The sequence below is a fragment of the Oncorhynchus keta genome, chromosome 20 (assembly GCF_023373465.1).
Source record: "Oncorhynchus keta strain PuntledgeMale-10-30-2019 chromosome 20, Oket_V2, whole genome shotgun sequence".
Lineage (NCBI taxonomy): Eukaryota > Metazoa > Chordata > Actinopteri > Salmoniformes > Salmonidae > Oncorhynchus > Oncorhynchus keta.
The window spans coordinates 16,014,372-16,080,031 of NC_068440.1; the positions used below are offsets into that span (position 1 = coordinate 16,014,372).

Consider the following 65,660-nt stretch of genomic DNA (forward strand, 5'->3'; position numbering starts at 1 on the left):
TAGTAGATATAGTCTACTTTGCCTATGAAAGCTAGAGAGCTTATCTACTGTGTCGTTGATTATTAAATTGTGCAACGCTATCTTGTTGGGTCTGGTTGAGGAAGTTGGGAGGGTGTGTTTGCTATGTGTAACCACGCCTAGGTCACCCACCAACTGCAGCCTGGCATTCAATGAGCAAGACACACCAACGCGCACTAATTACAGCAGATTCAAATGTACTCTAGAAAACAGGAAGGCGAGGGACAAACCGAATGACTCAATCCCTTGCTTTTTAGTAGAGGTGAAATTACATAGCCCATGGCTAAACATTTTCAAAGTCTTCAATTAAAAAAATATCCTTAATTATATGACCCGATGGCTAACTTGGCAGTATAACGCAGAGCCCACCGAAAAACTAATCCCCCTATAATCGACACCAGATGTTTCACCGCGATTATTTGCATACACTGATTGTGTCCAGGTGTACACGAATGTAAACTCTCGGAAAGTACGCTGCAACATTTGTATCAATTTGACTAATTCCATTAAAAGCGAAACGCGTGTGTGTTTATAATGCTTTTAGACAGCATAAATAGTTCACGTCCACTGTACAGGTAGGTAGGCATGTATACGATCGCAATCGTTGACAAGTAACCCAGTTGCATTTGTCTAGACCAGCATCGATTATATCAGGTAGGTTGCAGAATGCGAAAACTATATGTCCCCATTATTCTAATAGGCCCGTGAGATCTACCGCCTAAAGCAGACTGATAAAGGAAATAAAACGGAACAATATGACTTCCGTCCACATTTTCGGGTTGAGGTTGCATTTCCTGGTGCGTTTCTCCAAATAAACCCGTTCTTCAACAACCTTGCGATCGACTGTATGGTGGACTGAATTATCAATAACTCCACATATTCAAACAATTGCAATATTGACCCAATTCGCATTGTATGCTGATCAGATCCTGAGATGGATCGTTGGCAGGGCTTTCGTTGGGTGTGTCTGTCAGACTGGTCCATAAAGGGTCTCTATAAGAAATGTATCCACCTGCAAGAATACAATGCATCAATAATCTCCGTTTCATCTCACCTCTCTGGATGCAGTGACGGTGGTATAATATAATTTGACGCCCATAGTTGCGATTTTCGATATCCCTTTGTGTGTTGGTCACAAGAGCAGCTCTCTTGCCGTAGCCTACAATCAATCGCCTCTTCTTGCTGCGACTGAAAATACTATTTTTGCTGTGTGGTTTAAAGGGCCAGTGCAACCCTTTAGTCCTGTGTGTAGATTGCAGTTCTACTAGTTGGCTATTTGATGTGACTGTGACATGTACAGTACCAGTCAAACGTTTTTGACACAGCTACTCATTCAATGGTTTTTATTTATTTGCTATTTTCTACATTGTAGAATAATAATGAAGACACCCAAATGATAAAATTACACATCGAATCATGTAGTAACCAAAAAAGTGTTAAGTCTAAATATATTTTATATTTGAAATTCTTTGCCTTGATGACAGCTTTGCACAGTCTTGGCATTCATGAGGTAGTCACCTGGAATGCATTTCAATTAATGGGTGTGCCTTGTTAAAAGTTCATTTGTGGAATGTTTTTCCTTCTTAATGAGTTTGAGCCAATCAATTGTGTTGTGACAAGGTAGGGGTGGTGTACAGAAGATAACCCTATTTGGTAAAAGATCAACTCCATATTATGGCAAGAACAGCTTGAATAAGAGAGAGAGAGAAATGACAGTCCCATCATTACTTTAAGACATGAAAGTCAGTCAATATGGAAAATTTCAAAAACTTAGAAAGTTTCTTCAAGTTAAGTCACAAAAACCATCAAGCTCTATGACGAAATTGTCTATAATGAGGACCGCAACAGGAAAGGAAGACCCAGAGTTACCTCTGCTGCAGAGGATAAATTCATTAGAGTTAACTGCACCTCAGATTGCAGCCCAAATAAATGCTTCACATAGTTCAAGTAACAGACACATCTCAACATCAACTGTTCAGAGGATTCAGGCCTTTGTGGTCGAATCGCTGCAAAGAAACCACTACCAACGGACACCAATAAGAAGAAGAGACTTGCTTGGGCCAAGAAACACGAGCAATGGCCATTAGACCGGTGGAAATATGTCCTTTGGTGTGATGAGTCCAAATGAGATATCTTCAGTTCCAATCGCCATGTCTAAAGGCACTGTACAAACCAGGAATAGGCCCAAAACTGGAATCAGACACCCAGACTGTATCCTGGCAGGCCTGATCAATCAGCATCATTCAACACCATTTATTGATCAGTGTGAAGTTCAGGCTGGGACTGGCAGGGAAATGCCTGTGTTCACTAAAGGAAAGCTATCTGACCTCAATGTCAAAGTCAAAGAATAAGGAGAGGTGAAACTGTGCTTGGACAAACAGATCTCATTGTGGACAGAGAGGCTGACACAAGTATACAGAATCTAAACCTAAGATGCTTTTGGTCTACTGATGTCAATACTATAATTTGCGCCCTTAACGCCCTTTGGTAAGCTCTGATATCCTTTGCTCAGGGCCTTTAGCCACTGCAGCCAGCCAAGCCACCCAGCTCAGCTCCTCTTTATCCCATGACGGAAAAACCTGAATCAGCAGACAAAGCTGGAGCTAACCCTACACTTGGACTTTGTCCACATTCTCCTGCTGCCTGGCTCACAATGGAAGGGAACAGGCCTGTTTCCCTCTGCTGCTCTGCCAGTGATGAATGTCTACATCACCATGACAAGCTCAACTAGTTTCATTAGCATACTGTTCACAATTACATCAGTTACACAGAGACCAAAGTAGTCTTGATTCAGATTTACAAAGAACTGTTATTTACTTTCAGTTCCAATGGGGGGTCTTACCATATATTCCATTACTGCACCTGAGGCTATTCCATTGACTTGGACAGTGATTATCACAAAAACAAAATTATTGCCTGTTATGAATAGCCTAGGTGGGGTTGGATCTTTGATGCTTAGTGACAGTCAGTGGAACAGGGACTGTGTGGAGAATACTGTGGATCATTTTCCGTCTTTATTTAATAAAGAGCGCAACTAGAGGACAAATAACAGTGATCATTTCAGCACTCTGGTGGGACATAGAACAGTAGGCTGTAATGTGTCCATGTTACATCAATCAAACCAACTCCTGGGGTTACTAAAGTAGGCTCCAAATGTTACATTAGTTCTAGTGATGTAATATAAAACAAATCAACCTGCTATATACACTATACAATATGGAGACAATGGATGGATATGTGAGCTATTCCCATGGATTCTTGGCATAACGATACATATTGTGTTTCAGATGAAATCATTTTCCTGTCCACAAGGGGGCAGCGATTCCCTATATTTCAACACCTCTGCTTAACATTGTCAAATGCTTAGACAGAAACGATGCAATATACTGTGGCAGCAATGTAATGGTTACATCCTCCATAAAAGGGCCAATCAGTAGTTGAAACAAAAATAAAACGTTCTCCCCGCTACTGTTTCGTTAAAAGGCTGAGAGATGGGGCTGGAGAAATGTAACCAGTCTAAAATTCTACGGATGCAAGGACTGACCATCCGTGGAATCAAAATGATAGTTTTAACCATGTTTTGATGCTTTACACAGTGTTAATTTACATTTACTTTGTTTACAAACATTGGAGTAAAACAAGCTTGTATTTGGGGTTGTGATGGGGAACAACAGTTGAACTAAGCTCCAGGGTTGGGGTCCATTCCATTTCCATTTCAACTCAGAAAGTAAACCAAATTCCAGTTCCAACTTTTCCTCATTAAAAAAACATTGGAGAAAACTGGAACTGGAATGTCATTGGAATTCCTGAATTGACTGGAACTGGAATGTCATTGGAATTCCTGAATTGACTGGGAATTTTTATGTAATTGACCCAACCCTGCAAAACTAGGTCCTTATAAAGTTATATTCTTACAGAATTAATGGGGACATCCAAAATGTATGTAGCAACTGCTGATTCCCCTTTTTAAAGAGATTCTCTGGTACTTTTGTATACACTTTTTGTAGCCAGTAGTGTAGGTGTAACCAGTAGTGTAGGTGTAACCAGTAGTGTAGGTGTAGCCAGTAGTGTAGGTGTAGCCAGTAGTGTAGGTGTAGCCAGTAGTGTCTAAGTGTGCGTTCTCTAATTCTCTCCTTCTCTCTTTCTTTCTCTCTCTCGGAGGACCTGAGCCCTAGGACCATGCCCCAGGACTACCTGACATGATGACTCCTTGCTGTCCCCAGTCCACCTGGCCATGCTGCTGCTCCAGTTTCAACTGGCCTGGGCCCTAGGACCATGTCCCAGGACTACCTGACATGATGACTCCTTGCTGTCCCCAGTCCACCTGGCCATGCTGCTGCTCCAGTTTCAACTGTTCTGCCTTACTATTATTCAACCATGCTGGTCATTTATGAACATTTGAACATCTTGGCCATGTTCTGTTATAATCTCCACCCGGCACAGCCAGAAGAGGACTGGCCACCCCACATATGCTCTGTCTAATTCTCTCTTTCTTTCTCTCTCTCGGAGGACCTGAGCCCTAGGACTGTGCCCCAGGACTACCTGACATGATGGCTCCTTGCTGTCCCCAGTCCACCTGACTGTGCTGCTGCTCCAGTTTCAACTGTTCTGCCTTATTATTATTCGACCATGCTGGTCATTTTTGAACATCTTGGTCATGTTCTGTTATAATCTCTACCCGGCACAGCCAGAAGAGGACTGGCCACCCCACATAGCCCGGTTCCTCTCTAGGTTTCTTCCTAGGTTTTGGCCTTTCTAGGGAGTTTTTCCTAGCCACCATGCTTTTACACCTGCATTGTTTGCTGTTTGGGGTTTTAGGCTGGGTTTCTGTACAGCACTTTGAGATATCAGCTGATGTACGAAGGGCTATATAAATAAATTTGATTTGATTTGATTTTGATTTAGCCAGTAGTGTAGGTGTAGCCAGTAGTGTAGGTGTAGCCAGTAGTGTAGGTATAGCCAGTAGTGTAGGTGTAACCAGTAGTGTAGGTGTAGCCAGTAGTGTAGGTGTAACCAGTAGTGTAGGTGTAACCAGTAGTGTAGGTGTAGCCAGTAGTGTAGGTGTAACCAGTAGTGTAGGTGTAACCAGTAGTGTAGGTGTAACCAGTAGTGTAGGTATAGCCAGTAGTCAGTAGTGTAGGTGTAGCCAGTAGTGTAGATGTAGCGTAGGTGTAACCAGTAGTGTAGGTGTAGCCAGTAGTGTAGGTGTAACCAGTAGTGTAGGTGTAACCAGTAGTGTAGGTGTAGCCAGTAGTGTAGGTGTAACCAGTAGTGTAGGTGTAACCAGTAGTGTAGGTATAGCCAGTAGTGTAGGTGTAGCCAGTAGTGTAGGTGTAACCAGTAGTGTAGGTGTAACCAGTAGTGTAGGTGTAGCCAGTAGTGTAGGTGTAACCAGTGTAGGTGTAGTCAGTAGTGTGGGTGTAACCAGTAGTGTGGGTGTAACCAGTAGTGTAGGTGTAACCAGTAATGTGGGTGTAACCAGTAGTGTAGGTGTAACCAGTAGTGTAGTTGTAACCAGTGGTGTAAGTGTAGCCAGTAGTCAGTAGTGTAGGTGTAACCAGTAGTGTAGGTGTAGCCAGTAGTGTAGGTGTAACCAGTAGTGTAGGTGTAACCAGTAGTGTAAGTATAGCCAGTAGTCAGTAGTGTAGGTGTAACCAGTAGTGTAAGTGTAGTCAGTAGTGTAGGTGTAACCAGTAGTGTAGGTGTAGCCAGTAGTGTAGGTGTAGCCAGTAGTGTAGGTGTAGCCAGTAGTGTAGGTGTAGTGTAGGTGTAACCAGTAGTGTAGGTGTAACCAGTAGTGTAGGTGTAGCCAGTAGTGTAGGTGTAGCCAGTAGTGTAGGTGTAGCCAGTAGTGTAGGTGTAACCAGTAGTGTAGGTGTAACCAGTAGTATAGCCAGTAGTCAGTAGTGTAGGTGTGGCCAGTAGTGTAGGTGTGGCCAGTAGTGTAGGTGTAGCCAGTCGTGTAGGTGTAGCCAGTAGTGTAGGTGCAGCCAGTAGTGTAGGTGTAACCAGTAGTGTAGGTGTAGCCAGTAGTGTAGGTATAGCCAGTAGTGTAGGTGTAACCAGTAGTGTAGGTATAGCCAGTAGTCAGTAGTGTAGGTGTAGCCAGTAGTGTAGGTGTAGCCAGTAGTGTAGGTGTAGCCAGTAGTGTAGGTGTAGCCAGTAGTGTAGGTGTAACCAGTAGTGTAGGTGTAGCCAGTAGTGTAGGTGTAGCCAGTAGTGTAGGTGTAGCCAGTAGTGTAGGTGTAACCAGTGTAGATGTAGTCAGTAGTGTGGGTGTAACCAGTAGTGTGGGTGTAGCCAGTAGTGTAGGTGTAGCCAGTAGTGTAGGTGTAACCAGTAGTGTAGGTGTAACCAGTAGTGTAAGTATAGCCAGTAGTCAGTAGTGTAGGTGTAACCAGTAGTGTAAGTGTAGCCAGTAGTCAGTAGTGTAGGTGTAACCAGTAGTGTAGGTGTAGCCAGTAGTGTAGGTGTAGCCAGTAGTGTAGGTGTAACCAGTAGTGTAGGTGTAGCCAGTAGTGTAGGTGTAACCAGTAGTGTAGGTGTAGCCAGTAGTGTAGGTGTAGCCAGTAGTGTAGGTGTAGCCAGTAGTGTAGGTGTGGCCAGTAGTGTAGGTGTAGCCAGTAGTGTAGGTGTAGCCAGTAGTGTAGGTGTAGCCAGTAGTGTAGGTGTAGCCAGTAGTGTAGGTGTGGCCAGTAGTGTAGGTGTAACCAGTAGTGTAGGTGTAACCAGTAGTGTAGGTGTAACCAGTAGTGTAGGTGTAGCCAGTAGTGTAGGTGCGGCCAGTAGTGTAGGTGCAGCCAGTAGTGTAGGTGCAGCCAGTAGTGTAGGTGCAGCCAGTAGTGTAGGTGCAGCCAGTAGTGTAGGTGTAGCCAGTAGTGTAGGTGTAGCCAGTAGTGTAGGTGCAGCCAGTAGTGTAGGTGCAGCCAGTAGTGTAGGTGTAGCCAGTAGTTCTGAAAGTAGCACTCATAAGCCAAAAGTCTCAGAAAATTGACTACTACATCACAAATGTGCAGCTATGTACACCACATCATTGCTCTCTCTCTCTCCTGTGTGCGCATCTTACGAGCTATCACTTTCAAACTAGGGATTTTGTGGCTAATTGAGGTAAGACAGTAATTCTGCTGATAGATGCATGTATGAACTACACATTGACACATCCAGCACAAAACCGGAGGTTGAAAAAAATACTAGTCGCCAAAGTACCTGAGCATGTCTTTAATATTTCACTGGGGGGGAAGGACGTTTGAGGTTGCAGTAATAATGAAAGGAAAATGGTGTGGGCTTCAAGTAGTTTTTATTGCTGTTCTACAAATGCCATAAAGTTAACAAAGTTCTGAAATGTGAAGGCCCTGCAAATTGTTATGATTCCTGACATGTCATAATAACACTGCATTGTTGTGAAGGTATTTTTTGGGCATCAGTCAGGGGGGAACTATACCTCCCACAGGAGGTTGGTGGCACTTTAATTGTGAGGATGGGCTCGTGGTAATGGCTGGAGCGGAATGGTATCAGATACATCAAACACATGGTTTCCATGTGTTTGATGCCATTCCATTTGCTCCCGCCATTATTATGAGCCCTCCTCCCCTCAGCAGCCTCCACTGATACCACCCTATGGCACAATCAGAGAGTAATGGACAAAGGGCAAACATGAACAAAGCCGGTCCCAATACACTCCCTAGCCCTTCTCCTTGGCGATATCCCTGCGATTGCAGGTCTGTCAGGTGGAAGCTCCAACACTACACATAATACCTATCACCCTTCAGATCTGCAAACACATAAGGTTTAATATGGCAAAGGGGAAGGCATGGGGACCCAATTGGGATTGGCTATGTGTGTTGCAATGTATAAAGGGAGTTGTCCTCACACCTTTACTCAATCCCATTGGCTGAACTGATGTTTTGTTATAGGTCACCATGGTGATCTTCCAGAAAGAGCCAATCAGAGCCTGTCTCTATTCCGGTTTACGTCACAGCACTGAGTGAAGAGTGTGTCCTGGCAGTGGTAGGCCATGGTAAGAGAGGTAACACGTTTCCCTTTTCCCCTCGTGGTCAATCAAAAGGAAAATGTAGCGATGGAACATAACCTCCGCAACAATTTACAGGTGTACGATAATGTACATAACATACATCATTTGACACAACCATGCCAATTGAAAAACAGAGAACAACTAAGCAGATCTATTCTAGGATTACAGTGAGCAATCATAGCAAATATAGAAAGTACTATGCAAGCTATCAACATTCTTACATCTCATTGAGGCTTTGTTCAGTGCTAGGCTAGCCTGGTTCCAGATCTGTTTGTGTAGTCTTGCCAACTCTTATGGTCACAGATCTGTGACCATGCTAGTGATAGGCTTCCTCAACTTCCATTATGTAAAAGGTAAACAACACTCTCTCAAGGACACAGGTGCTGTAGAGAAACATAATATTATCATATAAATGTACATTTCAAAAACAAAGGCAGTGTGTGTCGAGTCAACCAAGGCCACATTGATCACTTTGGTACCAAATCAGAGGGCAAAACTGGGAAAAAGGTTCTGGCTGTAATAACGTCAACCCATTTCAACCGGTTTTGCCCACTGGGAAGTGATTCTAACTTTCCTACCCTCTTACATAGTCTCCAAACCAATTCATTTGGACTTGTCTCTGCAGTCAAGCAACCGTTTTACTTTCCTCGCCATGAAGACTGCTATACAGACACAGACCACCTGCGTGGCTCCATACTGAACCAGATAGATAGTGGCTGCTGCTCCTCTCTCTCCGTGTAGCTGTGTGTAGAGTGGCCGTCGGCCCAGGTAGTCCAGGTGAGAGGCCTGGATCTGACAGAGGGTACAGATCACCAGGAAGACGTGGAACAGCTGGTGGCCCTGCCCCAGGAAATCACAGTGGCCTGGGAACAGACGCTCTGGAAGTGGGTTGGTGAAGAAGAATGCACTGGACAGGAAGAAGGCTACCTGGCCCCCATGGAAGGATATAGCCGGGTCACCGACTACGCCACTGGCCGCGGCAGTGATGTCATCACTGTGCGTCGTAGGCCAGAGGAGGAGGCGGTGGAACACCGGGCTAGTATCCCAGGCATAGGCCATAGCCGAGGGAACCACCTGCCCCACCTTCCGGACCCAGACCCGCAGGCTGTGGTTGCGAAACTTCCCATAGCAGCAGCCCAGGCATGACAGGCAGCAGAGGAAGGTGGCAGTGGGCATGAAGACCGAGGAGACCCACCGGTGGTAATCTGGTTCCACAGCATAGTAGAAGTGAGCCACGGCGCTGCCATACTGATACTGAGCCACTCCTACATAATCCAGGAAGAAGAAGCAGTAGTGGTAGAACTCTGATTTGGCGGCCAGGAGGTGGGCTACAGTGCTGCAGGCCATGTAGGTCAGGGAGGACAGGAGGAGGATGAGGAGGGGCCAGGCGTGGGCATCATGGATGAAGTCTACCGTCTCAGCCAGCTGGAGGAACTTGACCAGGACAAGGAGAGACCCCAGCAGGTGGGTCCACACGTTGATGGTCTCATTGTGACGCTGGAACAGCGAAAGGAAGTAGTACCTGTATCGATAAGGAGACGGGACACCGTTATGTTAGCTTCAGCGACGGGACACCGTTATGTTAGCTTCAGCGACGGGACACCGTTATGTTAGCTTCAGCGACACCGTTGTTAGCTTCAGAGATGGGACACCGTTATGTTAGCTTCAGCGACGGGACGCCGTTGTTAGTTTCAGAGACACTGTTATGTTAGCTTCAGCGACACCGTTATGTTAGCTTCAGAGACGGGATGCCGTTATGTTAGCTTCAGAGACGGGACGCCGTTATGTTAGCTTCAGAGACGGGACGCCGTTGTTAGTGTCAGAGACACCGCTATGTTAGCTTCAGAGACACCGTTAAGTTAGCTTCAGAGACGGGACACCGTTATGTTAGCTTCAGAGACGGGACACCGTTATGTTAGCTTCAGAGACGGGACACCGTTATGTTAGCTTCAGCGACGGGACACCGTTATGTTAGCTTCAGCGACGGGACGCCGTTATGTTAGCTTCAGCGACGGGACGCCGTTATGTTAGCTTCAGAGACGGGACGCCGTTATGTTAGCTTCAGAGACGGGACGCCGTTATGTTAGCTTCAGAGACGGGACGCCGTTATGTTAGCTTCAGAGACACCGTTATGTTAGCTTCAGAGACACCGTTATGTTAGCTTCAGAGACACCGTTACGTTAGCTTCAGAGACACCGTTATGTTAGCTTCAGCGACGGTACACCGTTAGGTTAGCTTCAGCGACGGTACACCGTTAGGTTAGCTTCAGCGACGGGACTCCGTTATGTTTTCTTCAGAGACACCGTTATGTTAGCTTCAGAGACGAGACACCGTTATGTTAGCTTCAGAGACGGGACACCGTTATGTTAGCTTCAGCGACGGGACACCGTTATGTTAGCTTCAGAGACGGGACACCGTTATGTTAGCTTCAGAGACGGGACACCGTTATGTTAGCTTCAGAGACGGGACACCGTTATGTTAGCTTCAGAGACACCGTTATGTTAGCTTCAGAGACACCGTTATGTTAGCTTCAGAGACACCGTTATGTTAGCTTCAGCGACGGGACACCGTTATGTTAGCTTCAGCGACGGGACACCGTTATGTTAGCTTCAGCCACGGGACACCGTTATGTTAGCTTCAGCGACGGGACACCGTTATGTTAGCTTCAGAGACGGGACACCGTTATGTTAGCTTCAGAGACGGGACACCGTTATGTTAGCTTCAGAGACGGGACACCGTTATGTTAGCTTCAGAGACGGGACACCGTTATGTTAGCTTCAGAGACGGGACACCGTTATGTTAGCTTCAGAGACGGGACACCGTTATGTTAGCTTCAGAGACGGGACACCGTTATGTTATCTTCAGAGACGGGACACCGTTATGTTATCTTCAGAGACGGGACACCGTTATGTTATCTTCAGAGACGGGACACCGTTATGTTAGCTTCAGAGACGGGACACCATTATGTTATCTCCAAAGACGGGACACCGTTATGTTAGCTTCAGAGACCATTATGTTAGCTTCAGAGACGTCTTTACTATAATAAAACCGGATGTTGTACATAGCATTGTGGGTATTGTAGTACATCCTGTCACAGTACCTCCAGCCCTGGTGGAGCGGTCGGTATCCGGCGTGGATGTAGCGCTCTCTGAAGAACCTGGGAACTTCGGTGTCCCGTAGCGTGCCGGGCATGGAGGGGGCGACCTCTGTCAGCATCTGGGGCACCGCCCTTACCTGCTGGAGGTTGATGAACAGACGCCCAATCCTATCCATGACAATCGTTGCCATGAGGGATGGTCTGATGGATGGTGGGACCGTTGTTGTTGCTGGCTGGATAGTTTCAGGAGACTGGCAACTAAAAAAGAAGGAGAGTGACACCATTAGGAAAGCATTTAGCATTCAGAGCTGGCCTACGCTAACACCTGAAAGGCTTCAAAACAATAACTAGGTATAAAAAGAGGTTGAAAATTACTTCCATTTATTTTAAAACTGCAGAGCAAGTAAAACTATTTGTAAGTAAAAACGTCACCTTTGTTGGAGGACTCCCCAAACACATCTGACACACAGGTTAAAAAGACAAGTTCCTTCAATAAATAGAAACACATCACACTACGTGCTTCAGCAGTCAAATTACTTCAGAATGAGTCTCTAGTCCAAGTGAAAGTCTCTCATTCACAGTTTACCTGTAAACTCCTGCCACCTCAGAAGAGAGGACTAGCCTGGTGAGTGCGTGTTCAGTCTGGTTTAACAGGCAATCAGAGGACATCCTTCATGCTGGCCCTACCTGGTTGGGCCACCAAGGCCCCAGGGACAGGAGGCCAGATTATACCAGACCTGTTCTGACTCCTGCAGCAGACCTGACAATTTATTAGCAGTAGTTAGCCTTAATCTGCAGTTAACCTTGCAGATTAGGCTACTATACTGTCTATGGACCTTGCCCTGAACTTCTAATGCTCCGTGTCTGGTCCAGTCCCACTCTCTGTAGTTTTCACTCTAAACAGTGCTCGGAGGGAAAGGAGTGGTGCTATAGGGGATGGGGAGGGAGAACATGAACACTTCAATCTTGAAGATGAAAAGATAAGGATATTTTTGTAAGCAGTGTGGTGTATGAACTTTACCCTAATTGCTCCTGTAAATCACTCTGGATAAGAGTGTCTGCTAAATGAATAATATGTCAATGTAATGGGGGTCTAATAACCAAAACACACATCTGATTCAAATATATACATTCAAGTCACACTTGAAATGCATTTCTAATGCAAGTTTGAATTCATAATACACTCGCCTTCCTCAGGGTGAAAACTCAAACGTTGTTCTCTCCTCTCTCTCTCCATGTTCTTCTGATCATAAGATGCAAGCAAGTTTATCATGTAATAAAATGTTCCTTTCCTGAACTGGTGAAAGAATGCATTTTCAGATGCAGACATACTGTCAGACATGTTTACACAGTAACTTCAACTTTGTTATTAGATATTGGCCACATGCCCACATCTGATAAAACAGAGTTGCGAATGAACAGAAATGTAGCTCCAACACCTTCAAAACGGGATCCTTACATGATAACAAGGCAAATTCAGTCAAATCTCAGCAACACCTATTTCCTATTGTCAACCCTGTCAAGTGTTTGCCTATGGCTAATGTGACTGAGGAATTTACACGGTGGCACCCACTGACTAAATATCGTTGACACAATGATAATTCAATCAAGACCTCACATAAACCTACAGTATAAATCTCTCCCTCCAGCCTCTCCCATATTTGAGTGACAAAGGCTGTGGAGAGAGGCAGGCAGAGCAATCAGTGCGAAATTAATTTCTGACATTGCTCTCTTCCAAAAACCAGAAAAACCCATTTCACGCCCATCAAATAATAACATGTTGACATGCATTCAATTTAATTTTGTATAGGCTATACTTGTGCTCTTTTTGCGTACACTGTTTCACGTGATAAGTAAAAAGTTAGAGAATATTGCACAAGACGAGAGAGGAAATACCAATGCATGTGGGCGTTCTTCTTCCTCTTCTTCCTCTACTACTGTAGGCGTACTTTATTAGCCTACATCAGACAGCTCCGGAACACTCAGCGCAGCAGGACCCTCCGCGGGATCTTTCACCTTCAGATGTGATGATCGTCCGACTGTGTCTGTCCATGTCCCCCTCCGACAGTAATCGGTCGGTCACGCCTCCCCGACCGGTGACAGCATTGCCAACCACTCAGATACTGGAGTGCAACAGATGAGCGTCTTAAATGAACATGAGGTGTCCAATGGAAAGTAAGTAGGCGGTCGTTCCAAGCAGAGGAGAGAGAAAGAGAGAGTAGAAATGTGGTATTTACCTTGGCTACAGGAAACTTTGGCGTGGATGTCTGATCGACTGCGAACTGTCCCTCATACCTTTAGGACTAGTCACCGTGCAACTGTTTCTAGTCAACGTTGGATTTCCCTCTGTTGTTTCACATGACGGTGAAATTGATTAATGAGTTTATACAGTATCAAGGGATGAATACTGAGAGAATAAATAACGATATTTCATTGAAAAACCGGACCCTATTAAACTGGGATATGAAAAAAGTGAGAACTCCAATGAGTTTCAATACATCAAAAACGAAGTATCCTAGATTTTAGCCTGCTAAAAAGCTTCTACGTGGAGTCTAAATCTTGTAAAATGTAATTTAAGTCCCAATGGTATAAAACGCTACAAATACAACAAAAAAATAGAACGTGGGCGGCATTAGGAACATTCTTTTTCATGGATGTGTCCGGAACGTGGTATCAAGGAACGAAGCATTGCACAATCTCAATCTCCTTTGGAAAACTTTCCTTCCTGTGTGTTTAACCGGTTTCAGACAGGGAGAAGCTATGTCAATGGCATAGCATTGACATCATTATTCAAATGTTTGGGGCTTATACAGTATGTGGGTCTCATTTCCTTTTAAATTAGAAATATTTCATAATCTAGCATTATCAGCAAATTTGATGTACACAATCAGTTTTTAAAAGACTGCCCTATCCAATTTGTGTCTGTAATTGGATTACTCAGTGTTGCCTGCCTATTAAACCAGATTGGAAACCATGCCAGAGCATATACAATGTACCAAACTAGGAATGAACTGCTTCAGATGATCAACAAAGGTCTGCTTTGTAGCTTGAAAGCTCCCTTCAAAGGGTGCAGACAATTATATAATATGTTGACAGTGCCAATTTGGGCAGTATCCCATTGGCAGTACCCTACTCATTGGGTGTGGAGAAGGGGGGTATCTCCTCTTCTAATGAAAGACCCACTTTAGCTATTTTTGATCTATGATAAAGGGTAAAAGGAGTGTTTTTGGCAGCTCCAAGCGAGTTCTTAGAATTTGGTTTAGTTTTCCTTTTTCCCTGGGGTTCCAGGGTTTACTATTTTGCTTCATGGTATCCAGAATATACTGAAGTATCCCTTGAGGGATGTAGTAAAAACATGGGTGGGTGAAGTCTAAACTCTGTAGGTAAGTAGGTATGTACCCAAAAACACTCATCTAGCAGAACAGGTGGGTAAACCCCGAAATGCAAAATAGCATTGAAGGGATAGTTGACCCAAATTCAAAAATGACACGTGAGTTTCCTGACCCTGTAAGCAGTCTATGGACAAGGTATGACAGCAATCCATTATTTGGTTTAGTTTCCAAGTCACTGTTTCCACATGCTAACATTAATCATTTGTGGCACAAATCCTAAGTCATTGGACCGATATTATTTTTTTTATTTAAAAAAATATATATATTTATTCAGAACATACAATATACTTGCAGTGAAGCTGCTCAGCAACTACATCATACCAGTCATCCAACAGATGTAAGGGATCTCGTCCTCCTCTTCTGAGGAGGAGAAGCGAGAAGGATCGGAGGACCAAAACACAGCGTGGTAAGTGTCCATAATGTTTATTTTAAAACATAAACTGAACACTACGAAATACAAAACATTAAACGTGAAAATGAATGAGACAGTCCCGTGTGGCAACAAACACTGACACGGAAGACAATCATTCTATCTCCCACACAGCAACTCCACTCCCATTTGTCTCCAATTCCACATACTAACCCTCAGCCCATTCCATCTATCTCTGCTGGCCACCCACCTCGGATTTCTACGCAACACGTATCTTTCAACTATGCTGTGATGTTTAACGTACAATTTCAATCTATCTAATCGATTAGAATCTACAGATTGCGTGTTGAAGATAAATACTTTTACTGAGAGTATAAGTATATTACGAATTGCAAAAATCGCTGAAGTTGGAGACTTTTATCTCCCTCACCAACTTCAAACATCTGCTATCTGAGCAGCTAACTGATCGCTGCAGCTGTACATAGTCTATTGGTAAATAGCCCACCCATTTTTACCTACCTCATCCCCATACTGTTTTTATTTATTTACTTTTCTGCTCTTTTGCACACCAATATCTCTACCTGTACATGACCATCTGATCATTTATCACTCCAGTGTTAATCTGCAAAATTGTAATCATTCGCCTACCTCCTCATGCCTTTTGCACACAATGTATATAGACTCCCCTTTTTTTCTACTGTGTTATTGATTTGTTAATTGTGTACTCCATGTGTAACTCTGTGTTGTCTGTTCACACTGCTATGCTTTATCTTGGCCAGGTCGCAGTTGCAAATGAGAACTTGTTCTCAACTAGCCTACCTGGTTAAATAAAGGTGAAATAAAAATAAAATAAATAAAAAATTAGTAATTGACTGACCCGGTCTCTCCAGATCTCCTAACAGTACTATTTCTAGGGTCAATTTTAGATCAATGCTTTGCATTTTCAGCCATTCCTGAGCCTGAGACCAGAAACAGGCTACCTGAGGGCAATACCAAAATACATGGTCTATTGATTCTGTATCCTCACAACAAAATCTGCAGAGCTTCGATGATCTTATGCCCCAAATAATCAACATTTTGTTGGTGGCAAGAATTCTACAAGATATGTTTTGCTGAAAAGCACGAAGTCTTGAATCTTGCGTTGATTTATTTATCAACTCATACACCGTGTGCCATGGAATCGGTACATCAAAAATCTCTTCCCAACGATTTTGCAACCTGTATGGCACAGTTGTCAACATCATTGGACCGATATTAGCATTTTTTGTAAATCATGTCCAAATCATCCGCAAGGGTCTAAAAAATGATTGTAAAACTCAAAAAAGTCACTTAAAGATGTTTTGAACACGATAGCCTTAACCAAAATGTATTTTTCTAATTTGGGTGAATATGCCCCTATTTGGGTTCCTGAGTGACGCAGCGGTCTAAGGCACTGTATCTCAGTGCAATAGGCATCACAACAGTTCCTGGTTTGTATCCAGGCTGTATCACATTTGGCTGTGATTGAGAGTCCCAAAGGACAGATGCACAATTGGCCCATCGCTGTCCGGGTTTGGCTGGGGTAGGCCGTCAATTGTAAATAAGAATTTGTTCTAAACTGACTTGCCTAGTTATATAAAAATCACAACATTAAAAAAAATCCCGTAAAAGGTGGGTAAACCCTATTAATAAAGTTAGGTGGACTGAGTTTTTACTTGAATTAACCCTCCATCTGCTTTCAAGGTATTTGTTAATGGTCAGCTGTCAGCAACCGAGAAAACAAACAGGTGTAAGTCATTGTTAGCCGACATTCAAGCTTTTCTGGTTCGCATAATTGCTTGGGGCTTTTCAGTTGTTTTTCAGCCTTGTATTTAAGAATTGCGTTAAAATATCTTAAACACCCAAAGAATGAAATTGCATCTGGTCAGACACAAACGCTAACCTGCCCTACTAATTCTACAGTTACATAACTTTTAGGGACAGGTTCACAGATTCAGATTCTCCATTGAGTTTTTTAATCCAGGAGTTGTCTTAACCTATGTGTGGAAAACCATTCCTCAGAATAGATTGCTGCATGTATTTTGTGCCAAATGTGAAATCATTTAAAATATATCCACTGTGTGGCACTGTTTCCTTTCACATTGATGTAGATTATGTACAGAAATGTAGGGAGCGCAGAGCCCACAAATTTGTATCTCTTCATTTTCTTGGTTGTGAGATCCCAATGGAGCTTTGACTCTATACAATGTTATAGAAATGTATGATCCAGATGTGCACAATGTACTCGCCTTTTATTGAGCATCAATATTTCCAGCATCTTCTGCAGGGTTGTGCTTTGCTGTCATGAGTTGTAAAATAGAGCAGCCTGTGGACATTTAAAAAACTATCCAATCAATTTGATCAGACCCCTTTTAATGCCTCCCCCCCTTTTGTTGTTGTTGTTGCATTGTTTTCATTTCTTACACTCATCTTTTCTTTTTTTAAATGTTTTACCATCTTATTTATTATTTTTGAATATCATGTCAACAATGTATTTACCTGGTAATCAATCAATAACAACAATGTCAGCTAAGATGTTTGAGTCAGAGTGAGTGTAATGGCTATCCATTGTGTATCTACTTCTCAGATGGAAATACTCTATACTTTAACCTTCACTTCCACGAACATCTAGCTTTGTCCCCTTGCAATATATTGCTCTATGTATTCATCTTCCTGAGATTACCATCCATGCAGTCACATTCATGACAAAACCTTTGGGACCTTATCAGTCAATATTCCTCATTATTGATGATGTTCAAAACCGTTGAGCCGGTCTGTATTGACAGCATCATCACACAGCGTCTGTCAGTTGTTATACATCATAGACTGTATGACCTCTTTAGGTAGCCTAGTGGTTAGAGTGTTGAGCTGTTAATCAAAAGGGTGCTAGATCAAATCCCTGAGCTGACAAAGTGAAAATCTGTCATTTTGCTCCCGAAAAGGCAGTTAACCCACTGTTCCCCAGTAGGCATTCATTGTAAATAAGAATTTGTTCTTAACTGACTTGCCTAGTTAAATAAAGGTTAAATAAAATAAATAAATACAAATTGCAGTGTAAACACAACAAATAGCTGAAGGAAATGAACCTTCCATTCACCCAACTGTGAGGATACTGTGGTCTCTAAGGATTGCTTTGTACTGTCTATTTTCCTATTTCACAGTGTGATATATACAATATGGGTTGTGGTTTCGTTGTGATGTCTATAGGTGTCAACTAGGTAACCTCGTCCCCAGGTTAATCGCCACAAGCCTTTGCTGGTGGACAAGACAAGGGGTTGGGTAACAGCGGTTGTGTGTCTAATACCTAAACTGAATGATTCATTGTGATTGCCTCAGTCACTGTCTTATAAAGGTTCAAAGCTCCATGTGCCGTTTATTGGCCAACACATAATCAATATCTCCAACTGAGACAAAAGACAGCAAATCCAATGATGAGTGGGTTTAGTTATGGACGTTGAATGAGATTTGGTTGCAGGGACTCACATATTGCAGGATCTGATGTAAGTGGGATGGCAGGTAACCTAGTGGTTAGAGTGTTGGGCCAGTAATTGAAAGGTTGACAGATCAAATCCCTGACAAAGTTAAAAAAAACTGTTGTTCTGACCCTGAATAAGGCTGTAGACCCACTGTTCCTAGGCTCACTATAAATAAGAATTTGTTCTTAACTGACTTGCCTAGTTTAAAAAAAATACAGTGATGTTTTCAGTTGAGATGAGAGATTTTTTTGCCTATGGGGAATTTTTATAAGTTAACTCCACATGCACTCCTGCACAGATGCACAGACACACACACACATTATACAGACGCACACGCATGCTAAAGAGGCTATTGTGAAGTAAACACCAAAGCCTTAATGATTCTTCTCTACATTCTCCCTCAAATCGTTGTCGTTCTTCTATTGGCTTAAAACACATCCCCTAGCCTTCTCTTTAATAATCCCTTCCTGTTCCTCCCCTTCTGAAAGACTTTAAGGCCATTTCAGGGGAATCTTTAAAGCTGTACAGTGTATTAAAATAGAACCTCACCAAACATATTTCTCCAACCAGCTAAACAGGGCTCATCTGGAAAATAGACTTTGGTCTCGTCATTGACTCTCAGTCAAAATTAAGGTGAATTTTAAAAAATGGACAGGTAATTACAGATAGGAGGGTTGGGAGGATGATAAGTTCATACATTGACATTAAACATCTCAAACCTTTTGACTTGAAAATGAACCTCAAGCTGCCATAAAGTTCCATCTGGTGCTGGGCTCCACATCATGGGGCCTAATTGGGTAGTATGGTTGAGGACCAGTGCTCGCTGGATATTGAGGTGGCATTTTGCTGGAGAATTCCCCTGGTTCTGCTAGGACCAGCCCGCTGTTCCTTCCTTCATTTTTCAACGTCTGCCTGCTTTTGCTGAGTAATTTGTTTTGCCCTTCACACAGTATATCACCTGTCATGTCTAATAGAAGGCTGCATGGAGTACACTGAACCCAGCCACGTCCCATGGGTTCCTCTCTGCTTCCAGTTCCACCTTTGCATCGCCACAGATATAGATAGATAGCTTCTTTAACAGCTGTGACTGCCTCTGCTTCTGACTTCAACCTGCACCCCGACCCCACCTCAGAGTACTTCTCCTCTCTTTGCCTACACTATTTGTGTAATATAGAAAGAGCAAATGTTGATGTATTTGAAGTCCTACGAAACCACCTGAAAGCCATGATTTAGCTGAACTTTAGGGAAATGCTAGTCAGTGCATCACTGGCACTTGATTTCAGCAATGAGCAAAACTATGAACACAACATGCAAAGTTTAGATCCCAGAAATGTTCCATTTGCACAAATTTGTTTACATCCCTGTTGTGAGCATTTCTCCTTTGCCAAAATAATCCATCCACCTGACAGGTGTGGCATGTCAAGAAGCTGATTAAACAGCATAATTATTACACATGTCCACCTTATGCTGGGGACAATAAAAGACCACTCTAAAATGTGCAGTTTTGTCACACAACACAATGCCACAGATGTTTCAAGTATTGAGGGTGCCAGAGAATTAAATGGTAATTTCTCTACCATAAGCCGCTTCCAACGTCATTTTAGAAAATTTGGCAGTAGGTCCAACCGACCTCACAACTGCAGACCATGTGTATGTCGTCGTGTGGGTGAGTGGTTTTCTGATGTCAACATGGTGAACAGAGTGCCCATGGTGATGGTGGGGTTATGATATTGGCAGGCATTAGGTACAGACGACTAACACAATCACATTTTATCGATGACAATTTGAATGCATGGAGATACTGATGAGATCCTGAGATCATTCCATTCATCCACCACCATCACCTCGTGTTTCAGCTTGATAATGCACGGACCCATGCTGCAAGGATCTGTACACAATTCCTGGAAGCTGAAAATGTCCCAGTTCCTCCATGGTCTGTATACCCACCAGACATGTCACCCATTGAGCATGTTTGGGATGCGCTTGATCGACGTGTACGACAGCATGTTCCAGTTCCTGCCAATATCCATCAACTTCTCACAGTCATTGAAGAGGAGTTGGACAACATTCCACAGGCCACAATCAACAGCCTGATCAACTCTATGTGCAGGGGATGTGGCGCTGCATGAGGCAAATAGTGGTCACACCAGATACTGACTGGTTTTCTGATCCATGCCTCTACTTTTTAAAAGGTATCTGTGACCAATAGATGCATATCTGTATTCCCAGTCATGTGAAATCCATAGAATCGGGCCTAATTAATTTATTTCAATTGACTGATTTCCTAATGTGAACTCTAAATTAGTAAAATATTTGAATTTGTTGCATGTTGCATTACATTTTTTGTTCAGTATAATTACAAAGAGAAAATTGGGTTTTAGAGGCTGAACATTCAGCAGCTCTCTCCTGGCTGTCTGATTGTGATAGGGCGGATTGGGACGAAATTTCAGCCCTAGATTTTTGCCACATCAGCCCACATCACTGAGCTGTGTAATGTTTTGTCTGTATGCATATCTTTCTGCCAAGAAGTGACCGGAATTTCAGTGAATGAAATAGGCGGGAAATAGACATGATTTTTCAACCTCCTGTGCCTTTGGCTATGTAACGTAACCAGACACCAGAGAGCTCATGAACTAAGACCCATTCGCTGGTTGAAGAGACTGAGATTCAGGAGTGAATAAACATTGCTATAACAATTAAAATACAGACAGTTCCCAAATGGACTTTTAACGGTGCCCCCCGCCTCCCCTGCAAGACGGTAGAGCTAACGTAGGCTAATGCAATTGAGGTTGTAAGTAACAAGAACATTTCCCAGGACATAGACATATCTGATATTGGCAGAAAGCTTAAAATCTTATTAACCTAACTGCACTGTCCAATTTACAGTAGCTATTACAGTGAAATAATACCATGCTATTGTTTGAGGAGAGTGCAGTTATGAACTTGAAAATGCATTAATAAACCAATTAGGCACATTTGGGCAGTATTGATACAAAATGTTGAAAATAAATGCAATGGTTCATTGGATCAGTCTAAAACTTTGCACATACACCGCCTGGGCTGGAATAATACATTATGGCCTTACGCTTGCATTTCAAAGAAGAGGGTACAAAAAAATATGTTTTTTTTTCTTTCTATTATCATCCACCAGATCTAATATGTCTCCTACATTCAATTCACATTTCCACAAGCTTCTAACTGTTCCCTTTCAAATGGTATCAAGAATATGCATACAGTGGCTTGCGAAAGTATTCCCCACCTTGGCATTTTTCCTATTTTGTTGCCTTACAACCTGGAATTAAAATATATTTTTGGGGGGGGGGGGGTTGTATCATTTGATTTACACAACATGCCTACCACTTTTTTACCTTTATTTAACCAGGCAAGTCAGTTAAGAACAAATTCTTATGCTAAATATGCTAAATATTTTTTATTGTGAAACAAACTAAAAAATAAGACAAAAAAATGAAAACTTGAGCGTCAATACCTTGTAGAGCCACCTTTGCAGCAATTACAGCTGCAAGTCTCTTGGGGTATGTCTCTATAAGCTTGGCACATCTAGCCACTGGGATTTCTGCCCATTCTTCAAGGCAAAACTGCTCCAGCTCCTTCATGTTGGTTGGGTTCCACTGCTGTAAAGCAATCTTTATTAAACCACTCGAGTGTTGCTTTAGCAGTATAATTAGGGTCATTGTCCTGCTAGATGGTGAACCTCTGTCCCAGTATCAAATCTCTGGAAGACTGAAACAGATTTCCTTCAAGAATTTCCCTGTATTTAGTGCCATCCATCATTCCTTCAATTCTGACCAGTTTCCCAGTCCCTGCTGATGGTGTTCTCAGGGTGATGAGAGGTGTTGGTTCCAGACATAGGGTTTGGTCAAAAAGCTCATTTTTAGTCTCATCTGACCAGAGTACCTTCTTCCATATGTTTCGGGAGTCTCCCACATGCCTTTTGGCAAACACCAAACATATTTTTTTCTTTAAGCAATGGCTTTTTTTCTGGCCACTCTTCCGTAAAGCCCAGCTCTGTGGAGTGTGCGGCTTAAAGTGGTCCTATGGACAGATATTCAAATCTACGCTGTGGAGTTTGCAGGTCGTTCAGAGTTATCTTTGTTGCCTCTCTGATTAATGCCCTCCTAGTCCGGCCCTCCTCTTGGCAGGTTTGTTGTGGTGCCATATTCTTTCCATGTTTTAATAATGGATTTAATAGTACGCCGTGGGATGTATTTTTTTAACCCAAACCTGATCTGTACTTCTCCACAACTTTGTCCCTGACCTGTTTGGAGAGCTCCTTGGTCTTCATGGTGCCTTAGTGGTGCACCTTCATGGTGCCTCTTGCTTAGTGGTATTGCAAACTCTGAGGCCTCTCAGAACAGGTGTATACATACTGAGATCATGTGACAGATCATGTAACACTTAGATTGCACACAGGTGGACTTTAATTATGTGACTTCTGAAGGTAATTGGTTGCACCAGATCTTGTTTAGGGGCTTCATAGCAAACACACCACTTTTCTGTTTTTTATTTTTGAGAAATTTTTTAAACAAGTTATTTTTTTCATTTTACTTCACCAATTTGGACTATTTTGTGTATGTCCATTACATGAAATCCAAATTAAATCCATTTAAAATGCAGGTTGTAATGCAACAAAATAGGAAATGCCAAGGGGGATGAATACTTTTGCAAGGCACTGTATCCTTGCTTCAGGTCCTGAGCTACAGGCAGTTAGATTTGGGTATGTCATTTTAGGTGAAAATTGGAAAAAAGGGTCTCATCCTTAAGAGGTTTTTAAGGAAAAACATTTAAATGTCTTGGAATGGCCTAGTCAAAGCCTAGACCTCAATCCAATTTAGAATCTGTGCTATGACTTAAGAACAAATTCTTATTTACAATGAAGGCCTACCCCGGCCAAACCCTAACCTGTACGACACTGGGCCGATCGGGATTCCCAGTCATGGCTGGTTGTGAGACAGCCTGGAATCAAACCAGGATCTGTAGTGACACCTCTAGCACTGAGATGCAGTGCCTTAGACCGCTGCGCCTCTCAGGAGCCCAAAGGTAACCCATACAAGGTTGTTTTGTGTCCCAAAAAAAACAAAAATATGTCCTGAGCTTTCAAAAAAATAAATGTCCCTTTTTCAGGACCCTTTCTTTCAAAGATAATTCGTAAAAATCGAAATAACTTCACAGATCTTCATTGCAAAGGGATTTAACACTGTTTCCCATGCTTGTTCAATGACTCACATGCACCTGTGGAACGGTTAAGGTCACAGTTATGAAAACTTAGGACACTAAAGAGGCCTTTCTACTGACTCTGAAAAACACCAAAAGAAAGATGCCCAGGGTCCCTGCTCATCTGCGTGAACATGCCTTAGGCACGCTGCAAGGAGGCATGAGGACTGCAGATGTGGCCAGGGTAATAAACTGCAATGTCTACTGTGAGACGCCGAAGACAGCGCTACAGGAAATAGGACGGACAGCTGATCGTCCTCGCAGTGGCAGACCACGTGTAACACAGGTACAGGATGGCAACAACAACTGCCCGAGTTACACCAGGAATGCACAATCCCTCCATCAGTGCTCAGACTGTTCGCAATAGGCTGAGAAAGGTTGGACTTAGGGCTTGTAGGCCTGTTGTAAGGCAGGTCCTCACCAGACATCACTGGCAACAACGTCGCCATCGCTGGACCAGACAGGAATGGCACAAACTGCTCTTCACTAAGGAGTCACAATATTGTCTCATCAGGGGTGGTTGAATTCGCGTTTATAGTCGAAGGAATGAGGGTTACACCGAGGCCTGTACGCGGGATCGATTTGGAGGTGGAGGGTCCGTCATGGTCTGGGGCGGTGTGTCACAGCATCATCGGACTGAGCTTGTTGTCATAGCAGGCAATCTCAACGTTGTGCGTTACAGGGAATACATCCTCCTCCCTCATGTGGTACCCTTCCTTCAGGCTCATCCTGACATGACCCTCCAGCATGACAATGCCACCAGCCATACTGCTCGTTCTGTGCATTATTTCCTGCAAGACAGGAATGTCAGTGTTCTGCCATGGCCAGCAAGGAGCCCGGATCTCAATCCCATTGAGGACGTCTGGGACCTGTTGGATTAGAGGTTGAGGGCTAGGGCCATTCCCCCCAGAAAAGTCTGGGAACTTGCAGGTGCCTTGGTGGAAAAGTGGGGTAACATCTCAAAGCAAGAACTGGCAAATCTGGTGCAATCCATGAGGAGGAGATGCACTGCAGTTCTTAATGCAGCTGGTGTCCACACCAGATACTGACTGTTACCTTTGATTTTGACTCCCCCTTTGTTCAGGGACACATTATTCCATTTCTGTTAGTCACATGTCTGTGGAACTTGTTCAGTTTATGTCTCAGTTGTTGAATCTTATGTTCATACAAATATTTACACGTTAAGTTTGCTGAAATTAGACGCAGTTGACAGTGAGAGGACATTTCTTTTTTGCTGAGTTTATCTCCTAGATATAGGACAGACACTTCAAAACCGTATTCCCTATGATGTATTTTTTTGACAGTCTTTTTTGCCATTTATGAACGTGTTCAGGGGCAGAACAACAGACTTGTCAGTTTAGGGATTCAATACAGCAGCCTTTCAGTTACTGGCCCATCGCTCTATCCACTAGGCTACCTGTCGCCCCTAATATAATGTATAAATGTAAGGTAATTCTGAGCAGGATCAGATGGTGACAGGGGTCTCAGCAGGTTCAGGTAGCCAGGGAAGGCCAGCCAATTGTACGGGACCTATGGGACTCCCAATCATGGCCAGATGTGATAGAGCCTGGATTTGAACCAGGGACTGAGATGCAGTGCATTAGACCGCTGCTCCACTCGGGAGCCCTGAAAATATCAAATATATTATGATGATAACAGAGAAATTGCAAACATGATAACAAAAATCTTAATAAAAAAATAAAAAAAATCTTAACAGGCCTATGGGTCACTGGCTGTTTCCCTTTTTTCCACTAGCTCACCCAACAAAAAGATGGTCCATCTGGCATTTGTCATAATTGCTAGATGGCCAATCTCATTGTTCTGTCTGTGGAGAAGCTGGTTGCCAGGATGTTGGGCGAATGAAATTCATTTTTCACAGTTGGTGATGGCGGATGTCGAAATCGACACCATGAAGAATTACCACATAGCCTTTGAGAGAATAAACCCCGATACGAGTCGTTACCCCTACTGTATCGTGTGGACACCTATCCCCGTACTATCGTGAGTTCCCGGAGTAAACTTGCTTGTCTGCTTTGTCGTGTTTAGTGCGTGATTCATAATCAGTGTGGGAGTTATTGGTGACAGCTCCGTGGCTAACGTTTGCTAGCTGGCTAGCCAGTTGCTATCAGCTCGCTTATCAGCTATGTTTAAGCCCTCGCAGTCGGTTATTAATACCAATATGTTCCGAGGACAAAGCTTGTCAAATTTAAAACGGTGGCTTTTCTTTTCCGACATTGACAGTCAGGGACACTTGACAGTATAGCCCAGGGGCGAATTAGCCTTTGCTGGCTTCGTAAAGGCACACAGGCAAGCTAGGTTACAGTAACTTTAGCGAAATGGCTGTAATGTATCCTAATGATTAATCCAACCAGCTGGCTTTGTATCAAAGTGTCTTGACGCAATCTATCAGTTTCTGCGAGGCAACTCGCTACATCGTAACAAAGCCACAAGCTGTTACAGTAGTTTAAAGTGACATCATCCTCACAGACAGGTTGTCGGCATTTTGCATGTTAGACGTTTTTATCAGACTACCAAATCACATTTCTATGGTTTGGCTGTTTCATAACAGAAATGTACTTTATTAGCTATATTTAAATCTGATTGTGGTGTAGTGTTGAAGGGAGTGTCTTTTGGATCAAGGAGGAGACAGATACAGGTTGCGTCCTTAATGGCACACTATTCCCTTCATAGTGCACTACATTTGTCTCTGGTCAAAATTAGTGCACGAATAACAATAGGGTGCCATTTGAGACAGTCCTCACCACCCGCTTTCTCCCCAACAACCAACTCGCCCCTACATAAAATCTCTCTGCCTAGTATTTAGGTGGGCACTACTGCACTGCACTCTCTATTGGGCCAGACATTATCTAGGATGCCTCCTCTGTGTCCTGCCCCTCTTTCCTGCACCATTTCACTATTGCAAAAGAGCATCTCTTGAATGCATAATATGATGGTATCATTGGTATAAACTAGAGGTCGACCGATTATGATTTTTCAACGCCGATACCGATTATTTGAGGGCCAAAAAAGCCGATACTGATTAATCAGCCGATTTTTATTTGTAATAATGACAATTACAACAATACTGAATTAACACTTATTTCAACTTAATATAAAACATACATAAAATCAATTTAGCCTCAAATAAATAATGAAACATGTTCAATTTGGTTTAAATAATGCAAAACCAAAGTGTTGGAGAAAAGTAATATGTGCCATGTAAAAAAAGCTAACGTTTAAGTTCCTTGCTCAGAACATGAGAACATATGAAAGTTGGTGGTTCCTTTTAACATGAGACTTCAATATTTCAAGGTAAGAGGTTTTAGGTTGTAGTTCATATAGTATTTATAGGACTATTTCTCTCTATACCATTTGTATTTCATATACCTTTGACTATTGGATGTTCTTATAGGCACTATAGTATTGCCACAGTATAGCTTCCGTCCCCCTCCTCGCCCCTGCCTGGGCTCGAACCAGGAACACATCGACAACAGCCACACTTGAAGCATCGTTATACATCGCTCCACAAAAGCCGTGGCCCTTGCAGCGCAAGGAGAATAACTACTCCAAATATAAAAGCGAGTGACGTTTGAAACAGTATTAGCGCACACCCAGCTAACTATAGCTAGCCATTTCACATTGGTTACACCAGCCATTAGGCTGATAGGCTTGAAGTCATAAACAGCGCTGTGCTTGAGAAGAGCTGCTGGCAAAACGCACAAAAGTGCTGTTTGAATTAATGATTACGGGCCTGCTGCTTCTCAGTCAGACTACTCTATCAAATCAGACTTAATTACAACATAATAACACACAGAAATAAGAGCCTTTGATCGTTAATATGATCGAATCCGGAAACGATCATGTAGAAAGCAAAACGTTTATTATTTCAGTGAAATATGGAACCTTTCTGTATTTTATCTAACGGGTGGCATCCCTAAGTCTAAATATTCTTGTTACATTGCACAACCTTCAATGTGTGTCATAATTATGTACAATTCTGGCAAATTAGTTCGCAATGAGCCAGGCAGCCCAAACTGTTGCATATACCCTGACTCTGTGTGCAATGAAAGCAAGAGAAATTTCACCTGGTTAATATTGCCTGCTAAACTGGATTAGTAGTTATAACTAGCGATTATGATTTATTGTTTTTTGTAACAAAAGTTTAATGCCAGTTAGCAATTTACCTTGGCTTCTACTGCATTCATGTAACAGGCAGGCTACTCGTGCAGTGCAATGGTTAGAGCGTTGGACTAGTTAACTGCGGTTGCAAGATTGAAACCCCTGAGCTGACAAGGTGAAACTCTGTCGTTCTGCCCCTGAACAAGGCAGTTAACCCACAGTTCATAGGCTGTCATTGAAAATAAGAATGTGTTCTTAACTAACTTGCCTAGTTAAATAAAAGGTATGAAACATTTTTTTTTAATAAAAAAAAATAATAATCTGAAATTGACGCCCCAAAATACCGATTTCCGATTGTTATGAATCGGCCATTCATTAATCGGCCATTCCGATTAATCGGTCGACCTCTAGTATAAACCAATTATATGAAGATGAATCAGCGAGATGCTCTAGTGGTCTGCCAGATGTATGAGGAAAGAATGTTGTTTTTGCATCCCAAATGGCACACTTTTCCCTATGTAGTGCATTACTTTGGGCCCTGGTCAAAATAAGTGCAATCGCTGTAACTCAATGCAGTTATGCCGCGATCAGACCGACGTCATCATTGCAAGTCAAGTCAAGCATACAATTTGATGCATATGTTAGATAAATCCAACGTATGCACCACACAGAATACACTGCAACAGCCTCTGCAACGCAATGCTGCAAGGCAAACGCAGCGTCCCATTGGAGATGAATGTACTTCTGGTGTACCAAAATGCAATGACACTGTCAGTGTGATCGAGGTGTAATAATAATACACTGCCCTATCTGTCTGTTCATTTGATCAGTTAAGCTACAGTGCCTTCAGAAAGAATTCACACCCCTTTACTTTTTCCACATTTTGTTGTGTTACAGCCTGCATTTTTAAAATGGATTAAATGAAGATGTTTTGGTCATTGGCCTACACAAAATAACCCATAATGTCAAAGTGGAATTATGTTTTCGAGATTAACATGTACAGCAAAAATGTGAGGAAGACCTGGTAGACGCTATTGATGATGATTCATGGATACAGATGTTTGAATGCGAAGTCATGTTCATATAATCTCAGACATGAATTACTGCAGTTTAAGACCATCCATAGAACGTACTACATGCCAGTGAAACTGAATTATATGCACTCAGAAATGTTGTTCCTCTGCTGGAGTTTTAAAACACAAAAGGGAACATAGTTGCAGATGCTATGGTCTTGGGAAGGCTGGCTGAATTCTGGCAAAGTGTATGTTCTTTTGTCTCAGCATGTCTACAGATTCTCCCTTCTTTTTGTTTGCTTGGAAATGTTGATACTGGAGACTGTTATCAGAGGAAACTGTAACCTAGGATTTATAGTGGCTAATAAATGCATTGCTATTATTTGGAAGGTTGGTTTTCCTCCCTCCAACAATGTCACAATGGATGGCAGAAATGTCAAGTTATGTATCCCTAGATTTGATTTATTACAAGATTAACGGTATACTGGGCAACTTTCACAATTGTCTGGATGCCTTATATGGAATACTATATGACAAAAGGATTTTCTATTGAAGACATCCCCATGTCAGGGGAGATGTCTATTTAGACGATCCCTACTTGCTGGGCTACTCAGTCCTGGACCTGGGGGTCTGCCTTACTGTGGGTTGTCACCCTGGCCTTGGTCTAACACACCTGAAACCAATAATTCATGTTTCACTTAGATCCTAAAGCTGAGTGGGGTGTGTTGGGTTGGGGTGCTGCAGGGCCTTAGACCCCTAGGGGCAGGACGGGGCTTCCCAGCTATATTGTGTGCAAGTAAAAAGAGCTCTATAATATTATTAGGCCTATGAGATTACTTATAAGGAGGATGTGCTGTTTCTGTGTGTTAATGTGTATGTGTTTTCTTTGTATGTTTTTATTTACTTATGTTTCCAAGCCTTTACCTTGGGGGGGGATTGTGTTGGGAGAGTTAAGTTATTGAGTAGACTGGTGGGGGTTGGGTGTGCAGGCGGCTCAGGCTGGCTAGGCGGTCTGGCTGAAATTTGATATAAAGTATGTCTCAATAAAGACAATCAAGTCTTTTTACTTAATGTTTTAAAGAGTTGTTCATTTGTTAGGCTAGTGGTTAAAGGTGCAACACAATATCGTTGTTCTAAATAGAGACAGCAAGAAGGGCTGTCATATTGGATTGTGTAGAAATGAGCTTTTAGACCCCCCCCCCCAGGTTATGTCCCCACCACTACTAAAACCAAAGTTGCACCCTTGCAGATGGCTGCTACCATTCATTGGACACATGGGAATCTGCACTTCTTCTGGTATCATCCGGGATTTTGCTGGGCCCTATTTTGTCTCTGTGAGTACTTGTGTTCTTCCTCTCCTTTCTTCTGTTTTTTTACTACCCTCTTTTTCTTTTCTTTCTCTCAAGTGCAGAAGAAAATAGACCTATATCATTCAGTTGAAATCCTGATAGGCCTAGACACACTACACACACTTACATAGATTTAGGGCCCATTTCCCAGACCCAGATTAAGCCTACTCCTGTAGATTAATCTTGGTTGGGGGGAAACCGGAGTTCTCTGTTCCAGGATATTAAGCTTTGTCTGTAATACTTGTATAAGTATTGTTATAAGAGTTGCCAATAGACAGCACGAACAGATTTGGGAACAGGCAAATATAAATTGGAAGAGCTGGCTTTAAACCACATTGAAATACCTATTGGCTGCCTGTAGAGGTAGTGAACTATATATCTATATAACTAGATCTGTAAGCAGAACCTTATATTGAAGTCGTATGTCAAGTGCTGCTCCTTGCAGTGATTGATATATATATATCATACTTATTACTGCGGGCGCCGCCTTGGGACTGGACTGGGGACTAGGTTTCAAGAGAAGAAGAGTCTAAATAGCAGTGTGTGTGTGCTCACTATTACATTGGCCTTCCTGGAAGAACTTGTCAGGGAAATACATGTCCCCTCAGGGATCAATAAAGAGTTCAATATGGTCTGTTAACTCCCTGAAGCTCCCCAACAAGTACACTGCTACTAGCACACTGCTACAAGCACCCTGTGTTGGCCCCAACTATAAACTCCATTCTTTGGGATTGCTAAATTGAATAAGAAAGACTATCTATACACCCTACAGTAGGATTTCCCTGGTCTGTAAGAACTAGAGACTAAATGTTTTTTCTAGCTCAGGGAAAGCCACTGGCGGCCGCGTCCCCCCTTTTGTAGGGGATCAATTTCCCTAAACAAAACTCAGTCGGGGTCTCAATTCACTGTTGAGAGTTAGAATAGTTTCAATATTTCATGTCACATGCACAAGTACAATGAAATGCCTTTCTTGTAGTGGTGATTTTAGCATCTACAGTTGAAGTCAGAAGTTTACATTAAAACTCGTTTTTCAACCACTCCACAAATTTCTTGTTAACAAACCTATAGTTTTGGCAAGTCGGTTAGGACATCTACTTTGTGCATGACACAAGTAATTTTTCTAACAATTGTTTCCAGACAGATTATATCCCTGTATCACAATTCCAGTGGGTCAGAAGTTTACATACACTAAGTTGACTGTGCCTTTAAACAGCTTGGAAAATTCCACAAAATGATGTCTTGGCTTTAGAAGCTTCTGATTGACTCAAATTATGTCAATTAGCCTATCGGAGGTGTACATGTATTTCAAGGCCTACCTTCAAACTCAGTGTCATTTTGCTTGACATCATGGGAAAATCTAAAGAAATCAGTCAAGAACTCAGAAAAAAATTTGTAGACCTCCACAAGTCTGGTTCATCCTTGGGAGCCATTTCCAAATGCCTGAAAGTATCACGTTCATCTGTACAAACAATAGTATAAACACCATGGGACCACGCAGCTATCATACCGCTCAGGACGGAGACGCGTTCTGTCTCCTAGAGATGAACATACTTTGGTGTGAAAAGTGTAAATCAATCCCAGAACAACAGCAAAGGACCTTGTGAAGATGCTGGAGGAAACAGACACAAAAGTATCTCTAGCCACAGTAAAACGAGTCCTATATCGACATAACTTGAGAGGCCGCTCAGCAAGGAAGAAGCCACTGCTCCAAAACCTCCATAAAAAAGCCAGCCTACGGTTTGCAACTGCACATGCACAAAGATCGTACTTTTTGAAGAAAATGTCCTGTGGTCTGATGAAACAAAAATAGAACTGTTTGGCCATAATGACCATTGTTATGTTTGGAGGAAAAAGGGGGAGGCTTGCAAGCCGAAGAACACCATCCCAACCGTGTAGCACGGGGGTGGCAGCATCATGTTGTGGGGGTGCTTTGCTGCAGGAGGGACTGGTGCACTTCACAAAATAAATGGCATCATGAGGGAGGAAAATTATGTGGATTTATTGAAGCAACATCTCAAGACGTCAGTTAGGAAGTTAAAGCTTGGTCGCAAATGGGTCTTCCAAGTGGACAAAGACCCCAAGCATACTTCCAAAGTTGTGGCAAAATGGCTTAAGGACAACAAAGTCAAGGTATTGGAGTGGCCATCACAAAGCCCTGACCTCAATCCCATAGAAGATTTGTGGGCAGAACTGAAAAGGCGTGTGCGAGCAAGGAGGCCTACAAACCTGACTAAGTCACACCAGCTCTGTCAGGAGGAATGGGCCAGAATTCACCCAACTGTTTGACCCAAGTTAAACAATTTAAAGGCAATGCTACCAAATACTAATTGAGTGTATGTAAACTTCTGACCCACTGGGAATGTGATGAAAGAAATAAAAGCTGACATAAATTATTCTCTCCTATTATTCTGACATTTCACATTCTTAAAAGCAAGTGGTGATCCTAACTGACCTTAGACAGGGAATTTTTACTTGGATTAAATGTCAGGAATTGTGAAACTGTTTAAATGTATTTGCCTTGCTGAAGCAGAGAGAACAGTCTACCGTTTGGGTGGTTAGAATATTACAATACACAAGGTGCAATTTGGACATTTGATTCTGAATCAGCAGTTTTTCTCTTGCCATGTCAGTCACTGGCAGTCATTCAATTAGCCATGTCAGCTAGCAATTTTTAGATTGGTAAGTTAGTCTAGCCAGCTATCTAAACTTGCAGTAATCATGGTCGAGTTATGCCAGGGGTGGGGGGCCCGTGGATTTTGTTAGTAACTTTCACTCCAATATCATATTACAAATTGCAAACATTTCTCTCCAACCCTATAGCAAAATGTGTAGAATTGCATGAAATGAACTCTCAAACAAAACTGAAGCATGCTGACACCTTAACACACACACACACACACACACACACACACACACACACACACCAGTGCCAGGCTGACACCTGCTGGATAGTCTTTATCTATCTGCTTCCTGTAGCACTTCAACACCTTATATGGTTTGTTGTTGATATCTGCTGAATTTCTGAAAATTCAGAGACCCCAAAAAGTGAGCTTCAGGGTGATTTAACATTGTCATTCATTAGGTTTGATATTATGAATGCATTACAAATTATATTGCATGTTATTTTCTTTGTGATTTATTGCAGGAAGACAACATGGCCTTTGGGAGACCAACAAAGTAAGTAAACAAAACTTTTTGGCTGCATTTGCAGCTCATGTTGGTTGTGTTTCTGATTATTTCTTGCCCAGTAGAAATTACTGGTAAATAATGTGTTGTGTGATTTTTGGAGTCACTTATATTGTAAATGAGAATATATGTTTCTAAACACTTCTACATTAATGTGGATGCTACCATGATTACTGATAATCCTGAATGAATCGTAAGTAATGATGAGTGAGCAAGTTACAGAGGGCCCCAATTTATTTTAATTTTAATTGAACCTTTTATTTAACTAGGCAAGTCAGTTAAGAACTTTTTATTTTATTACAATGATGGCCTAGGAACAGTGGGTTAACTGCCTTATTCAGGGGCAGAACGATAGATTTTTTACCTTGTCAGCTCAGGGATTTGATCTAGCAACCTTTCGGTTACTAGTCCAACACTCTAACCACTAGGCTACCTGCCATCCCAAAATATGTTCTTGGTGATGGTGAGAGGTTAGCATGTCTTGGGGTTATGATCTTTGACCCTCTGTAACCTACTCACTAATCATTATTCACGATTAATTCAGGATTTCATTCATTCTAGATTTGTTGACTACTTTATTCATAAGAATCTTTAGGGGTGTCAATAATTTTGACCCCTGCCTTTTTGTGTGTGGAAAAAATGTTACTTGTTGAACAAAATGTCTTTCTCTGGGCAATTGTATTCGTATAAAGTAATATAAATTAAAAAATGTTTGCGCATTCAATGTAAATTGTAAAGTGTTATTGCTCATCTTTATCATGGGTGTGAATCATTTTGTACCCCACTGTATCTTGAATGAAAGCACTTGTGCAGAGCAGTTAGCTTGGTCCCAAATCTATTTGTGCTGTATACCCAACTCAAGACAGCCCAAACAGATCTGGGACCAACCAGGCTACAGAGTAGTAGTAGCTCCAGGTTCTGATAGATTCTCTGTGTATTTGAAGATACTGGATGCTGGACGTAGCCAGGGTGTATGCTAGTGGCTCCAACGCCTGGGACACAGCAGTGCAAGACGCCTCAGAGGAATACAAAAACAGAATGGTAAGGAATTGTTGGCGGAAGCTTCCAACCGGAAGGTCATCGGTTTGAATCCAAATTCCGAATATGAGGGGGATCTGTTGGGATTCTAGGTACACTACATGACCAAAAGTATGTGGACATCTGCTCGTTGAACATCTCATTCCAAAATCATGGGCATTGACATGGAGTTGGACCCCCCTCCCTGCTGCTATAACAGCCTCCACTCTTCTGGGAAGGCTTTCCACTAGATGTTGGAAAAATTGCTGTGGGGACTGATGTTGGGCGATTAGGCCTGGCTCGCAGTCGGTCATTCCAATTCATCCCAAAGGTGTTCGATGGAGTTGAGGTCAGTGCTCTGCAGGCCAATCAAGTTCTTCCACACCGATCTCGACAAACCATTTCTGTATGGGCCTTGCTTTGTGCACTGGGGGATTGTCTTGCTGAAACAGGAAAGTGCCTTCCCCAAACTGTTGCCACAAAGTTGGACACACAGAATCGTCTAGAATGTCATTGTATGCTGTAGCGTTAAAATATCCCTTCACTGGAACTAAGGGGCCCAAACCATAAAAAATAGCCCCAGACCATTATTCCTCCTCCACCAAACTTTACAGTTGGCACTATACATACGGGCAGTTAGCTTTCTCCTTGCATCTGCCAAACCCAAATTCGTCCGTCGGACTTCCAGATGGTGAAGCGTGATTCATCACTCCAGAGAACACGTTTCCACTGCTCTAAACTTTGTGACGGTGAGCTTTACACCACTCTAGCCGACGCTTGGCATTGCTCATGGTGATCTTAGACTTGGCGGTCCTGTTCTGTGAGCTTGTGTGGCCTACCACTTTGCAGCTGAGCCGTTGTTGCTCCTAGACATTTCCACTTCACAATAACAGCACTTACAGTTGACTGGTGCAGCTCTAGCACGGCAGAAATTTGACAAACTGACTTGTTGGAAAGGTGGCATCCTATGACGGTGCCATATTGAAAGTCAATGAGCTCTTCAGTAAGACCATTCTACTGCTAATATTTGTCAATGGAGATTGCATGGCTGTGTGCTTGATTTTATACACATGTCAGCAGCGGGTGTGGCTGAAATAGCCGAATCAACTAATTAGAAGAAGTGTCCACATACATTTGTGTATATATAGTGTACCATTGACCATACAAATGTTGATTGTACCTCTCCCCCCTCCATAGCACAACCTCTGCTGTGACAACTGTCACTCCCATGTGGCCATGGCTCTGAACCTGATGCGCTATGAGAACAAAACCTCGTGGAACATGATCAACCTCTGTCTGCTCTCCCTAGTCCACGGAAAACATGTCAGGTACTGAGATACTGTCTGTCTGTGTGCTCTCTCTAGTCCACGGAAAACATGTCAGGTACTGAGATACTGTCTGTCTGTGTGCTCTCTCTAGTCCACGGAAAACATGTCAGGTACTGAGATACTGTCTGTCTGTCTGCTCTCTCTAGTCCACGGAAAACATGTCAGGTACTGAGATACTGTCTGTCTGTCTGCTCTCTCTAGTCCACGGAAAACATGTCAGGTACTGAGATACTGTCTGTCTGACTGCTCTCTCTAGTCCACGGAAAACATGTCAGGTACTGAGATACTGTCTGTCTGTGTGCTCTCTCTAGTCCACGGAAAACATGTCAGGTACTGAGATACTGTCTGTCTGTGTGCTCTCTCTAGTCCACGGAAAACATGTCAGGTACTGAGATACTGTCTGTCTGTGTGCTCTCTCTAGTCCACGGAAAACATGTCAGGTACTGAGATACTGTCTGTCTGTGTGCTCTCTCTAGTCCACGGAAAACATGTCAGGTACTGAGATACTGTCTGTCTGTCTGCTCTCTCTAGTCCACGGAAAACATGTCAGGTACTGAGATACTGTCTGTCTGACTGCTCTCTCTAGTCCACGGAAAACATGTCAGTTACTGAGATACTGCTGCAGAAAAGGTTAAATGAAACTCCTCCAGACTGCATTTGCATTGATGTTAAGATTTACAGCACTGTGACTTAACTTTTTTAGGGCCAGAACTGTGAGGTAGGGCTGGATATTGTTGTGTATGCTCTGTACTCTGGGTCCCAGGGGCTGATAGATATGTCACTGAATTTCCTCTGAAAACAGAGAATAAATCTGAGGGATAGACAGACAGAGGTCCTCCTGGTGATTCTATGGAGATATTAGGATTGAGTCTGATGAAACAGTGGTATGTTTTGGTTGATGGAATGTGACAGCTCGTCCCCATGCCCCTTCCTGTGAGGGTGGTAGCGGCAGGAGTCTTCCCACTAGCATACCACCTAGAGTGAACCCATGTATGCAGGCAATCTGATTGGTACTCATCCTAGCATGGACATTGGAGCGTAGCTATGTGGGTGGGTTGGTTGGACAGACGCGTCACATGACCATTGCCTGGCTGGATCTGAAGAGGTTGTCATGGCAACCACTTGAGCCTCTGTAATTAATTATGTATGTGCGTCCAATCTCAGGCGTGTGCTGTCAAGGCTATGGGGGAAATTAGGTGAAGAATTAGATTTTCACTCAATCACTCCTCAGACTTCATATGATCGCTTACGTCTTCTGCTATATTTGTTGTTCCAGAAAGCCAATGCATCTCTCTCTCTGTCTCTCTCTCTCTGTCTCTCTCTCTTTGCCCTCCCTCTCTCTCTCTCTCTCTCTTTGCTCCTCTCTCTCTCTCTCTGCCCTCTCTCTCTCTCTCTCTCTCTCTCTCTCTCTCTCTCTGCCCTCCCTCTCCCTCTCTCTCTCTCTCCCTCCATCTCTGTATCCCCTTCCCAGCTGTGCAGGGTTCCTGAAGACTTGGCTTCCCTTCCTCATGTTGCTGGGTATCATCCTAACTGTGGCTCTGACCATTAACCTGCAGTGACCAGCCAACCAGGTGGGAGGACACAGCTTACAGGGGGCAATGAGCAGAGGGGGGAGTGGGATGGACTCCCTGCAGAAGGTGGCGAGGGAGATTTGGGGGGGGACACAAACAGGGAGGAAGGGAATGGGAACCCTCTGCAGGTTGAAAGTGACTGTTGAGGTGGGAGGTGTCACACCTACTCAACTCTGATTGTGAGGGTGGAGAGGGAAAAAGACATGGAACTGTGACAACCCAGCAACATACAAACCAATGAGAGGACAAAGAAGAGAAGGCCAAAAACATCCTCCACTCAACTAAGCACAAAGCCTGATTGTTTGTAGGACCAGGCAACCTGGCTTTCACTGGTGGCGTGATCCTACTGAAGCTGGAATACATTTGGATGGCACTTTTAGTTGTTTGTTTATTTTGGGGTTGAGAGTAATTGTTCTTGATGGACGGTAGCTTACTTTTAAACATTTTAATGCCCTCCACAAACATCCCAAGTCCATAAATGTTTATGCAATTTTCAAATGTTTTGATTTTCAATGAAAGGCCTAGTATATGGTTATAGACCATCATAACCATCCATTACCTAGGAATGTGGAGGAGGATGTTGCTGGCTCTGTAGATTACAGTAGCGATGGTAGTGGTGGAGGGGGTAGGGGTTGTTCTTTCTTTCAGGGGTAGTAGTCTTGTCTCCCACAGGGACAGCAGCATCCTTGCCTTTCTCTGCCATGCTGAAACCAACACCCACCATCCATTTGAATGACATGGGACTATGATGATGATACACTGACTCAGTGCTTCCCATACTCTGAGATAAATCAAATACTCCATCTTGATATTTCACTTTAATGCCTTTCAAGGAATGTGTTATTGCGTTGGCATGGTACGCTTGGTTTGATACAGTTCCTATTACTGCAACTTTTAATAACCTGTGATTCACCAAGAGTGGTTTGTTGTTTCAATGAATTCTACCTATCTACTACTGTGGACTGTATCCAGGATAACAACTCTCAAAACGCTGCTATTAGCAAGTGATGCCTCATCTTGTGTGATATCAATGAGCACAGTTGAACTGCTTCTGTCTGCATCTTATTTAAATATTTGTATTTTTCTTAACTCATTGACATTTGTATGTTTAGATCCATTTTAATGGTGGCTCTTTTCAAAACGGGATTACAGATTATAGATTTCAGATAATCTCATTAAGTGTGTTGGATTATTTGGATACTTCGTACAGTGGCCATGGTAACCTCTGTGGAACCCTGGACTCATAACTCTGGACTCCACCTGCAGATGGGAATGGAATGCATGATGTTCTGGAATGCTGCAGAGTTCATTTGTGTTCTAGGATGTGAGTGTGCTAAATGGAGATCTTCCCAGTCCCTACAGGAGAGGGATCACCACTTTCTGATCCTGAACACTCAAACTCCAACATCAACATGTGCCCGAGAAGAAATAAGTACCTCTGACTCCTAGCTCTGACTGGGTTCTTGAAAAAATGAAATGAATTCATATAGTTGGTGCCTGAAAAACAATGGTCTTCTATCATAGGTCTTCCTGGATAATGTGTATGTACATAAATGGCTCAATTTATATCAAACTACATTTTTAGACTATACCATCTATATTGATTTTGTATGTAGTGTCCTACATTCAAACACTGGCTAATCCTAGATGATGGTTGGCACACAAAATCCATTGCCATGGCTTCCTTCTGCGGTGGCAGGTTCAAATCCCCTCATTGTTTGGAGTGAAACCACAAAGCGCTGAGCCTTGAGCTTTCTCTCTTTAGCCATGGAGCTGCCAGAAGCAGCAGGTAGCCTGCTGGGTCCTCCAGGTTGAACACACCAATACCCTTGTCACACTACCGAGCTGGACTGAACTGATGTACTTAGCTGGCTTGGTTACGCATCCAGCATGTGTAACTGCGCTGAAAGGAAAAAGGTCTGAGCCAGCACAGCTTGGTTTGGGTCGGCACGATAGTGTGAAAAGCAGTCAAGTCTTTGGCTTAATATCCTGGGGTCTCCTCTCCTCCTGTGCCAGAGTGCCACTCCTGCTGTCTCAGATGAGATTAGAAGGACATTGTGAAATGTCAATGCATCGCCATGCACATGCATTCCTGCTTTCTCTCCTGTCGGACTTCATTCTTTAAAATTCCAGCAAATGTGATCGATGTTGATCTACTACTGCAATAACCCCACATTGTATGTAAAAACCGAAAAACAAACGACGTATATATTGGTGTAGGTTTTTAAAGATCCTTCTTTTGTTTTCCATGACATTCACAGTCAAGGCAGTTTTACACTATCTGTAGCTGTTTTTGGTCGATTTTATGCCAAGATACCAATTCTTTCTAGGGTATTTACACTCCTTTGGTGTGCTTATTCCTAGAGGTACCATGGCTTCTTCCTCATATTTTTCCTTTCATGTTCATGCGCAAATATTAGAGCAAGTGATATTGTCTTAAGTAACATTGTATAATCTCAAATATCCTGTTTTAATTTATATTTATATTGTAAATGAACTATCCTCCTTAGTTTCCTTAATTTTCTACATGCAATACCATACCATACTATATTATATCAAAACTCATCACTGTTCTGCTATGAAGCAAGTTTGTGCCTGAATGCATGAGTGAGTGTGGATGTGTGCATGTCCTGGCTGCATGTTCTATGTCTCTGTGGACATAAATATTTTCTTGAATCCTGTGGCTTTTTGGGGAATTGCTGATAACTGAATATCATAGCAGATGACTACCTATAACAATACATTTGGATACACTTATTTATTACCACACAGGTTTTTCTAAAATTATGTAAATTGTCAATGACAGTATGTTTGATATACAGTTGAAGTGGGAAGTTTACATACACCTAGCCAAATACATGTAAACTCAGTTGTTCACAATTTCTGACATTTAATCTGAGTAAGAAATCCCTGTCTTAGGTCAGTTAGGATCACCACTTTATTTTAAGAATGTGAAATGTCAGAATAATAGTAGAGAGAAGGATTTATTTCAGCTTTTATTTCTTTAATCACATTCCCAGTGGGTCAGAAGTTTACATACACTCAATTAGTATTTGGTAGCATTGCCTTTAAATTGTTTAACTTGGGTCAAACGTTTCGGGTAGCCTTCCACAAGCTTCCCACAATAAGTTGGGTGAATTTTGGCCCGTTCCTCCTGACAGAGCTGGTGTAACTGAGTCAGGTGTGTAGGCCTCCTCGCTCACACATGCCTTTTCAGTTCTGCCCACACATTTTCTATAGGATTGAGGTCAGGGCTTTTGTGATGGCCACTCCAATACTTTGACTTTGTTGTCCTTAAGCCATTTTGCAACAATTTTGGAAGTATGCTTGGGGTCATTGTCCATTTGAAAGACCCATTTGCGACCAAGCTTTAACTTCCTGACTGATGTCTTGAGATGTTGCTTCAATATATCCACATAATTTCCGTCCTCATAATGTTATCTATTTTGTGAAGTGCACCAGTCTCTCCTGCAGCAAAGCACCCCCACAACATGATGCTGCCACCTCCGTGCTTCACGGTTGGGATGTTGTTTTTCGGCTTGCAAGCCTCCCCCTTTTTCCTCCAAACATAACGATGGTCATTATGGCCAGACAGTTCTATTTTTGTTTCATCAGACCAGAGGACATTTATCCAAAAAGTATGATCTTTGTCCCCATATGCAGTTGCAAACCGTAGTCTGGCTTTTTCTTCCTTGCTGAGTGGCCTTTCAGGTTATGTCGATATAGGACTCGTTTTACTGTGGATATAGATACTTTTGTACCCGTTTCCTCCAGCATCTTCACAAGGTCCTTTACTGTTTTTCTGGGATTGATTTGCACATTTCGCACCAAAGTACGTTCATCTCTAGGTGACAGAACGCGTCTCCTTCCTGAGCGGTATGACGGCTGCGTGGTCCCATGGTGTTTATACTTGCATACTATTGTTTGTACAGATGAACGTGGTACCTTCAGGCGTTTGGAAATTGCTCCCAAGGATGACCCAGAATTGTGGAGGTCTGCAATTTATTTTCTGAGGTCTTGAATGATTTCTTTAGATTTTCCCATGATGTCAAGCAAAGAGGCACTGAGTTTGAAGGTAGGCCTTGAAATACATCCACAGGTACACCTCCAATTGACTCAAATTATGTCAATTAGTCTATCAGAAGCTTCTAAAGCCATGACATCATTTTGTGGAATTTTCCAAGCTGTTTTAAAGGCACAGTCAACTTAGTGTATGTATACTTCTGACCCACTGGACTTGTGATACAGTGAATTATAAGTTAAATAATTTGTCTGTAAACAATCGTTGGAGAAATTACTTGTCATGCACTAAGTGGATGTCCTAACAGACTTGCCAAAACTATAGTTTGTTAACAAGAAATTTGTGGAGTGGTTGAAAAGCGAGTTTTTAATGACTCCAACCTAAGTGTATGTAAACCTCTGACTTCAACTGTAAGTATTGTATATAATACACTAGACTTTATTAGACCTGATCCGTAGTTAACTCTGTTTACCACTCTTTCCCAGAAAAAGGGTTCCAAACGGGTTCTTCAGCTGTCCCCGTAGTAGAACCCGTTTTGGTTCCAGGCTGAACTCTTTTTGGTTCCACTTAGAACCCTCTGTGAAAAGGGTCTTACATGGAACTCAAAGGGGTTCTACCTGGGACCAAAAATGGTTCTTCAAAGGCTTCTCTTATGGGGACAGCCAAATAACCCTTTTAGGTTTTTCCCTAGGAGTGTAGTTGCCATATAACAGAAAGGTAGATTAAAACTAAACAGCAGAAAGGTTGTCCCTCCTTCCTGAAGTCAAAGATGACTGGTATTGTCGGTGAGTGATGAACTTTATCTGAGATGCAGGAGAATAGCTCTGCTTCTTGTGAACAAACAGTGGGGCTTGTAGTTAAAGATGCACTCTCAAACGTGTGTCTAATTCCAGTCAGTAGTTTTGAAAATGGTGCAAAGGGCCTAAAGTGGCTCTGTTTGTGTGTACTACATCCTCCATTTTGTATGGTATGTCCAAGCCTGGTCCCAGATCTACTAGTGCTGGCATGCCAATGGCCATAGGAGTTGTCTATCCAGAACAAACAGGTCTGGGACCAGGCTTGGTGGCCTTTTTTATTATTAGTAGCATCCTTGGACAATGTCTATGATAGATGATCATTCTCATAACACTAGAGGTTGACTGAAGCAATAGTCTTTTTTGAATTTAGAGGAACGATTGGATATAAATTGTAGCCTTGATTCCATTTGCAAACCTTGCTCCTTTCCTATAATTTGTATTTTATTTTTATTTAACCTTTTATTTAACTAATGGAAAACAGAGGAGTTTTTGGGCAATGGAACCCCTCATTTTCTCAAATTCTGTTATGTTCTAGAATCAGTAACACTCTTCAGAGTAGTTGAATTCATATTAGATGTTCTTTCCCCCTGGTTGTAACCAGAAGCTGGGTTGTGGAATGTGGACACCTGTGGTTTCTCACATTGTCTTCCTAACAAAAGAGAGTTGGGATGCTATTATGACTGAGGGCCAATAATCATATAAAGTTATAAACACCAATACCCTTATTTTGTTATTTTAATCCCTTGAAGATTAGAGTTCAGATTTCCCATTAAATAATCTGCAAGGGACTGAGTGAACTATGATTGTATTTAACTATGATACCAATAAAGACATTTATTATTGTAACTATTTGTTGGTGATTTAATTTCTAAAGAAATAATGCATACATTATGCTAGTATTGGATCATATTACTTATGCCTAGTTGTACAGCATAGGTTTAGTACTAGATGTGCTCAACATTATAGTTAGTCTCATTTGTGTCAAGGAGAAAAGGCTAATTAATTAAACGCTCAATTTCAAGTGAATTTCACCACTGATCCAACCATTCGTATCATATTTCTGAGTAAATACTTGGCTGTGAAAAGGACAACCTCGGATTCAATTGCCATTTGTCATCATTCTGCAAACACCCTCGATGCTCTTTCTCTCTCTCTTTTTCTGTGGAGAGAATTGGGGGAGGAAGGGTGGGCAGACAGAGGCTCCGCTCCCCCTCCGTCTAAAAAGCATTGTTGATCTAATATCACAGTGAGAGAGGAGTGCACTTCTACCTGACACCGTTCTATCCGCATTTTGATCTGCAAATTCTTGAGGTGCGTCCGTCTTTATTGATTTGGATACATTAACTTTTTGCTTGTGAATTATACTTTTTTATAGACACAGCCTGTGTTCATTGTTATAACATTGTTATAGCAATGATTTTGGCGAGTATTGAGATGTATTCAACCTGCTGGCTCACTACATTAAATTAAGAACTTTAACTTTTAAATGTTGTTGAAGTGGACCCCATGAGTGCTTATTCAGAGCCCCACAATAGTTCAAATCAAGTGTCATGACACAAGGATCTGGGAATGTGTCTGTTCTCCATCTTCGTGTGTACGACTAATTCTGGCCACTTTGCGCATCCAGTTATTATAACACACCGGTGGAATACTAGTGCTGCAGCATCCCCTGATAAATCACAATCATATTATAACATACGGGTGGAATACTGGTTCTGCGGCACCCCCTGATAAATCACAATCATATTATAACATACCGGTGGAATACTAGTGCTGCAGCATCCCCTGATAAATCACAATCATATTATAACATACCGGTGGAATACTAGTGCTGCGGCACCCCTGATAAATCACAATCATATTATAACATACCGGTGGAATACTGGTGCTGCGGCACCCCCTGATAAATCACAATCATATTATAACATACGGGTGGAATACTGGTGCTGCGGCACCCCCTGATAAATCACAATCATATTATAACATACGGGTGGAATACTGGTTCTGCGGCACCCCCTGATAAATCACAATCATATTATAACATACCGGTGGAATACTGGTGCTGCGGCACCCCCTGATAAATCACAATCATATTATAACATACCGGTGGAATACTGGTTCTGCGGCACCCCCTGATAAATCACAATCATATTATAACATACCGGTGGAATACTGGTGCTGCGGCACCCCCTGATAAATCACAATCATATTATAACATACGGGTGGAATACTGGTTCTGCGGCACCCCCTGATAAATCACAATCATATTATAACATACCGGTGGAATACTGGTGCTGCGGCACCCCCTGATAAATCACAATCATATTATAACATACCGGTGGAATACTGGTGCTGCGGCACCCCCTGATAAATCACAATCATATTATAACATACCGGTGGAATACTGGTTCTGCGGCACCCCCTGATAAATCACAATCATATTATAACATACCGGTGGAATACTGGTGCTGCGGCACCCCCTGATAAATCACAATCATATTATAACATACCGGTGGAATACTGGTTCTGCGGCACCCCCTGATAAATCACAATCATATTATAACATACTGGTGGAATACTGGTGCTGCGGCACCCCCTGATAAATCACAATCATATTATAACTATATTTTTTAAATATTTTTATTTCCTGACAAAATTAGTTAACTAGGCCTGTATTACTCCTGTTTGAGTGGAGGGGAGTGACCATATGCAGGAACGCCCCAATTGCGGGTAGTAATTTCACCCTTCTTGTTAGAGTGGGAGAGCAGAAAGGCTCTGGACAGGCTGAGTGGAAAGCTGGAAAGCCCCTCCCTGGTGATTGTAGCCTACGACGCGATGGTGCTTTAATGTCATTATTTGAGTGGAGCTGCGCCCCGCTTGCATCCGCTGGGATCAAACAACCCCGACAGCGAGATCCCTTTTTGTCATAGAAATCAGACACTGCCTCTAAGTCACACGTCGGCTTCCGAAATGCTAAAAAGTTGAACATCCAGCCGTGGACTTGTAATACAGAACGGATCAAGGAGATGCTGAGGACAATCTGAACAGTGTACGACAGGACTCTCTCCACGTTTCACTCTCATCGGCAGTAGGATACATATATTTGTATATAGCTGGTGTGTATAAAGCTGGTGAGCTACAGTGCTCTGTAGCCTAAAGCACATGCATAACTTTTATCGCGCTTAGAAAAGTAGGCAATAGGGGCGAGTTTGTTCTTCGTTTGAAATGGCAATCAAGTCAATTTCCGTGAGTGTCGCTCAGTAGAGTTTTTTTTGTTTTGAATGTACAAAAACTAGCATAGCATATTTGTAAAAAATGCCGGATTTGGCCCCACTAATTGTTTTGTTTGCGCTGCTCTGTTCAATCTCTGGGCGCGCATCCGGATGCCCTCTCCGGTGCGAATGCTCAGAAGCCGCGCACACCGTCAAGTGTGTTTCCAAATACTTGCGGAGTGTCCCGTCCGGGATACCAGGGTACACGAGGAATCTGTTTATAACGGGAAATCAGATCAGCAGAATTGGACCAGAATCGTTCAAAGGGCTGGACAATTTAACCACGTTGTCACTGAGTAACAACAGGTAAGACAAACACCCACCCCCCCAAAATAAGACTTTTGTAGTTTGGCCTACTTTTATTAGACTCACTTTCCCAAGTGTATATTTCCCTCATGATTTGAAATATCAATGTGTTATTATAGAAAACAAGTCATAGAGTTTGTCTATATATATGTTTTTTTTATATTTATATTTTCTCACACTTTTGAATGTGTCTTAGCATGAAACATTTGATGAGTAGTGTCCTGTTGTGTTGGGTAGTCTTGAATCAACCATGTGCCTACTATTGTGTTATTCATGGTCTATAATAACAGTAATGACTATACATCCTCTGCTCCCACTGTCCCTCTCTCCCTTCAGGATAACAGAGATAGAGTCTCAGACGTTTTCCGGACTGCGTTCCCTCCGCTCTCTGGACCTGAGCTCCAACCAGCTGACTGTCATCAACCCAGAGGCCTTCACTGTCCCGGGCCACACCCTCAGGGAGCTCAACCTCAGCCGAGCTCTCTACAACCACTCCTCTGTCATGGACCTGGCTATGTCTCTTCGCTGGTCCACCCTGGGGGAGATCCGGACCCTGGACCTGTCAGGGAACAGCCTGATCTACCTGCCCTCTCACACCTTCTCCTACCTGGGGGGCCTGCGGAGGCTCATCCTGGCCAACAACTCCCTGGTGGCCCTCTACAATGGCACCTTCTCTGGGCTGGACTCTCTGGAGCAGCTGGATCTGACCTTCAACGCTCTGCGGACCGTCCAGGAGGAGGGCCTGGCTGAGCTGGACTCGCTGTGTCCCGGGGCGAGACTCATTCTAGGGGAGAACCCCTGGACCTGTATCTGTGGCATGGAGCCCTTTGCTGCCTGGCTCAACTCCTCCCAGGGACATGTGGGGGACGCAGAGAGCCTGGTGTGTGCCTTCCCCCCAGACATGAGGAACATCTCTCTGCTGAGGTTGGCGGCTGGACAGGCTGGGGTGGGCGGGGACAGGGTGGCGCTGGGGTGCCACAGGGTGGATGAGGGGGCGGACCTGGCCCTCCAGACTTCCTACGTGTTCCTAGGGATCGTCCTGGGCTTCGTGGGACTCGTCTTCCTCTTGGTCCTCTACCTCAACCGGCAGGGCATCAAGAAGAGGATCAATGACATGCGGGAAGCGTGCACGGAGGTGTTGGAGGGATACCACTACCGCTACGAGCACGACGCCGACCCCAGGCTCTCACAGGTCTCCACCACGGCAGACATTTGATGATATCAAGACACTCAAGGGGCTTCCATGATCCTTCTTTCATAATTGAAAACATTGGACTTTTTGTCTATTGCATTTATAGAGAATAATGTAGAAACTGTACATATGAATTGTCTGTAAATATAAACATACAGTAAGTATATAACTGGGCATTGCTATTGTTTTCCCAGTAGCTGGGTCCATGACGAAAGCATGCACCGTCTGTCTGATCTTATAGTCCTTCTCAACCAGTCCTCCCTTCCAGTCCACACTTCGTCTGAGACTAGGGATAACCCCTGGCTAACTGATAAAGGGGCATGGGCTGTGAAAGAGAACTGGTGTATGGATCGGGGACGGACTGACTGTTCTTCTACATAGATTTTCCCCTCTTAAAAGAGGTGCTTCTCTGTCTGTCCTCGAGTGAAGTGTCACGTGAAGGAGTGAAACGACAATTGGACAATATCATTCATGTATGTTTTGATTCTTGAAACTGAGAACAGATATGGATGAATATACTTAATTCATGAAGCTGAAGTAATAAAACTGAAGACTGTTCTTATACATTTCACCTGCTATGACTTTACTTGAATGTTGTTCTTTGAAGAGAGATCTTGTAAATGTATATACTATCTCTACCAAGCTCAAGTAAAGCTTCAGCCCATAAGCCCATAAGATGCAGGTTGTGTGACACCAACCCCTGTGAAACTTTGGCAAAATGGCTGTGTCTGAAATTGCACCATTTTTCCTGTATGGGCCCTGGTCAAAAGTAGTTCACTTATAAAAGGAATAGGGTACCATGGGGACACAGACAATCTCTCATTGAGCTTTGAGGGCCAACTCACCCCAGGACTGAGGAGCAGTTCTTTGGTCTTCTGTCCCTCTGCCCCAGGGTGCCTGAATGGAATCCCAGCAGATTAGTCTCCATAGCATTCCAAAGGAAGGAGAACCTCTCCTCCTAGCTCTCCTAAAATCAACTCTCTCTCTCTTTTCACGGAGATGAGTGGAAAAAGGAGGATTGTTCACACTGCACAGCCACAGTCATACAGCAACGGAAATCTCCAGACCCTCTTTCATGAAAATGTGCTTTGTTTTAAGATCTCTAGTTTTATTTTCAAGATGATGAGAACCAGGACGAGCCTGGGGCTATAGGGCTGAGGCAGGGGCTATAGGGCTGAGGCAGGGGCTATAGGGCTGATGCTGGGGCTATAGGGCTGAGGCAGGGGCTATAGGGCTGATGCTGGGGCTATAGTGCTGAGGCAGGGGCTATAGGGCTGAGGCAGGGGCTATAGGGCTGAGGCAGGGGCTATAGGGCTGAGGCAGGGGCTATAGGGCTGAGGCAGGGGCTATAGGGCTGATGCTGGGGCTATAGGGCTGAGGCAGGGGCTATAGGGCTGATGCTGGGGCTATAGGGCTGAGGCAGGGGCTATAGGGCTGAGGCAGGGGCTATAGGGCTGAGGCAGGGGCTATAGGGCTGGAACTGGGGCTATAGGGCTGAGGCAGGGGCTATAGGGCTGGGACTATAGGGCTGGAGCTATAGGACCGGGGCTGAGACAGGGGCTATAGGGCTGAGGCTATAGGGCTGGGGCTATAGGGCTGAGGCAATAGGGCTGGGGCGGGGGCTATAGTGCTGGGGCTATAGGACTGAGGCTATAGGGCTGGGGCTATAGGGCTGAGGCTATAGGGCTGGGGCTATAGGGCTGAGGCGGGGCTATGAGGCTGAGGCTATAGGGCTGAGGCTATAGTGCTGGGGCTATAGTGCTGAGGCTATAGGGCTGGGGCTATAGGGCTGAGGCTATAGGGCTGGGGCTATAGTGCTGTGGCTATAAGGCTGGGGCTATAGTGCTGGGGCTATAGGGCTAGGGCTATAGTGCTGGGGCTATAGGGCTGGGGCTATAGGGCTGAGGCTATATGGCTGGGGCTATAGTGCTGGGGCTATAGGGCTGGGGCTATAGGACTGAAGCAGGGGATATAGGTCTGGGGCTATAGGGCTGAGGCTATAGTGCTGGGACTATATTGCTGAGGCTGGGGCTATAGGGCTGAGGCTGGGGCTATATGACTGAGGCAGGGGCTATAGGGCTGATGCTGGGGCTATAGGGCTGAGGCAGGGGCTATAGGGCTGGGGCTATAGGGCTGAGGCAGGGGATATAGGGCTGATGCTGGGGCTATAGGGCTGAGGCTATAGGACTGAGGCTGGGGCTGAGGCTATAAGGCTGGGGCTATAGGGCTGAGGCTATAGGCCTGGGGCTATAGGGCTGAGGCTATAGGGCTGGGGCTATAGTGCTGTGGCTATAGGGCTGGGGCCATAGTGCTGGGGCTATAGGGCTAGGGCTATAGGACTGAAGCAGGGGATATAGGTCTGGGGCTATAGGGCTGAGGCTGGGGCTATATGGCTGAGGCTATAGGACTGAGGCTTTAGGGCTGAGGCTGGGGCTGAAGAAGGGCCTGGGGGTGCAAGGGGCTGAGCCAAAAGCGATCCCTCCTCGAAGATAACAGCCGTTCCCTAAAGGAAGGAAAGCCTGGGTGGAGCTGAAGCTGTTTCTGTTCAGGGGACTTTTCAGTGATAGGATACAGATGAGCCTGGAATGCCAGGAACAGAGCAGGCAGCAGCCGTTTAATTCAGACGCCGAGGCCTGCTCTGCTCTTATTAACCAGTGCAGTGAAGGAACTGTTGTTACCTTCCTTCTGACAACAGAAATATACTTAAGCAATAAGGCCAGAGGAGGTGTGGTATATGGCCAATATACCACAGCTTAGGCACAATGCAACAAATATAAATTAGCTGTGGTATATTGGCCATATAGCACAAACCCCTGAGGAGCCTTATTGCTATTATAAACTTGTTACCAACATAAATAGAGCAGTAAAACAAAATGTTTTGTCATACCCGTGGTATACAGTCTGATATACCATGGCTTTCAGCCAATCAAAATTCAGCCAATCAAAATGTATTTCTCTGCTGTTAAATGTTTTTTTAACCAATTTGTGAAGTGATAGTTGACCTAAATGGGATGTGTTGAGCGTACATATGAAGGAGGTTCTCTTTGATCTGTGATGTTTCTGTCATGATGTCTAAAGTCACAGTGAGAAACCTAACCTTGTAATTGGTACCAGGCTAATGTTTAGTCTGGTGTGTGAAAACTAGAGAGGGAGAACATAGCAACAAAGAACACATTTCTTATTTATGTCTCCATTTGAAGTTTACATTTTTTATTGCATGTTTTTTTAGTTGAATATAAAGCCTGGACATTGTGTAGAATCCTTTCAACCAAACTTGAAATTCTAATAGCATATTTGAATGAGGTTTTTCTTTTTTATATATATATTTGAATAAAAGCCTATGTGTCAGCTTGGTTTTGCGGTGGTTTGCTGCTGGTAGAGAGAATAGAACAAAACTCAATGGCTTGGTGTGAAATGCACCCGATTTTCTATATAGTGCACTGTCCCTCGTCAAATGTAATGCACTATATAGGGAATAGGCGTCAAAAGTAGTGTACTGTAGGGAATAGGGTGCCACTTCAGACACACCCTTGTCATGATGAGGGGAGGAGCTAGCCACTATCACGTCACAAGGCATCTTAGCCTCTCTCTGTCTCTCTCTCTCTCTCTGGCCAGCAGAACAATGCAATTAGTGGTGGAGCTTTGCTCGTAGTTAGGTCTTCCTCTGTGACACGTCCTACATCACCACGGCCACATAGGGATTGAGTCAGCTTTTCTGCAAGAGGATAATGAGGAACAATACGGTGATGGGGGCCGGTTGAGTCAGAGTAATGAGAGAGTCAAACTCTGTTCAATTCAACCACAGCAGAGTAGAGCACCTTCCTGTTTTATGAAGTTATTGTGTCTGTTTGAAATGATACCCTAATCCCTACATAGTGCACTACATTTAACCAGGGCTATGGTCAAAAGTATTACACTATATAGGGAATAGGGTGCCATTTTGGACAGTCTAAATTTGTCAATCTGATGCAGCAGCCATTATCAGTGACGTGTCGTCATTCTTAATAACGGCCACTGGGAAGGAAATCCATCAGAAGTGGGCATATTTCCTTTTGCCTTTATGCAATGTGTCACAACAAGAGCAGAACATGAGGTTTAATTTAGTATGTGCACTATAAAGCGAATAGGGTGCAATTTGGGACTAAGATAGAAGGACTGAAGAGATTGGTGACTGCTGGTCATTACTTACTCCTCAGGTTATTATTGGGTGGATCTTGTGACTGGATTCGATTAACATACTTATGAGGTCTGAAAAATCAATGGTGTCAGTTTTCAATAGGTTGGGCTGCAAGGTTGTCATGGCAGGGAAGGAAGAGCAGAGAGAGTGTGATAGCTAGAGAGAGTGTGAGATAGCTACAGAGAGTGTTAGATAGCTACAGAGAGTGTTAGATAGCTACAGAGAGTGTGAGATAGCTACAGAGAGTGTTAGATAGCTACAGAGAGTGTTAGATAGCTACAGAGAGTGTTAGATAGCTACAGAGAGTGTTAGATAGCTACAGAGAGTGTTAGATAGCTACAGAGAGTGTTAGATAGCTACAGAGTGTTAGATAGCTACAGAGTGTGTTAGATGGCTACAGAGTGTTAGATGGCTACAGAGTGTTAGATGGCTACAGTGTTAGATAGCTACAGTGTTAGATAGCTACAGTGTTAGATAGCTAGCAGAGAGTTGGATAGCAACAGTGTTAGATAGCCTAGAGAGAGTTAGATGCTCTAGAGAGTGTTAGATAAATAGAGAGAGTGTTAGATAGCTAAGAGAGTGTTAGATAGCTAGAGAGTTAAGATAGCTAGAGAGTGTTAGATAGCTAGAGAGTGTTAGATAGCTAGAGTGAGTTAAGATAGCTAGAGAGTGTTAGATAGCTACAGAGAGTGTGAGATAGCTACAGAGAGTGTTAGATAGCTAGAGAGTGTTAGATAGCTAGAGAGTGTTAGATAGCTACAGTGTTCGAGAGCTACAGAGAGTGTTTGATAGCTAGAGTGAGTTAAGATAGCTAGAGAGTGTTAGATAGCTAGAGAGAGTGTGAGATAGCTAGAGAGAGTGTGAGATAGCTAGAGAGAGTGAAGATAGCTAGTTAGATAGCTACAGAGAGTGTTAGAGTGTTAGATGGCTAGAGAGTGTGAGATAGCTACAGGGAGTGTTAGATAGCTACAGAGAGTTTAGATAGCTACAGAGTGTTAGATAGCTACATAGTGTTAGATAGCTGCAGAGAGTTAGATAGCTACAGTGTTAGATGCCTAGAGAGAGTTAGATGTCTAGAGAGTGTTAGATAACTCTCTAGATAATAATATATGCCAGAGAGTGTTAGATAGCTACGCTTTTAGCCAGAGCGACTTACAGTCATGTTAGCTACAGAGAGTGTTAGATAGCTACAGAGAGTGTTAGATAGCTACAGAGAGTGTTCGATAGCTACAGAGTGTTAGATAGCTACAGATAGTTAGATAGCTACAGATAGTTAGATAGCTACAGAGAGTTAGATAGCTACATAGTGTTAGATAGCTACAGAGTGTTAGATAGCTGCAGAGAGTTGGATAGCAACAGTGTTAGATGCCTAGAGAGTGTTAGATGGCTAGAGAGTGCTAGATAGCTAGAGAGAGTGTTAGATAGCTAGAGAGAGTGTTAAGGTAGCTAGAGAGTGTTAGATAGCTAGAGAGAGTGTTAGATGGCTTGAGATAGTTAGATGGCTAGAGAGTGTTAGATAGCTACAGAGAGTGTTAGATAGCTACAGAGAGTGTTCGATAGCTACAGAGAGTGTTCGAGAGCTACAGAGTGTTAGATAGCTACAGAGAGTTAGATAGCTACAGAGAGTTAGATAGCTGCCGAGAGTTGGATAGCAACAGTGTTAGATGCCTAGAGAGTGTTAGATGGCTAGAGAGTGCTAGATAGCTTGAGAGAGTGTTAGATAGCTAGAGAGAGTGTTAGATAGCTAGAGAGAGTGTTAGATAGCTAGAGAGAGTGTTAGATAGCTCGAGAGAGTGTTAAGCTAGCTAGAGAGTGTTAGATGGCTAGAAAGAGTGTGAGATAGCTACAGGGAGTGTTAGATAGCTACAGAGAGTGTTATATAGCTACAGAGAGTGTTAGATAGCAGCAGAGAGTGTTAGATAGCAACAGAGAGTGTTCGATAGCTACAGAGTGTTAGATAGCTACAGAGTGTTAGATAGCTACAGAGTGTTAGATAGCTACAGAGAGTTAGATAGCTACAGATAGTTTAGATAGCTACAGAGAGTTAGATAGCTACATAGTGTTAGATAGCTACAGAGTGTTAGATAGCTGCAGAGAGTTGGATAGCAACAGTGTTAGATGCATAGAGAGTGTTAGATGGCTAGAGAGTGTTAGATAGCAAGAGAGTGTTAGATAGCTCGAGAGAGTGTTAGATAGCTAGAGAGTGTTAGATGGCTAGAGAGTGTTAGATAGCTAGAGAGTGTTAGATAGCTCGAGAGAGTGTTAGATAGCTCGAGAGAGTGTTAAATAGCAAGAGAGAGTGGTAGATGGCTACAGAGAGTGTTAGATAGCTAGAGAGTGTTAGATTGCGACAGAGTTAGATAGCTACAGTGTTAGATAGCTACAGAGTGTTAGATAGCTACAGAGTGTTAGATAGCTACAGAGTGTTAGATAGCTACAGAGAGTTAGATAGCTACAGAGTGTTAGATAGCTAGAGTGAGTTTAGATAGCTAGAGAGTGTTAGATAGCTAGAGAGTGTTAGATAGCTAGAGAGAGTTAAGATAGCTAGAGAGTGTTAGATGGCTAGAGAGAGTTAGATGGCTAGAGAGTGTTAGATAGCTAGAGAGTGTTAGATAGCTGTTAGATAGCTAGAGAGTGTTAGATAGCTAGAGAGAGTTAAGATAGCTAGAGAGAGTTAGATGGCTAGAGAGTGTTAGATGGCTAGAGAGAGTGTTAGATGGCTAGAGAGTGTTAGATAGCTACAGAGAGTGTGAGATAGCTACAGAGAGTGTTAGATAGCTACAGAGAGTGTTAGATAGCTACAGAGTGTTAGATAGCTACAGAGTGTTAGATAGCTACAGTGTTAGATAGCTACAGAGTGTTAGATAGCTACAGAGTGTTAGATAGCTAGAGAGTGTTAGATAGCTAGAGAGAGTTTTAGATAGCTACAGAGTGTTAGATGGCTAGAGAGTGTTAGATAGCTACAGAGAGTTAAGATAGCTAGAGAGTGTTAGATGGCTAGAGAGTGTTAGATAGCTACAGGAGTGTTAGATAGCTACAGAGAGTGTTAGATAGCTACAGAGAGTGTTAGATAGCTACAGAGAGTGTTAGATAGCTACAGAGAGTGTTAGATAGCTACAGAGAGTGTTAGATAGCTACCAGAGAGTTAGATAGCTACATAGTGTTAGATAGCTACAGAGTGTTAGATAGCTGCAGAGAGTTGGATAGCAACAGTGTTAGATGCCTAGAGAGTGTTAGATGGCTAGAGAGTGTTAGATAGCTTGAGAGTGCTAGATAGCTAGAGAGAGTGTTAGATAGCTAGAGAGAGTGTTAGATAGCTAGAGAGAGTGTTAGATAGCTAGAGAGAGTGTTAGATAGCTACAGAGAGTGTGAGATAGCTACAGAGAGTGTGAGATAGCTACAGAGTGTTAGATAGCTAGAGAGTGTTAGATAGCTACAGAGTGTTAGTGTTAGATAGCTAGAGAGTGTTAGATAGCTAGAGAGTGTGAGATAGCTAGAGAGAGAGTTAGATAGCTAGTTAGATAGCTAGAGAGAGTGTTAGATAGCTACAGAGAGTGTGAGATAGCTACAGAGAGTGTGAGATAGCTACAGAGAGTGTGAGATAGCTACAGAGAGTTTGAGATAGCTACAGAGAGTGTTAGATAGCTACAGAGAGTGTTAGATAGCTACAGCGAGTGTTAGATAGCTACAGAGTGTTATAAGATACAGTGTTAGATAGCTACAGAGTAGTTAGGCCCCCTTGAAGTTTAGATAGCTTTTGCCAGATTTCAGGCTTCAAAGATTTACATTACATTTAAGTCATTTAGAGAGACGCTCTTATCCAGAGCGAGATTACAAATGTGGTAGCATTGTTAGACATCCAGTGGAACAATCACAGATAGTTTATAGCAATAGTGCATCTAAATCTAAAGAGTGTTAGATAGCTGGGTGTTAGATAAGGAGTTAGATAGCTATCCTAGTGTTAGATAGCTAGAGAGTATTCCTTAAAGAGGTGGGGTTTCAGGTGTCTCCGGAAGGTGGTGATTGATAGCCGCTGTCCTGGCGTGTTAGAGGGAGTTTGTTCCAGCATTGGGGGCCAGATAGCGAACAGTTTTAGATAGCTGGGCTGAGCGGGAACTGTTACTTGCTCAGTGGTAGGGAGGCGAGCAGGCCAGAGGTGTTAGATGAGCTGTTAGATGCCCTTGTTTGGGTGTAGATGGCCTGAGAGTGTTAGAGCCTGGAGTGTTAGATAGCTACAGAGGTGCCAGAGTTTAGATAGCTACAGAGTGTTAGATAGCTACAGAGAGTGTTCCGTGTTAGATAGCAAGCACCATGGTCTTTAGATAGCGAGAGATAGCTACAGAGAGTTCATAGCTGAGAATAGCCAGTGGAGAGAGCGGAGAGTTAGATAGCTACAGAGGTGTTAGATAGCTACAGAGAGAACTTGGATAGCTAAGGTTTAGAAGCACCAGACGGGCTACAGAGAGTTCTAGATGAGTTGTAGCAGGGTTTAATGGCACAGGCAGGGAGCCCAGCCAGACAGCTAGAGAGAGTTTGCAGTAATCTACAGACGGGAGATGACAAGTGCCTGGATTAGGACCTGCGCCAGCTTCCTGAGTGTTAGATGCAGGGTCTACTCTGCGGATGTTGTAGAGCATGAGACCTACAGGAACGAGGTTAGATAGCTACATGTTAGTAGCTGAGAAGTGTTAGATAGTGTTGTAGCCAGGATCACGCCAAGGTTCTTAGCGCTCTGGTTAGATAGCTAGGAGGACACAATGGAGTTGATAGCTCAGACCGTGATAGCTGCAGAGATCATGGAACATTTCAGTCCTTCCCCCAAACATAAAGATATAAAACTGTATTTTTTTGTGAAGAATCAATAACAAGTGGGACACAATCATGAAGTGGAAGCGACATTTATTGGATATTTCAAACTTTTTAACAAATCAAAAACTGAAAAATTGGGCGTGCAAAATTATTCAGCCCCTTTACTTTCAGTGCAGCAAACTCTCTCCAGAAGTTCAGTGAGGATCTCTGAATGATCCAATGTTGACCTAAATGACTAATGATGATAAATAATAATCCACCTGTGTGTAATCAAGTCTCCGTATAAATGCACCTGCACTGTGATAGTCTCAGAGGTCCGAGCATCATGAAGAACAAGGAACACACCAGGCAGGTCCGAGATACTGTTGTGAAGAAGTTTAAAGCCGGATTTGGATACAAAAAGATTTCCCAAGCTTTAAACATCCCAAGGAGCACTGTGCAAGCGATAATACTAGATAGCTACAGAGTGTTAGATGCCTGGAGAGTGTTAAATGGCTAGAGGGTGGTTGATGGCTAGAGAGTGTTAGATAGCTAGAGAGTGCTAGATAGCTAGAGAGTGTTAGATAAATAGAGAGAGTGTTAGATGGCTAGAGATAGTTAGATGGCTAGAGAGTGTTAGATAGCTAGAGAGTGTTAGATAGCTCGAGAGAGTTAAGATAGCTAGAGAGAGTTAGATGGCTAGAGAGTGTTAGATAGCTCGAGAGAGTGTTAGATGGCTAGAGAGTGTTAGATACCTGGAGAGTGTTAGATGCCTGGAGAGTGTTAGATGCCTGGAGAGTGTTAGATGCCTGGAGAGTGTTAGATGCCTGGAGAGTGTTAGATGGCTAGAGAGTGTTAGATGGCTAGAGAGTGCACGCGAGAGAGAGAGGTAGAGAGATGGAGAGAGAGAGAAATAGATTTAATATTAACTGGCCCTGTGTAACAGCATTCCTCCTCCTCTTCTGATTGGAGGACCAATGCCCAGCGTGCTAAGTGTTAACTTTCATTGTAAGATATAAACTGAACACTATGAAAATACAAACCAATAAACATGACCGAAACAGTACCGTGTGGCAACAAACACCCCACCACTCAACAGTGAAACCCAGGCTACCCAAGTATGATTCTCAATCAGAAACAACTAACAACACCTGCCTCTGATTGACAACCATACTAGGCTGAACTCAAAACCCCAACATAGAAAAACACACATAGACTACCCACCCCAACTCACGCCCTGACCATACTAAATAAAGACAAAACAAAGGAAATAAAGGTCAGAACGTGACACCCTATCTCTCTCCATGTCATCCTCTGCACCAGAGGAACACAGGCTAGCTAGTTATAACCAATATACAAATTAAACTAATTGTGTTGTGTTGTATGATGATGAAAAATCATGTTTACATCCCCCACATAGAGATGATTGCCACAATTACAACACTGAATGTGGCAATCAAAAACTGCTATGTCTCTCTCTCCCACATGGACAGTTCCTGCTTCAGAGAGACAATCCCTGGTTTATAATTGGATTTTCATTTATTCTTTACTATTCCAGCAACAAACTGTTTTTTTACTTCTTGAATGGTACAAAAGTTTTGCAAGACCACTGGGCAGCTTTTGAAGAGGCAACTTTCATATTTTATTATATTCACAAATCTCTGCTATGCAGTTTGGCTATTAAATAGAGAGAGAAAAAGGGGGGAAGTATTTTGATGGTTATAAGTTACTTTTGAAAACCTTCCTCTCAGGCAATTAGCCATGTATATGAGCCCTTTCATTTGGGGAACATCTTGGTGCCATTAACTGGGTTTAATCGCCATGATAGAGAATATGGCTTAAAAGTGAATCCCACATCTGTGAGAAATTGAACATGTAAAAAAAAAAGACCACAACAGTCAGCGGCATGATGACAAAGACAAAGTGGCATCCACTTGGCCGCAGGCTATGGTATGGCAAACAGGCAGACGGAGCTCTGGAGAAGGAGGAGCGACTGTCTTTGTCTTTCTCTCTATTTCTGGTCCTCTCTCTTTCTCTCTCTCTTTCTGGCCTTCTCTCTTTCTTTCTCTCTTCCTCCCTCCTATCTCTCTTTCTCTCTCTCTTCCTCCCTCCTAACTCTCTTTTTTCCTCATTCTCTACCCGTCTGTTCACTCTTTCTTCCATTCTCTCTAAGCGTCTCTCTCTCTCCCGCTTCCTCTCTGTCTCTCTCTGTCTCTCTCTCTCTCTCTGTCTCTCTCTCTGTCTCTGTCGCTCTCTGTCTCTCTCTCTCTCTATGTCTCTCTCTGTCTCTGTCGCTCTCTGTCTCTCTCTCTCTGTCTCTCTCTCGCTCTGTCTCTCTCTCTCTCGCTGTCTCTCTCTCTCTCTCTCTCTGTCTCACTGTCTCTCTCTCTCTCGCTGTCTCTGTCTCTCTCTGTCTCTCTCTCTCTCTGTCTCTCTCTCTCTGTCTCACTGTCTCTCTCTCTCTCTCTGTCTCACTGTCTCTCTCTCTCTCGCTGTCTCTGTCTCTCTCTCTCTGTCTCTTTCTCTCTCTCTCCGTCTCTCTGTCTGTCTCTCTCTCTCCCCGTCTCTCTCTCTCCGTCTCTCTCTCTCTCTCTCTGTCTCTCTCTCTCTCTCTCTCTCGCTGTCTCTCTCTCTCTCTCGCTGTCTCTGTCTCTCTCTCGCTGTCTCTGTCTCTCTCTCTCTCTGTCTCTCTCTCTCTGTCTCACTGTCTCTCTCTCTCTCGCTGTCTCTGTCTCTCTCTCTCTGTCTCTCTCTCTCTGTGTCTTTCTCTCTCTCTCTGTCTCTCTCTCTCTCTGTCTCTCTCTCTCTGTCTCTCTCTCACTGTCTCTCTCTCTCTCGCTGTCTCTGTCTCTCTCTCTCTGTCTCTTTCTCTCTCTCTCTGCTCTCTGTCTCTCTCTCTCTCTCTGTCTCTCTCTGTCTCTCTGTCTCTCTGTCTCTCCGTGGAACCACATTCAGTTAGAATCATCATACCAATAACATACAATATGTTACTGTAAGATTCCTCTAATTTACATTTGGTGGCTCTCATATATATCACAGTATGTCCACGGCCATAGTTCCACCAATTGATTGAAATTGAAGAGCAGGCTCTCCTCCTCCCTCTACCCATTTATCCATCCCTCCATGGACATATCATATTTGTATCTATATAGCCTGGTGCAACAATAATAGGAGTTGGCTATACATACAAACAGATCTTGGACCATGCACACTAGTGTCTCCTGTCCAGCATGTCAGTCCTGAGACAATAGACAGCTAGAGAACCACCGAGGGTTTGACCCGTCTATTGTTCTGGTGCTCACTTGATCAATGGCAGCAAGTAGTGTTTGCCAGAGGGTGGAAGAGCAGGGAGAGGTGGGAGAGAAGTTGGTACAGCTGAAGCAATACACCCATTAAAGCAGGGCAGCCTCCCACTCATCACTTTCAGAAGGGCCTGCTGTATCAGCACACACAAAGGCTGCATACACACAGGCAGAACAATTCACATTTGTTGCCAATTATTTGCATATCTGATATCTATCGCTGAATGTGTAAACAGAAACAACAACAAAAAACACATGGAATCAGATTGTTTAACTTCAGATGTATACCACATCCATATGTGGATCTGAATCCTGATACAAACCCTCCATATGCAACTTCTGTCTGGATGCTCAAATCAGATTTTTTTTTGCTCTGAAATAGTTTTTTTTGCACATGACCTGCCATTACCATGACCACCACCCCAAAATGTGTGCTTCTTCAGTGTTAGTTAATGCACAAATCTGATATTGGTCACATGTAAAACCGAGTGTGGACACTCAGAAAAAACATTGGATATAGAAAGAAATTCAAATTTGGGTTGTGAGGGTGGCTGTGTAAACAAAGTCTTATACAGGCACGCACAGGCACGCACAGGCACGCACAGGCACACACAGACACACACAGACACGCACAGGCACGCACAGACACGCACAGGCACGCACAGACACGCACAGGCACGCACAGGCACAAGCTCTCGTTGTTCCTGAAGTGTTCAAACCTCTCACCAAAGAAGGGTCTGGATAAACGGCGGGTTCAATGTAAATTGTCCAGGTGGTCCAGTTGATTAATTGTTCAGCAGTCTTATGGCATGGGGGTAGAAGCTGTCAAGGAGCTGTCTCATCGGGTCCTTCGCTTACTGATGAGCTTTGTGGGCACTGTGGTGTTGAACGTTGAGCTGTAGTCAATGAACAGCATTCCCACACAGGTGTTCCTTTTGTCCAGGTGGGAGATGGCAGTGTGGAGTGCGAGTGAGATTGCGTCATCTGTGGATCTGTTGGGGCGGTATGCGAATTGGAGTGGGTCTAGGGTTTCCGGCATGATGGTGTTGATGTGAACCGTGACCAGCCTTTCAAAGCTACCAACGTGAGTGCAACGGGGCGGTAATCCTTTATGCAAGATACCTTCACTTTCTTGGGCACAGGGACTATGGTGGTCTGCTTGAAACATGTAGGTATTACAGACTCTGTCAGGGAGAAGTTGAAAATGTAAGTGAAGACACTTGCCAGTTGGTCAGCACATGCTTTGAGTACATGCCCTGGTAATCCGTCTGTCCCTGCGGATTTGTGAATGTTTACCTGTTTAAAGGTTTTGCTCACAGCAGCTACAGAGAGTGTGATCACACAGTCATCCGGAAGAGCTGGTGCTTTCATGCATGCTTCAATGTTGCTTGCCTCGAAGCGTGCATAAATGGCATTTAGCTCGTCTCGTAGGCTTACGTCACTGGGCAGCTCGCAGCTGGGTTTCCCTTTGTAGTCTGCCACATCCGACAAGCATCAGAGCCAGTGTAGCAGCCACAACTGTCAGGTGAAGCAGCCACAACTGTCAGTACGAGTAATAATAATAGTGCTATCTACCCAAAAGTAATAGAAGACCTCTTGTATCACAAGACTTCCATCCACTACAGACTGTTTGACTAGGGGGTTGAGCTCTCATAGAAGTAGAAAAAAAGGCATTTGGTAAAAACAAAAACAGTTATTTGAATGAGAGAGAAAAAGTCAAGTAAAATACTGCAACCACGCTAATGTGGCTTCCCTCTGAAGTCGTCACAAACACATCACCATCGATCTGAGAACAACTGTAAATGCACCACCATTTCTGCAGACTCTTATAAATCCTTCTCCAGCCCTTCTCCTCACGGCCTCTGTAGCATAGCACAGCTGTGACCCGCTTCAGGCTCTGTTGTGGGCATAGCCCTCTCCCAGCTAAGTGTGTGTGTCTGTCCGTCTGTGTGTGTGTGTCTGTCCGTCTGTGTATGTGTGTCTGTCCGTGTGTGTGTGTGCTTGTGCTCGCGTGTGTATTTGTGTGACGGCCCCTTTGTCTGTCTGTCCATGTGGCTTGTAAGAAGTTCTGTTCTGTTCTAGTTATTATTTAGACAGTCAGTTTTTCCCTCTCTGTCCTCCTAACTCTCTCACACACACAAGCACGGACTGACGCACGCACACACGGCCATCCGTCTCTCTTCATCTCTGCCAGTTTCCTTACAGACTAGAGGGTCTGCCATCGCAATTCATACCAGGCTCTTTGCTTTCTGTCCTACGTACCATGACCGTCGAGTCTGGTGTCATTTGATCTGATCATGCCCTTTTGTGTTGCTGTGGAAGGATTGAAAATGATAGCATTATGGTGGATGAGGAGGATTGGTTGAGTTTGTTCTCCCCAAGAAACATGGTTTCTCTTTTTAAATATGGCATTTTCCAGGAAGGAGGAACACTGTCTGAAGATGAATTGGTCGTTTGGAGCTAGAACACAATCAAGCCAACGATTGATCTGAGCAATCCAGCGCTAAGCCATTATACAATTCATCATCTAGAGGAAAAAATCCTGCCTCTCGCAGCACAGACAATGTACCTTCAGAAAGGATTCATACAACCTGAATTGAATGATGTTTTTCCGAAACTTTTACAAATTAATTAAAAATGAAAAGCTGAAACCCTAACCCCTTTGTTAAGGCAAGCCTAAATGAGTTCAGGAGTAAAAAAATGTGATTAACAAGTCACATAATAAGTTACAGTTGAAGTCGGAAGTTTACATACACTTAGGTTGGAGTCATTAAAACAAATGTCTTGTTTAACAAACTATAGTTTTGGCAAGTCGGTTAGGACATCTACTTTGTGCATGACACAAGTCATTTTTCGAACTATTGTTTGCGGACAGATTTCACTTATAATTCACTGTATCACATTCCAGTGGGTCAGAAGTTTACATACACTAACTTGACTGTGCCTTTAAACAGTTTGGAAAATTACAGAAAATTATGTCATGGCTTTAAAAGCTTCTGATAGACTAATTTACATAATTTGAGTCAATTGGAGGTGTACATGTGGGTGTATTTCAAGGACTACCTTCAAACTCAGTGACTCTTTGCTTGACATCATGGGAAAATCAAAATAAAGACCTCAGAAAGAAGTTGTAGACACTCCACAATATTGAAGCAACATCTCCAGATGTTGCTTCCAGTCAGTCAGGAAGTTAAAGCTTGGTAGCAAATGGCTCTTCCAAATGGACAATAACCCCAAGTATACTTCCAAAGTTGTGGCAAAATGGCTTAATGACACCAAAGTCAAGGTATTGGAGTGGCCATCACAAAGCCCTGACCTCAATCCCATAGAACATTTGTGGACAGAACTAAAAAGGCATGTGCGAGCAAGGAGGCCTACAAACCTGACTCAGTTACACCGGCTCTGTCAGGAGGAATGGGCCAAAATTCACATTTGACCCAAGTTAAACAATTTAAAGGCAATGCTACCAAATACTAATTGAGTGTATGTAAACTTCTGACCCACTGGGAATGTGATGAAAGAAATAAGAGTTCTCTTATTCTCTTGTCACACCCTGACCTTAGAGATCCTTTTTATGTCTCTATTTTTCTGGGTCAGGGCGTGAGTTGGGGTGGGCATTCTATGTTTTCTATTTCTTTGTGGTTCACCGGGTATGGTTCTCAATCAGGGATAGCTGTCTATCGTTGTCTCTGATTGGGAACCGTACTTAGGTACCCTTTTTCCCATCTGTGTTTGTGGGAGGTTGACTCTGTTTAAAGCACTTTGCTTTTGAGCTTTTTTTGTAGTGTTTAATGTTTTGTTTGGCATCATTTTGATTAAAATAAAGAAAATGTATGCTCACCACGCTGCACCTTGGTCCTCTCCTTTGAACAGCCGTGACATCGCTTTATTATTATTCTGACATTTCACGTTCTTAAAATAAAGTGGTGATCCTACCTGCCCTAAGACAGGGCATTTTACTTGAATTAAATGTAAGGAATGGTGAAAAACTGAGTTTAAATGTATTTTCCTAAGCCTAACTTCCAGCTTCAACTATACATGGACAGTGAATTTCAAACATACTTTCAACTCACAAATAAGGGCACCTGCTGTATTGGTAGATGGATAAAAAGCAAAGATATTCGCTATCCCTTTGAGCATGGTGAAGTTATTAATTACACTTTGGATGGTGTATCAATACATACAGTCACTACAACAACACAGGTGTCCTTCCTAACTCAGTTGCCGGAGAGGAAGGAAACCGCTCAGGGATTTCACCATGAGACCAATGGTGACTTTAAAGCAGTTACAGAGTTTAATGGCGGCGACAGGAGAAAACTAAGGATGGATCAACAACATCGTAGTCACTCCACAATACAGTACTAAACTAAATGACAAAGTGTCATGCCATGGCCTTAGTATTCTGTGTTTTCTTTATTATGTTGGTTAGGCCAGGGTGTGACATAGGTGATTTATGTGTCTTGTTTTGTCTAGGGGTTTTGTAGTTTATGGGGTTGTGTTCAGTTGAGTGTTCTAGGTAAGTCTATGGTTGCCTGGAGTGGTTCTCAATTAGAGGCAGGTGTTTATCGTTGTCTCTGATTGGGAACCATATTTAGGCAGCCATATTCTTTAGGTATTTTGTGGGTGATTGTTCCTGTCTCTGTGTTTTGCACCAGTTAGGAGTGTTTCGGTTTTTCCAAGTTGTCTTATTTTGTATAGTGTTCACGTTTTCATCTTTCATTAAAGATAAATAAATAACCACGCTGCATTTTGGTCCTCTCCTTCCCAGGAAGAAAATCGGTACACAAAGTGAAAAGAAGGAAAGCTGTACAGAAAAAAATATTTGAAACACGCATCCTGTTTGCAACTAAAGTAATACTGCAAAAAATGTGACAAAGGAATCAACTTATTTACCTGAATACAAAGTGTTATGTTTGGGGCAAATCCAATACAACACATTAATTAATACCACTCTCCATATTTTCAAGCATGCAACATGTTATGGACAACGGTCCCTCTAAACTGCGGGCGTGCAGTAGCCGCTAGACTGCCAAGCAGATCCCCAGGACTGCCATGCAGGGCAATTCAAGCAAAGCTAATACGCAGTGATAATGTATTGGGCCTTTAGCTTACCGCACAAACCTCCTTGCTACAGTACTGTTTTAATTGGTTCATGTTGTATAGGCTTAACACACACTGGAAGTTCCCCCAAATATTAACCATGTTCAAGTTTGCTCTCAGCTGACTGGAAATTTGCTCAGTGCCGGAAGAAATTTGAGGGAACATTGGTTATGAGTATGCTTGTGATCGTTAAGGACTGGGGATTCTTTCAGGATAAAAAAGAAAGAGAATGGAGCTAAGCATAGGCAAAATCCTAGTAGAAAAGCTGGTTTAATCTGCTTTCTACCAGACACTGGGAGATGAATTTACCTTTTACCTGGACAATAACCAAAAACACAAGGCCACATCTACACTGGAGGTACTTACCAAGAAGACAGTGAATGTTCCTGAGTGGCCGAGTTACAGTTTTGACTTAAATCTGCTTGAAATCTATGGCAATACCTGGAAATGGTTGTCTAGTAATGATCAACAACCAATATGACAGAGCTTGAAGAATTTAGAAAATAATAATGTGCAGATGTTGCACAATCCAGGTGTGGAAAACTCTTAAGAGACTTACCCAGAAAGACTCACAGCTGTAATTGCTGCCAAAGGTGCTTCCCCAAAGTATTGACTCAGGGGTGTGAATACTTATGTAAAGGAGATATTTCTATATCATATTTTTGATAAACTTGCAAAAATGTCCACAAACATGTTTCCACATTGTCATTATGGGGTATTATGTGTAGATGGGTGAGAAAAACAATCAATTTAATCAATTTTGAATTCAGGCTGTAACACAACAAAATGTGGAATCGGTCAAGGTGTCACACGCTGATCTATTTCACCTGTCTTTGTGCTTGTCTCCACCTCTGCCTGCCCTGAGTACTGACCTCTGCCTGCCCTGAGTACTGACCTCTGCCTGCCCTGAGTACTGACCTCTGCCTGCCCTGAGCCTGCCTGCCATTCTGTACCTTACAGACTCTGCCCTGTACTACCGATCACTGCCTGCTCATGTCAAGACATGTCGTTTGCCTGCCCACTGTTTTATAATAAACTGTTTTATAATAAACGTCTGCTATTAGATTTGTCTGCATCTGGGTGTTATCCTGAGTCGTGATACAAGGGGTATGGATCATTTCTGAATGCACTCCTGGCTAAATTACTGTGTTGTCTGTGAGTAATATCATGGTCTTGACCGGTTTTTAAAGTAAAGAAAGAGACATTGGAAACTCCTAGCCCACTTCATCATCTAATTCATGCAGCAATGGCCTGGTATCTGCTATTGAGTTGAGCCGAAAGGACACAGGGCCAAAGACAATACAAAGAAATTAATCTGGAAACAGCAGTCATCTCAACACACCAGGGATCAATTCCCCTTCCCTCTCATTAAAGGTCCAATGCAGAAGGTTTTATCTCCATATCAATTCATTTCTGGGTTACAATGAAGTACTTTACTCTTGATTTGTGATGGACTTACATTTCCTATGTAGATATCAATTTACCAG

The 65,660-nt window shown here is 43.1% G+C and overlaps 4 protein-coding genes across 11 annotated transcripts in view; 2 read left to right on the forward strand and 2 right to left on the reverse strand.

Moving 5' to 3' along the window:
- The window catches only part of LOC118390840 (SH3 domain-binding glutamic acid-rich-like protein 3), a 5,425-nt gene extending 4,184 nt beyond the window's left edge, over positions 1-1,241 (reverse strand). For both annotated transcript variants that reach the window (XM_035781527.2, XM_052472167.1), the window contains exon 1: positions 1,073-1,241. In XM_035781527.2, the coding sequence (XP_035637420.2) occupies positions 1,073-1,117 (45 nt within the window). In that variant the 5' untranslated portion in view covers positions 1,118-1,241. The remainder of the gene's footprint in view (positions 1-1,072) is intronic.
- Positions 1,242-7,298: 6,057 nt separating this feature from the next.
- Positions 7,299-13,220, reverse strand: LOC118390837 (membrane progestin receptor alpha-B-like). Its single transcript, XM_035781523.2, has 3 exons — positions 13,044-13,220; positions 11,151-11,405; positions 7,299-9,572 (listed from the first exon to the last, which is right to left on the reverse strand). The coding sequence occupies exons 1-3, from the start codon at positions 13,049-13,051 to the stop codon at positions 8,654-8,656; spliced, it is 1,182 nt and encodes a 393-aa protein (XP_035637416.1). The 5' UTR covers positions 13,052-13,220; the 3' UTR covers positions 7,299-8,653.
- A 12,227-nt stretch (positions 13,221-25,447) lies between these two features.
- On the forward strand, positions 25,448-42,882 carry LOC118390839 (transmembrane protein 222-like). Of its 7 annotated transcripts, none has more exons than XR_008072656.1 (7): positions 25,448-25,636; positions 30,017-30,101; positions 33,262-33,293; positions 34,247-34,343; positions 35,517-35,757; positions 35,813-35,922; positions 37,119-42,882. XR_008072656.1 is itself a non-coding variant. In XM_052472168.1 (7 exons), the coding sequence occupies exons 1-6, from the start codon at positions 25,521-25,523 to the stop codon at positions 35,901-35,903; spliced, it is 516 nt and encodes a 171-aa protein (XP_052328128.1). In that variant the 5' UTR covers positions 25,448-25,520; the 3' UTR covers positions 35,904-35,922; positions 37,119-42,882. The 7 variants fall into 7 exon arrangements, 2 of the variants coding, with proteins under 2 accessions (XP_052328128.1, XP_035637419.1); XR_008072655.1 differs by having other exon boundaries at positions 35,813-35,867; XR_008072658.1 differs by having other exon boundaries at positions 35,868-35,922.
- Positions 42,883-44,742: 1,860 nt separating this feature from the next.
- LOC118390838 (trophoblast glycoprotein) lies at positions 44,743-47,372 on the forward strand. Its single transcript, XM_035781524.2, has 2 exons — positions 44,743-45,614; positions 45,951-47,372. Exons 1-2 carry the CDS (start codon positions 45,352-45,354, stop codon positions 46,828-46,830), a joined length of 1,143 nt encoding a protein of 380 aa, XP_035637417.2. The 5' UTR covers positions 44,743-45,351; the 3' UTR covers positions 46,831-47,372.
- The last annotated feature ends 18,288 nt before the right edge of the window (positions 47,373-65,660 follow it).

Coding starts and splice junctions, on each gene's coding strand:
- LOC118390839 (XM_035781526.2), top strand. CDS start 25,521: ATGGCGGATGTCGAAATCGACACCATGAAGAATTACCACATAGCCTTT. Junction 25,637..30,016: donor ACACCTATCCCCGTACTATC/GTGAGTTCCCGG, acceptor GCACCCTTGCAG/ATGGCTGCTACCATTCATTG. Junction 30,102..33,261: donor CTGGGCCCTATTTTGTCTCT/GTGAGTACTTGT, acceptor GATTTATTGCAG/GAAGACAACATGGCCTTTGG.
- LOC118390838 (XM_035781524.2), top strand. CDS start 45,352: ATGCCGGATTTGGCCCCACTAATTGTTTTGTTTGCGCTGCTCTGTTCA. Junction 45,615..45,950: donor TTGTCACTGAGTAACAACAG/GTAAGACAAACA, acceptor CTCTCCCTTCAG/GATAACAGAGATAGAGTCTC.
- LOC118390837 (XM_035781523.2), bottom strand. Junction 9,573..11,150: donor CCGCTCCACCAGGGCTGGAG/GTACTGTGACAG, acceptor TTATCGATACAG/GTACTACTTCCTTTCGCTGT.